General features: G+C 34.3%; 2 protein-coding genes and 1 non-coding gene across 3 annotated transcripts; 1 reads left to right on the top strand and 2 right to left on the bottom strand.

Annotated features, from left to right (window-relative positions):
- Positions 1 to 44288: 44288 nt before the first annotated feature.
- LOC131173507 (small nucleolar RNA R71) lies at positions 44289 to 44395 on the top strand. Its single transcript, XR_009143823.1, has one exon. It is a non-coding gene; the product is annotated as a small nucleolar RNA R71 (small nucleolar RNA).
- A 7354-nt stretch (positions 44396 to 51749) lies between these two features.
- On the bottom strand, positions 51750 to 52919 carry LOC131173315 (ankyrin repeat-containing protein At5g02620-like). The gene is made up of 2 exons (XM_058135446.1): positions 52594 to 52919; positions 51750 to 52383 (listed from the first exon to the last, which is right to left on the bottom strand). Exons 1-2 carry the CDS (start codon positions 52897 to 52899, stop codon positions 52135 to 52137), a joined length of 555 nt encoding a protein of 184 aa, XP_057991429.1. The 5' UTR covers positions 52900 to 52919; the 3' UTR covers positions 51750 to 52134.
- LOC131172861 (ankyrin repeat-containing protein At5g02620-like) lies at positions 52917 to 55809 on the bottom strand. Its single transcript, XM_058134396.1, has 3 exons — positions 55095 to 55809; positions 52998 to 53129; positions 52917 to 52924 (listed from the first exon to the last, which is right to left on the bottom strand). Exons 1-3 carry the CDS (start codon positions 55807 to 55809, stop codon positions 52917 to 52919), a joined length of 855 nt encoding a protein of 284 aa, XP_057990379.1.
- Between the last annotated feature and the right edge of the window lie 16280 nt (positions 55810 to 72089).

Below are 72089 nucleotides of genomic sequence, written 5' to 3'. Positions count from 1 at the left end.
GATCTCAAGTCATTTATTTAAAATCTTTACAATTTTACAATTCATTCTACAAATGTTTCAAAGTTTCAATCGATACTCGATCACAAGGTCTTCCGGTCTCACATTCGCGAGTACTGTTCTTCCGATCTCTTTAAGTGGCCTTAGAATGATTAACAACCGATCTCAAGCTCTATGTTTGATTTTATTCAATCGCTTAGGAGTTCAGTACTCATGCAAACTCGGTTTGATACTTTCCGATCTCATTAAGAATTGATCAAAGGAAAAGCTTTATTCATTTCAAAAGAAAAAAAATACAAAGTCATTTAACAGGAGGGTCTTCCCTAGCCTGCTCTTCAGGTACATTTTCAATATTCTCTCGTTCCGCTCTCTCTTCTTCCCTTTCACTCTCGGCCTCAATACCAGGGGCGAGCTTCTCCAACCAGGTAAATTCTTCTTCAGGGTATCGCTTCACCAACTCGGCTAAGAGATCACTGTGGGTGTTCACATAGGCACCGGCTTCCTTTATCAGAGCTTCGTCCTCCTTGGCCCTTATCTCTTTAGAGAATTGGGCTAGATCGGTAGCCCGGTAGGCCCGAGCGTCTTCAAGCTCCCTCTCCAACTGAGCCATTCTTTCCTCATAAACCTCACATGGCCTTCTAAGTTAGTGATCCTATCATTGGCAGTCGAGAGTTTAGTCTTTGCAACTGTAACATCCTGGACCGCCTTAATGATCTCCCTCCTTAAGAGATGGGCCTTCTCTCTGATCACTTGCTGGTTTGCAACCACTTCTAAGCCCAAACTCATTGTCTAAGTTAGAACATTGTCGATGCTATCCTGGGCCATCCGAGTTTGATCTTCTGTAAAATAAATTGAAGCGCTCAAGACTTTAGCTAGATCGAGATTTTCCCGAACTGAGCAGTTCCTTTCCAGTGATTGAAGTAGAACCTGAGCACCCCGGGAAAGCGGTCGAGGGACTGGAACGACTGGTCCAGAAGAACAGCCCTCTGCATTCGAAGAGATCGGGGGTGGAGGAGGAGGTTTGGTAGGTTGAGGTAGGGGCTCCGAAATGATGACTTCTACTTCTGAGGCGAGCTGCTCTTGAGGTCAAAAAGGGGAGCTCGGAACCTCTACCAGAGCCTGTCTTTACGCTTGGGCACCGACAATAGCTTCTTTCATCTCCAACACTTTTCGGGAGAGCTCCCTCTTCCGCTTGTGACTCTCCTTTGCGGATTCACCCCCAGCCATACCTGAACATAAAATAAGTTAATGAGTTCGCTAAAACTAGAAGACTTAAGGTTTAGGTTTTACCAGAGCCGAGGTCAGAGAATTGCAGTTCGTAGTTTTCACGAGCGATCACTTGCATCATCCACCATGTTAGTTCAGCCATAATCACATCCGAATATGAATATTTGTGAGTGATCACTTGGTTCTTCAATTCCTTCACCATGGTATCCTCGACACTGTTCAGAGTGATCTTCTTTGGTGCTTTGGGGACCAAATAATTCCAGCTATGTGGAACCCCCTCGAAACCATTAGGATCTTTACTCCTAAGTATGAAGAACCGATCTTTCCAGCTCTTTAGCGAGGAAGGGAGATCGGTGAAGAGCCCGCAATTTGGCTTTTCTTGGAAAAACCAATATTCATCATCTTTTTGCCGAGCAAGCCTATATAGTTCAATAAAAACCTTCACTGTGGGCTCAAGTCCATTAGCTCAGCAAATACCTCTAAAGGCCACCATAGTCCGCCAGGAATTGGGATGCACTTGAGCTACACTAACTCGGTGGAAATTCAGAACGTCTTTATAAAATTCATCCAAGGGAAACCGCAGCCCGACTTTTAATTATTCTTCATACACCATGATCAGGTCGATTTTGTCAAAAAAATGATCGGGTTGAAGATCCCCATGGCATCTGATAAGCTCGAAAGAGTCGATCGGGAGATTGTATTCTTGGCTAATGGATTGGAGTTTGGCGTCCCTGAGGATAAATGGTAGTTCATCCACAAGTAGATTTTCTTTCCTTGTGGTCGAAGTTTGTGCTTGTTTTGACCAGCTAGTTGACTAGAGATCGAAATAATGGCTGTAGTAGGTTCAGATCGCTGGCTTGGCCCGATCGCATCGCCTTCTTCCGAGGTCCATGAAATGTGAACAAAAGGAGGACTTGCAACTCTCTAACTTTCAGTATCACTCATTTTCGAAGAATAAATTTGATCAAAAAAAGATAAAGACCCTTACTAGAGTGTAAATCGACGCTGGAAAATTCAGAAATTGAGAGAGAACGTCAGGTGGCTTGGAGAAATTGGAAATGGCATAAGTGTGCGAGTGACTGCCCCTCCCCTCATATTTATACTTGTCTGAGCATTAAATGCTCGCGAGGCCCTAGGTGACGCATCGGTAAGTGGAAACCCAGTCATTTCAGTTTTGCATCAAAGGAAAATTCCAGAAGCATACAGAGGAGATCGGACATTTAAGGTCAGTTGCGAAAGAGACCATAGAGTAGATAGTAATGGGATTCAGATGGAAGAGATCGGTGGAATTCGGGTTCAATTAGGGATCAGATCGGACCCAGTTATTAGAGATCAGAAAAAATAATTAATGCAATGCGAATAATAAAGATAAAATAAAATAAAAATAGAATAAGTAAATAAAAGTCCATTTCATTTCCGAAAGGTCAAATTACATCATTTGGATGATCTCTTCAGATCAACAATTACAAATATCCCTAACCCTACACTCTACCTATCTTGCTCCCACTGTTCGAACTCTTCCCGATCTCAAGATGTTGTTTAAGAGTACGTGGAGATCGGGAAGGTAGTTCTCATCAACTGTCACACCCTACTCCTCGTAAGATGTAACATGTTCTCGTAGTACACCTAATGAATTACCGTACTTCACCTACCGGTAACCCATTAAACATACTACAAGGAATTTTAAAACAATTTTCTTTCATTTTGGAATTGGTGGGTAAAATTTTTTTTCAAATATTAAAAACCTTTATTTAAAGTCCAAACATAAATCAAATTTTTAGATATTTAAGATTTTCGCAATTTTTACAAAAATTTCGGCAGAGTGCCGTCTGTATTTTGAGAAAACAGTTCTTCAAAACCTGAAAATAAAAACACTCCCAATATAGTTCTCAATCACAACTCCATTTGCAACCACCAAACTTCAATCAACAGCAATAGCAACACTTTAATTCAAAATCCAAATTTCAAATCAAGAATTAATATCTCAAAACATTTCATAACTCATGCACATTGCATTTAAAATCATTAATTTACAATCATAAGTTAATTTACAGATGCAAACTCTCAAAAATAATATTATTACAATTTTATCTGTACAACTTGCTTAAATTACAGAGATACATATGCATACTATCATATTTACATCAAACTAAACTACCAGGGTATAGACAATACCCGTACAGAAATTCTTCAACCGTGCTCCTCTCTGACTGTAGCAGTTCACTCTACTGCTATGTCCTTTTCTCTATCTGCGACAGCAAGTTAAAGCTATCGCTGAGTATAAAGATACTCAGTAGTGCACAATAAAACGTAAAATGTATAATTTAAAACATTCATGAACAATTCATAATTCAAATATTTCACAATCATATTTCAAATTTTCAAATCACATTTATAACAAATCATAATTTTCAAAGCGTAATACAACACAAAATTTAATCAAACAATTTAATAAACATAGTGTTGCCAAACAATAACACAACTTAGGCCATGACACAAAATTTTCGAACATGCCGTGTGTACATCACGACAAGGCAAACACCCCCACTAATCGAAATCAATGAGGGAGGTGGCTAGCTAGCTAATGAGTACTCATCCAAACTCGCCCCTCAGACTAGGAAGCCAGAGAGGGAGGAAACTGATCAAGTATCAAACTCACCCCACAAGTGGATGAGGAATATATTAATATTGCCATGCCAAGTGTGAATTAAAACAATTTAAAAATATAATGTTCAGTTATAATTGATGCAACAATTAAACAAGCTTCATTTCAAATCTCCATTTCCAAAGTAGGCAACACACAAATTCTCAAATAAAATTTCCAAAGCCATAACTAAATTCAAAACCATATTGTTCAAATATTCTTTACAAATCAATAAATAATTTTCATTTCAAATTTCCATTGTAAAATAGGCAACACAACATTCTCGAAATTCAAAATGAATTAAACATATTCACAATGTATAACAAATCATTTTTCATTGTGAAAACTATAATTTATAAATTTTTGTGCACAAACCTCAAGCGAGTCGCCTCTTGGCCTTGACTCGGTTCCTCGGGTTCTTTCCCGGTATTCTTTCAACTGAAACACACAATTTTACAGTGTTTCAGTACCATAACTTAGCAAAAATCCAAAAATAAATTTAACTTCACTTTTACCTAGCTCTAACGTGCTAAACTCGATGTTCTTGAAATTTTGTGTTTCGGGTTACTATTCACTACACTATTCAAGTCAAATTGTTGACTTTCTAAGGCTTAATAGGTATGGGAATTCCAACTTCACCCACATACCACATTTTGGTCACTAAATTTGTTGGTTTTGGTTGTTTTCTCAACACTTAGGTCTTTTAGGCAAAATTGTCAATTTTCAGTTTTTGGTGTATAGGTTGCACTGTTCCATTGGTCACTTTTCTGTTAGAATTTGGCAAAACTTCCTTCATAGAAAATGTTCCCTATTGTCTTAAGTTTATTTTACTTTTTGAATCACTCCAATTGGAGTTTTGTAGCTCAAGTTATATCCAAATTACGGTTACTGTTCATGCTGCAGATTTTTGTTCTGGCAGATTTATTGATCCAACTTCGTTCAGCAATTTGATCAAGTTAAATCCATAATTTGGTCTAATTTTCTTCATATGAAATGTTTTACTATGCCTTAGGTTTCCATCGGTTCAAGAATCACCTAAATCGGAGTTTTCTAGAGAGAGTTATAGCCATTGAAACTTTACTATTCATATGGTAAATATGCAGTCTGCAGATTCAGTAATCCAACTTTGCTCAGTAATTTGATTGGGTTAATGGCATAATTTGGGTTGGTGTTCTTCATGAAAGTTTTAGGTCTATATCTTATCTAACCACTGGTAAAAGTTCAATTCATTTTGACCTGCCTAGCTCGAGTTATGACCAAATGAACAAACACTATTCATTTGGTCAGTTTGTGCAGGGCAGCCTGCAATTTTTCAACTTTGATCAATTTGTTCACTAGGTTTTAGTCACTTTTTGGGCATGCTTCCTAAATGAAAATTGTGTCATTTAGTGCCTATTTTCATCCCTAATTGGTCCCATATCAATTGGACTTGTAAAATTCCATTTTTGGTCCCTCAAAGTTGACTTTTGGTCATGCTGCATACCCAATCCGAATTTGGCTTTGATTCAAACACTTCTAACACACTTAATTAGGTCACAAATGACCATTTCTCACTTCAAATTAGGTCAAAAACACCATTTCACCATTTCTCCAAATTTTATCTCCCAAACCCTAGGTCCAAAATCCTAACTTCCATGTTTAGCTCATTTCATGCAATTAAACTATATAAACCTCAACTACACCTTCAATCAAGCTTGCCTACCTTTTTAATTGTATCAAAATCCATCAATTTCAAGTTACCTCTAAGCTGGCTGAATTTCACTATATTCCTAAATATGTTGTTTTTATTTTATTTTCATCAATACTAGTTCACTTCAAGTGCAAATTCATGAATATAAGGAGAATTGAGAGGATTCTTGACTAACCTTTAAGGAAGTATTCCCAAAGCTTCAATTCTTCCACTTTCTTCCCTCCTATTCGTCTTTAATCTTCTTTTCTAGGGTAACTTAGAAGCTTTTTAGGGTTTAGGGTTGAAATTTGTGGGGAAGAACTAAGTTTTTCAAGCTTTAAAAGCTTGTTAATGGAGGAAACTTAGGAGAGAAAAGTGAGAGAGAGATGAGGACATTTTTTGAAGAAGAAGAAATGATTTTATTTCTTTTTTTATGAATTTTTAAGTCTTATGGAAGACCAAAAATGTAAATAAATAAATAAATTAATTATATTCTTTATGGCATCATGCATGAGGTCATGCATGATGTCATCACCTTTTGACTTTTCCATTTTCTATTTTCTTTTTTTTTTCTTTTTTTTCTATTAGTTTTTTAATTTAATTCTCGATTCTGAAATTTTCTTTTCTCCGATTTTATTTGACAGTTAGGTCAGGAGTCAGCTCTCGGGGTCAATTGACCAAATTGCCCCTCACCGGTTCATCCTGGTTTGCAAATAATTCAATATTTCTTCCGGCTCCCTGACCTAATTATTTGACTGGCTTAACAATTCTTTTTCGTGATTTTCTCTTTTCCACTGTGTTCATAAGGGTCCTAAGGACCGCTGCGTCACATTTTACGGTTCGAAATTTGAGTTTAAATCGACTTCGCAGTCGTTCCCGAGAAGGTCACCCATCGCTATGACTCTCGGCTCGTTTAACTTCTTATGTTCTGTTTTTCTTGTTTATACTTAACTAATTGGACATTACTAATTATTTGTATTTATGGCTTATCTAGTTGTCTTAAGTATGGTTCTAATCCCCTTAGTTGTCCGGACCGACACCGGTCACCGGAACAGTATAATTTACCAGACTATGCAATTAGGGATGTTACAATTCTCCCCCCCTTAAAATAATTTCGCCCTCGAAATTTTACCTAGTATCAGTCTCTGAATAGTTGTGGGTGCTGTCTGCTCATGTCCTATTCACACTCCCAAGTAGCTTCCTGGCCTGAATGATGATTCCTTAGCACTTTAACCAATACTATTTACTCATCGATTGCTTACCTTGTGTGTCATATTCCTTATGAGCTTCTGTCATAAGTTAGATTCAAATTCATTTCAATTTTTGAGGTAAGCAAATCTGTGTGCTAGTGGATCCACTTTTCTAGGACCTCGTGTGATCCTATGGGTGAGAACTTATAAGGTCCCTTAGGCAAATCCCACATCGGCAAAGCACGGAGATGGTCTTGAGCTCAAAAAGTAATGATATAGAAAATGGGGGAACTAATCACTAGAGGCGCCTTTTGGTGGAATGGCCTGGAGAGTTAGAAGAACTCCAGGGTTAAGCGTGCTCGCTTGAGAGAAATCCTAGGATGGGTGACCTCCTGGAAGTTCTCCATTCCACCTATGGGACAAAACCGTGAGGCTTATGGCCAAAGCGAACAATTCCTCTAGTGGTTGGAGCCCGATCGTTACAATTGGTATCAGAGCCGCTCGCGTGTCCTCTTGGGCAATGGTGGGGCAAACCTCAGCGAGGACGCTAAGTCCCAAAAGGGGGGGAGAAAGGTCCCTTAGGCAAATCCCACATCGGCAAAGCACGGAGATGGTCTTGAGCTCAAAAAGTAATGATATAGAAAATGGGGAAACTAATCACTAGAGGCGCCTTTTAGTGGAATGGCCTGGAGTGTTGGAAGAACTCCAGGGTTAAGCGTGCTCGCTTGAGAGAAATCCTAAGATGGGTGACCTCCTGGGAAGTTCTCCATTCCACCTATGGGACAAAACCGTGAGGCTTATGGCCAAAGCGGACAATTCCTCTAGTGGTTGGAGCCCGATCGTTACAAAGTATGCTAAAATTTCAGAAGAATAAAAGGTAAAATTGGTCACTTATAGATTAAAGGGAGGAGCTTCTATATGGTGGGATCATTTGAAAGAGACAAGGAGGTGAGAAGGGTGCAATCCAGTCACTTCATGGAAGAGAATGCAATAATTATTAAGGGGTAGATCTTTACATTCAGATTATAAACAATATTTATTATACCAAAATTATTTACAAGGAAATATGAGTGTTAATGAATATATTGTTGAATTCTTTCTTGAGGCTAGCAACAAGAAATCACTTATCTGAAAGTGATAATCAGTAAGCAACGCGATATTTGAGGGGATTAAAACCTTCAATTCATGATAAGATTGAAATTTAGATGGCGATAAGTGTGCAAGAGACAAGGAACTTAGCCTTGAAAGCTGAGATAATATTGCGGGAAAAAAAAAAAGCAAAGAAAATATGCAAAGATGGCCCCTTTCCCTTTGCCTCTTAGTGGAGCAACTTCCGAGGAGGACATATCGAGCATGATTCGCTAGACATCTATGAAAATTTAATATGTTTTATATACCCTCTTTATTTCTTTTCTTTTCTTGTTTTTTCCTTTTTTTTTAGGGGGGGGGGGTGTGGGGGTGGGACTGGATACTTGGTTGAGCCATTGCAACAAAAGGGGTTTGGGATGTTTTTTTTGTTGGCATTAATAAAAAAGTGCTTGGTAGAGTAGAGATATTCCCGATATTAATAAGAAATTATTATTATATTAGAGATATTCCCGAAAGTAATAAAAAAAAAATATTAACGTATTTAAGATATTTTCAATATTAAATAAAAAAAAAGTCATGCAAAATACTCCCCACATTAAGAATACTAACTTCAAATTAATTCTTTGAGATTTGGAATCGCCTTGTTGCTTCCATTGCCATTACTTCATTAATCTTGTTGTTTTTGGCTTTAACCACTATATCAATTACTAGCTATTGAACTTAAAACTGGCTCAGAAATGTCTTCTATCATTGATCTCAATTTCTCATACCAAGATTAAGTAGTAGTATATTTTACTATCTTTCACATGAGTAATGAGGAGTTTAATCAATTGTAGCCCCAAGACCGATTGTTTGCTCCACACCTACGTGCCATAGGTAATGTAATTAACATTGGAAAATATTTACTAAACATTTCCCCACATTTTGAAGAAGCACATCTTTTAGTTATAAAAAATAAAAAAATAAAAAATAAATGTTTAAGTTAAGGAGCGTTCCATAAATGTGTAACACCCTAGGCAAATCCCACATCGACAAAACACGGGAGAGATGCTGGGTTTATAAGTTGGTGGTTCATAACCCCTAGTGACGCGTTGTAAAACCGTGAGGGCTTCGGCCCAGAGTGGACAATATCACTAGTGGGCCGGGCCATTACATTTGTGGTATCAGAGCCGCTCCACGTGCAACCTTGAACAATGGTGGGGCAAACCTCAGCGAGGACGCTGAGTCCCATAAGGGGGGTGGATTGTAACACCCTAGGCAAATCCCACATCGACAAAACACGGGAGAGATGCTGGGTTTATAAGTTGGTGGTTCGTAACCCTTATTGACGCGTTTTAAAACCTTGAGGGCTTCGGCTCAGAGCGGACAATATCACTAGTGGGCCGGGCCATTACATTTGTGGTATCAGAGCCGCTCCGCGTGCAACCTTGAGCGATGGTGGGGCAAACCTCAGCGAGGACGCTGAGTCCCATAAGGGGGGTGGATTGTAACACCCTAGGCAAATCCCACATCGACAAAACACGGGAGAGATGCTGGGTTTATAAGTTGGTGGTTCGTAACCCCTAGTGACGCGTTGTAAAACCGTAAGGGCTTCGGCCTAGAGCGGACAATATCACTAGTGGGCCGGGCCATTACATTTGTGGTATCAGAGCCGCTCCACGTGCAACCTTGAACGATGGTGGGGCAAACCTCAGCGAGGACGCTGAGTCCCATAAGGGGGGTGGATTGTAACACCCTAGGCAAATCCCACATCGACAAAACACGGGAGAGATGCTGGGTTCATAAGTTGATAGTTCGTAACCCCTATTGACGCGTTTCAAAACCGTGAGGGCTTTGGCCCAGAGCGGACAATATCACTAGTGGGCCGGGCTGTTACAATTTGGTATCAGAGCTGGACTCCCTCTAGTACGGTGTGTGGTGCGAGGACGCACCAGGCGGAAGCTGGTGGGCTTGTCACGACCCAGGGATGGGGTTGGGACGTGCTTGTTCAACCAGCTACGCACTGGGGTGGAAACTTCGTGTCCCACATCGGAAATGGGAAGAAAAGATTTGGGCCATATATGTGGGAGCCTTCCTCACCTGGTCAGCGCGCTTTTGGGAATGAAACCTCCCAAGGGACAAATCCGTGAGGCCCATGGGCCAAAGCGGACAATACTAACTGGAGAAGGATCGGACTGTTACAAAATGAGTCAAGCTGCTCGCAAACTGTTTGAAAGTTGACTTGATAAAAGTTTAGTTTAATTTAGTTCAATTCATTTTCTTAATCAATCAAATTCAAGCATTAATTTTAGAATCATTTAATAAATGAGTTGAGTTTAAACTTTTCAGTATTTGACTTGTTAAAATTCACGAGTTGACTTATTTAATGGCTCGTGAGTTAACTCATTTAAAAGTTCGTTAATAGACTCTTTTAATATATGTTTGTGAGTAAACTCATTAAATAAAATTGTGAACTAAGTTGCTTATAAATTTTTTATACTAATTATTGTATTTTATAATGTTATAAATATATTATTTCTGTTTTATGCTTATTTTATAAAATAACATATTGCTATTATAAGTTATTGTATGATTAACTTTAGTCCATATATTCTAACAAAGCTAATTATCTATTTTGAAAAATGTATTAATGTAATGCCCTCACCATAAGTAGTCCGTAGATTTTACTGTTCCGATGACTGATGTCTGTTCGAACAGTCAAAATGTCTAGAACTACACCTAAACTATAATGACGAGGCATAAATTGAAGAAATAAATGTAAAGAAAATATAGGAAAAAAAATTTAGAGAATTTATTAATTTGTATAAAATAATAAAAATGACCCGATATGCATTATGAAAGGCATTTTGGTCATTTCACCCCCAGAGGTGAATTTTGATCTAAATGTCAAATTAAAATTTAGAGAATAAAATAATTTACATAAATTAAAATTTATGAAATAAATTAGGAAAATGAGAAGAGAAAAGAAAAGAAAATGACTTAGGGAAATTTAAAAAAAAAATAGAGTACACACACACACATATATATATATATAGCCATAAGAGACAAATCCCCACCAACCCACCTTCTTCTTTACTCTTTCTCTCTCTCTCCCTCTACATTGCCGGCTGCCCATGCTCCCATTTTCCTCCATTGTTATCAAGCTTCCAAGCTTGATTTCTCAAGCTTAATCCGACCAAAACCCATAGCCCACTTCACAAAAAATACTCTCCACACTCTAAGGAAGCTATAGATACCAAAAAAAAAAGCAAGGAAAGTGAAGTTTAATAAGTTACAAAAAAAAGGTTAGTGCTCAAAACTCTTAATCTCTTCTTTAAGCATGAAAATCATGCTAAACCAAGTGAAGATTTACATGAAATTAAAAAGAAAAATTTGGGAAAGAAACCCTTGAATTTGGTAGCCCTAGAGGAACCATGAAATGATGGATTTTGTTGGTTTTAGTTTAGTTAGGGAAGTTAATTAACAAGGTATTATATGTGGAAATTGATTTCATGGTTATATATGTGAATTTGATGTTTGAAATTAGAGTTGTGCACTTGGAATTGGGGATTTTGTGACATTTTTGAATTTGACCTATTTGTGTTGAGATTGATGCTAATAGAAGTACCATGTATGCTTATTTGGAGTTTGGAGAAGGAGGAGATTGAATTTTGGGAGTGTCAAATTTTCTGCAGGTTGGGACTCAATGAGTCCAGTGTGTTTGTTGAACCCTAACTGACAATGTATGACTCCAATTGGTATGAGGCCAATTGGAGGTGTTTTGGGACATCCAAACCTTCATTTTTCACAAAGAAACTCTGCCCAAATTCTGTCAAAATCATGACCAATTCTCTGCCCAAACCTGGATGACCAAACACTGAAACCCAGAAAATGATCAAATGAACAGTACGTGTTCATTTGGTTATAACTCTCTCTATAATGGTCCAAATGACCTAAAATTTACATCACTGGAAAGCTTACACATAGGGCTACACTTTTCATGAAGACCACTTGACTCAGTTTTGCATTTAACCAAATCAAATTGTTAGCACAATTTGAGTCACTAAAACTGCCAACCCAGAAATTGTCCAAAATACTGTTCCTTTGGTATGCTTGACCAGTTTTGGCAAAAATGCCATAACTTGGCCTCCAAAGCTACAAATTGAGTGAAACTAGTGCTAAAAGTTTTATAAGACATAGCACAACAATTTTTATGTTTTGACCAAGCTCTAGAAACCATTGCATCCTAGGGAAAATATTAGCCAAAGTTAGGAATTGTAATCTAGAAAATGTTAAGTTGAACCCAGAATGCCATTTGATACCCGTGTGTTCATTTGGCCATAACTCCCACTAGGAAATTCCATTTGAGATGTGCCAATAAGATCTGGAAACATGATACTTAGGGCTACAACATTGATTTAGACACCTTTGCCAAATTCTAAGTGTAAAGACCCTAAAAAGAGGGTCAAACATACTGCCTTGAAGTTTGGTTATTGCCTTTATAGGATTGAGAGTCTAGGTTAATATATTGACTATTACTCACTATACTAACCTTGAAAAATTATGAAATTGTAACTGGGAGTCCCTAAGACATAGAGGAACATATCTTGTGAAGAAACCTAAGTCTAAAAATGACCATAAAATGATCAAATGACTAGTCAAGTTTTATTGACCAGGAATTGTAAATTCTAGACAGCTTAGAGGCAAAGGGACTAGTTATGGTATTTTGACCATAACTTGAGTTCTATAACCTCAAATTCAGTGATTCAAAAACTGAAATTCAAGTTTAAACATAGAGGAGCAATTGTTATGAAGGAAGTGTGACCAAATAGACATCCTAACTTAGTCAAATTCCTAGATAAAGATAACACATCAAAATGAACCTAAAGAAAGGTTCATGGGAAAAATGTTATATATGATAATTAAAATACTCATAAGGCTAATTATGTTACTAGTATGCCCTAGAGCATATCATTTAGTATGTATCTTGTACATGTTTTTATTAATAAAAGGCATTTCCACTTTTCTGTTTACATAAGATATTTATGTGTAATAGAAAAGGTCCATTGATATTTTGTTAGAAATTCTATTCTTAAGTTATTAAGAATATGAGTGACAGTATTTCTAGTACAAAGTATCATAAATAGGTTCACAATCGAGGATACTTTATAATAAGGACATGACTTATCCAGAAAGATTGTATTCATGTTTGTTCCCAAGTTATTTATATGAGATATAAATAAGATGGAATGGTGAGTCTCATGTCATATGACAAACATGATAGGCACTTATAAATGATAAGTAGGCCGAACCTGTAACACTTATGACAAGCACATGGAGTTTACTCTTGTCAATGTTTTATCATAAATCATATCAGTGCATATAATCTTTAGACCTGAGATAGCACAGTTATCTTTTATATAGGTAGTTTGAGTTTGATACTGCTTTCATACTTGTACTGTGTATGGGTATATGGGCATGTGTTGGCTCCTACTAGTTATATATGGAGGTAGGTGTTGATCAAGATGGAATATGTTCCTCTAAGTAAATAGAGATAAAATCCTATGTTCATTTAATTGTTCTTGATGTTTCAAGTTCCTGGCCAGGACAGATAGATTTAATCAGAAAAGAGTTTCTGATGAGAAAATCTTTTAATCAAGAACTGGAATTAAAAGAGAACATAATATTCATAGCAAATGGAGTTTGACATAAACCATGACTCCAGCTTGAGTTGGGATTTTATAACAGAGAGATTCTAGTGCATGGTAACATATGATTATAGGTTCATTTAAGGTAAACCTTATTACTGATTGGGTGGCCATGGCATACTATGCTAGCTGTCAACCATGGTTTATGAGGTGCATAAAATGATTTAGGGAAATCATTTATGGTAAGAAAGAGTTCTGATGATATTAAGAGTTGATATCATATCTCATTGCCAATTAGTGATGAGCCTAGTAAGTCACACACATGCACAAGTTATCACCTAATTAAATATGATTTAATTAATTAATTAAAGAGTTTAATTGATTAATTAAATAGGTTTGGTTTGCAATTAGATTGCAAAGTCCCTAGCATGACTTGAAACCAAATCTAGATTATTGGATGTATAGTATAAGTTAAATTTATATTTAAAGTGTTTAAATATGAATTTAATTAATGAGAAATTAATTAATAGAGATTAATTAATTAATTTATATTTGATATACATTGATTAGAAGAAAAGAAATAATTATTTTGGGTTAAAAACTCAAAATTAAGACACAGGGGCATTTTGGTCATTTCATAGGGTGACATGTGGCACCATGAGATGGTGACACATGGCACTACACATAAGCTTGCTAAATATTTTTTAATCATGTAATATGATTAAAATTAAGATTAAATATAGGTTTGACACTTGGCACAATGTGATTAGGTCAATTAAACCTAGAACCAATCAGAGGGTGACATGTGGCAAGGGTTTAATGTGTTGACCTAGCTATATAAGTGATATTATGAAAAGAAAATAACACAACCAGCAGCCTCTTTCTTTGGTGCTGCCACCCAAGAAGGTTTCTCTCTTCTTCATCTTCTTCTCTCATCTTTCTAAGAGATTAACAAACAATCTCTTGAATTAAAAATACTAGAAATCGTTTCTAGTGTCATGTTTACATCTTTAATCTGTTAAAAGGCAGAACTTGATTTTCTAAATAATAGAAAAAGCTTTAGAAGCTGTTCAAGGGCTGCCATAGGTGTTCTTGGTGTGGACAAGCTAGAGGGACAACATCTGGTGTTCTGAAGATGAATCTCAAATGCGCAAATACACTGCAGTGCATCAAGAGGTTAGTGTGTTTGTTCTTGATTTAATCTAGGGTTCTAAAATTAATCTGATTAATTTTAAAATCTTAAATGGCAAATACAGATCCAAAAACATATTAAAAGAGTTTTAATATGTTGTTTATCATTGAAATTAAATAGATAAAAATAAATCTTGCATGATGCATGTGACCCTAGGTGAAAATTTTTGAATTCAATGGTATAAACTTGTGTTTTTCACGCTTTCGTTCCTTCAATTGGTATCAGAGCCACTTTATTTGCCATTTAGATTATTGATTATATGATTTAATTGTGTGTTTTGATCATGAGATGATTTATCCATTGCTGGTTGCAATGGAGGTGTGGCGGCATGCTTGAAGAACACCATCAATGGTGCGCATGGTTTGGGCTTCATGGGTGGTGCAAGGTTTGGCTTTTTAATTTGCAATTATTGTATGATCTAAAAGCTCATCCCATGTCTAATTAAATTGTTTAATTAGAATTTTCATCACGCAATTAAATTTTCATTCAAATCAGAATTTTAAAAATTGTTTGAATGTGATTCAAATCTGAATTTTTAAAGTTGTTTGAATCATATTTAAATTTGATTTTTTAAAGTTATTTGAATAATATTCAGATCTAAATTTTTAAAAATTGTTTGAATGTGATTCAAATCTGATTTTTTAAAAATTGTTTGAATGTGATTCAAATCTGAATTTTTAAGGTTGTTTGAATGTGATTCAAATCTGAATTTTTAAATTTATTTGAATGAGATTCAAATCTGAATTTTTAAATTTATTTGAATCATATTCAAATCTGAATTTTTAAGTTGAATATGAGATATTCAATTTAATTTAAGTATGTATATTTTATTTAATTGTTAAATAGTGATATGCATGATGGTTGATCATGGACTATAAAAGACCAATGTGATTGGATTATTTCTTTTATGTTTCTTTGGGATTGTAATTTAAATTAATTTATTTTGAGCATGTATTATTAAGTTTGTAATAATTTTTGGGTTGTAATTTCATTTATTTAAGTTCTTGTAAATTCACCTTGGTATGCCAAGGATTACTATGTAATATTGGATTGCAAGAAGATCAAGGAGATCAAGAGCATTGGTGGGACCAGTGGGAGGAATTCAAGATCAAGTGTTGATTATGTACTCCTTTAGCAACTCTTGTAAAATGAATGAATGAAATGCACCTAGGAATGCCCTGATTCAATTCTTGGTGGCTCAGAATTGAATCCCTTAGAAAGTTCATGATCATACCATATTTACTGCTTATCCATAAATGCATGAGATGTATGGGAATGTATGCAATTATATGATATATGCATGCTAAATGGATAATGCGCAAAGTGAGACCTTAATAGTAATTAGGATGACCATAAAATCTTCCAAACAAATGATTAAGTTGGAAATGCTATAATTAAAATAATTATAACATAGGCCCTCCATTGGGGCAATTATTTTAAGAAATTTTAAATAGTTGCATAAGATGCAATTAATTTAAGAGATTTTCTTAAGAATAATTGTTAAGCATGAGATGTTGTAAATATGTAAATGGTTTGGTAGCCAATATTGAATGTACCTGAGGACATTAAAATTATTTGCATAATTACTGGCTCAATGGGATCAACTTAACTAATGCAAGATAAGTCAATAATGGATATATCTGAGATTTTGAGCATTAGGGGCTAGGTAAAGGATTGAACCTCACATGAGATGTGATGGGTAAGGAGTTGCTCACTTATAGTTTATTGTAATTCCAATAATGGATGTACCTGAGGATGATCAATAGAATTATAAGAATTCAATCACCCACTAGAAATCCATCCAACTAGGATTTCCGTTTTCTACTTTGGAAGTGTAGGATTCGCTAAGTTAGTGAGAGGACCAATTTGATTAAAAGACCATAATCATTTTGGTTAATTACTTGATATATTTACTAATTAATCTGGTTATTTTCTGCAGTTAATTTTCTGATAATAATGAGCACAGAACAACCACCACCATCCAATATCCTTGCAAGCATACTTGATCGCAATAGGTTGACAGGACCTAATCTCTCTGATTGGCTAAGAAATTTAAAACTTGTCCTGAACCTTGAACATATAGGATATGTTCTAGATTCAAATGTTCCTGGTCCCTTACCTCTAGAGGCCACTCCAGAGGAACATGAAACTTTGGACAAGTGGAAGGAGCATGATATGAGAGCTAAGTGTTACATGCTTGCTTCCATGAGTAATGAGTTACAGAAGCAGCATGAGAACATGAAGAGTGCGAGTGAGATCCTTCTTCACCTACAATAGTTGTATGGTGAGCACAGTAGGAATGCTAGGTATGAGATATCTAGGCAGTTGTTCCGCATGAGGATGTCTGAGGGACAGAATGTTGGGGATCATGTCCACAAGATGATTCGGCTGATTGAGCAGTTAGAACATCTTGACTTCAACATGGATTTCCAACTACAGACGGATTTGATCCTTCAGTCCCTTCCTGAGTCTTTTGGAAATTTTGTGACAAATTTCCAAATGACTAAATAGGAATGCACCTTAGCTGGTTTACTCAACATGCTGGTTATTGCCCAAAAGAATATGCCGAAAAATAAAGGAAAAGAGATAGCTTTGATTGCATCTTCTTCTGCTGGAAAGTCCAATAAGAAGAAGGGCAATAAGAAAAAGAAACCTCAGATTCCTGGTCCTTCCAAGAAAATAGCCAAATAGAAAGGGAAGACTAAAGCTGATGGAGGCAAAGGAAAGTGTTTCCACTGCCAGAAGGATGGGCACTGGAAAAAGAACTGCCCAGAGTATAGCAATCTAAAAGAATGCAATGCCATGGTGAAAACCAACTCAAGTTCAAAATATATTTGGCACTTAAGGTTATGTCATGTTGCAGAAGATAGGATTGCAAAACTGGAGAAAATGGGGATTCTATCCTCATTGGGCTCTGAGCCTACTCCAACTTGTGAATCTTCCCTTCAGGGCAAAATGACTAGATCACCCTTTATTGGACAAGGGCTAAGAGCTAAAAATATTTTGGAGCTCATACATAGTGATGTATGTGGTCCATTTAAGGAAATAGCTAAAGGCAGTTTTCATTACTTTATTACCTTTACTGATGATAAATCAAGGTTTGGGTATTTGTATTTGATGAAATACAAATATGAATCTTTTGAAAAGTTCAAAGAATTTAAATCTGAAGTAGAAAATCAAATAGGAAAGAGTAATAAAGCTCTTCGATCAGATCGTGGAGGTGAATATTTGAGTACTGAATTTGATGAATACTTGAGAAAGCATGGCATTGTTTTCCAGCTGACTCCCCCAGGAACGCCACAGCTGAATGGTGTATCTGAAAGGAGAAATCGTACCCTATTGGATATGGTACGTAGTATGATGAGCTATACTGATATGCCAATCTCCTTTTGGGGATTTACATTAGAATCAACTTTGTATATTCTGAATAGGATTCCATCAAAATCAGTTTCTTCCACACCTTATGAGATATGACATAGAAGAAAACCAAGTCTTAAGCATGTTAAGATTTGGGGTTGTCCAGCTTATATCAAAAAGCTGAACACTGATAAATTGGAAACCAGATCAGAAAAGGGTCAATTTGTTGGATATCCAAAAGATAGTTTTGGATATTATTTTTATTTGCCTACTTCACAAAAGGTTATGATAAGTAGAGATGCCACATTTCTTGAACAACAGTTTGTTCAAGAAGGAGGCAAAGGAAGGCAAATAGAGTTGGAATTGGAGAATTCTGACCAACCAACAAATCAGATGGATATAGATCCATCTAGTTAACCTATACTCATTGATGAAACATCTACAGCTATTCCTCGTAGAACAACCAGGGTATCTCACTGACTAGTGAGATATAGTTTCCTTTATGAAGAAGAACAAGAGTTGTCTACTCATGAAGAAGTAGATCATGGAGATGATCCACTAACCTATGAAGAAGCTATATCAAATATAGACTCTTCAAAATGGATTGATGCTATGAAATCCGAAATTGATTCCATGTATAAGAATCAAGTTTGGGATCTTGTTGACCCACCTGAAGGTATTATACCTATAGGGAACAAATGGGTTTTCAAGAAGAAAATTGGTTCTGATGGAAAAGTAGAGACCTATAAGGCAAGGCTAGTAGCGAAAGGGTTTCACCAAAGGCAAGGAATCGACTATGAGGAGACTTTCTAGCCTGTTGCCATGCTTAAATCAATTAGGATTCTATTAGCAATAGCTGCATACTATGATTATGAGATTTGGCAGATGGATGTCAAAACAACTTTTCTCAATGGATACATTGAAGAAAACATTTTCATGGAACAACCTAGGGGTTTTGAATCCTAAGATGGTTCCAAGGTATGCAAGCTAAAGCGATCCATTTATGGTTGAAGCAAGCTTCAAGGAGTTGGAACATCCGTTTTGATGAAGCCATTAAATCCTTTGGTTTTATCAAAAATGAGGATGAGCCATGTGTATATAAGAAGGTTAGCGACAGTGCTATCACTTTCCTTATCTTGGATGACATACTGTTGATGGGTAATGACACAGGTATGTTGACAACTATAAAGGTATGGTTGTCAAATACATTCTCCATGAAAGACTTAGGGGAGGCAACCTATATTCTTGAGATTCACATCTATAAAGATAGAGCGAAAATAATAATTGATTATCCCAAAGTCTATACTTGGAAAAGGTGTTAAAGAGGCTTAACATGTTTGATTCCAAGAGAGGATTGTTACTAGTGAGACATGGTATCCACCTTTCTAAAGAGATTTCTCCAAAGACACCTGAAGAAAGAGATAAAATGGCCAGGATTCCATATGCTTCGGCTATTGGAAGTTTAATGTATGCAATGTTGTGTACTAGGCCGGATATCGCATATGCTGTTAGTTTGACTAGCAGGTATCAATCCAATCCAGGTTTGGAACATCGATAGTATCAAGAATATCCTTAAGTACTTGAGAAGAACTAAGGATTTATTCTTGATCTATGGAGGTGGAGACTTGCAATTGGATGGTTATACTGATTCTGATTTCCAATCAGATATCGATGATAGAAAGTATACCTCTGGATATGTGTTCATTTGTAATGGAGGTGCAGTCAGTTGGAAGAGTTCCAAACAGAGCACGACTATAGATTCCACTACAGAGGCTGAGTATATTGCTGCATCAGATGCTGCAAAGGAAGCTGTTTGGATAAAGAAGTTCGTGATAGAACTTACAGTATTTCCTTCCATTGAGTCAACAATTCTACTACACTGTGACAATAATGGAGCAGTCATACAGGCTAAGGAACCAAGGTCTCACCAGAAATCCAAACACATAGAAAGGCACTACCACATTATCAGAGAAATAGTTGGACGAGGCGATGTAGCCATGCAGAAAATAGCATCAGCTGAAAATCCAGCTGATCCATTCACTAAGCCTATGCCACAGACTCAGCTAGACCGACATCTTGAGAAGATGGGTCTAAAATATTGCAATGAATGGCTCTAGTGCTAGTGGGAGATTGTTAGTAGTGTCACACTTTACCCCTCTGTAAGGCATAACATGATCCCGTAGAATACCTAATGAACTACCGAACTTCACCTACCGATAACTCATTAAGTACCCTACAAGGGATTTTAAAACAATTTTCTTATTTTTGACAAGTGGTGAGCATTTTCTAATAAGTACTTAAAACATTTAGTTAAAATTAAAACTAGTTAGTATTTTTGGCCCATTTTATTTTTTCGAAAATTTTATAAAAATTTTGACAGAGTTCCCTCTGTATTTTGAGAAACCAGTTCTTCAAATACCTGTAAAAAGCACTTCTAAAATTTTTTCTCAACAACTGCTTCAATTTCACAATCAAACTCAATCAATTTCACAATCATTTCAATAAATTTCTCAAGTTCAAAATTCAATAATCCTCAGCATACTAGCAATACATTTCATTTAAATTAAATAAAATAGTTGTACTCATATTTCATTAGAGACAAAACAATTTATATACATTCTTACAAAATTTACATCAAAAGAAATACAACTAAACTTTATTACAAACTTCATACAAATTTTTGTACAAGCTGCTCAAGACCCATTTACATGTCCATACATTTATATGCAATACATACATCAAAAGAAATATTTACAGTCAGGGTATAAATTATACCCGATAACTTCTAGCAGGTAGCTCCCCTGTCCTCAGCAGCTCAATCTGCTGCTCCTCTAGTCTCTATATCTGCGACAGCATACAAAGCTATCGCTGAGTGGTAAACTCAGTGGTGCACAAACTAATAATTTAAAACTTAATACAATTTGTGCTTGACAATTCATAACAAATAGAATTTTAAAATTTCTAAATTCTTCAAAATCCATGCCCTTCAGAAATCAACATTTCCATTCATGCAAATTATTCATTTGAATAACATTTTGATCAAATAGTAACTATTTATTTACATTTCTTTTAAATTCCGAAACAATACAAAAATTTTTGAATCACTGATAAATTATTTATTTCAATAACAATTTATCAAATCATGCATAATTTAAAGGGCGTTGCCAACAATACACACAGTCGAACCCATGACCCAAAATTCGAATAGATGCCGTGTTGTACACCACGACATTTCACATTCTCCCAATAACCGAGGCTAAAAGAGAGAAACAAAGACTAGCTAGTATATGTGAGTACTCATTCACATCATTCCCCAACTGGCAAGCCAGAGAGGAAGAAACTCGCCCCATCAAGTGGAGGAGTTATCTCAGTAGACAAGCTAATGAGAATTCACGACATATTTTATCATGTCAACTGTGGTTTCAAATCATATTCAAAACAATTTCTATTTACAAAGTGTTTACAAAACATCAGCATATTTAATCATCATAAATTCATGCTCAAGGTTGGCAACACATCAAACTTAAAATTTACAATCCTCAAAACAATGCAATAAATCCTTAAATGCATAAGAAAATTTAGATTCAAATTATACAAATTCATTCAATAAGTTAAAATTCTCAACACAACAAAAATCATAAATCATACAATAAATTTATTTCAAATCAATTTAGAATTGAAAAATAACAAAAGAGTTAGTTGTGCACAAACCTCAAACGAGTCGCCTCTTAACCTTGACTCGACTCCTCGGGTTCCTTCCCGGTACTCTTTTCAACTGAAACACACAATTTTTATAATGTTTCAGTACTAGAACTTAACATAAATCCAAAATAAATTTAGCTTCACATTTACCTAGCTCTAACGTGTTAAATTCGACGTTCTCGAAATTTTGTGTTTCGGGTTACTATTCACTACACTATTCAAGTCAAATTGTTGACTTTTTAAGGCTTAATAGGTATGGGAACTGCAACTTCACCCACATACCACATTTTGGTCATTAAACTTGTTGGTTTTGGTCATTTTCTCAAAGCTTAGGTCATTTTGGCAAAATTGCCAATTTTCAGTTTTGGTGCTCCGAAGTTGCACTGTTCCATTGGTCGATCTACTGTTGGAATTTGACAAAACTTCCTTCATAGAAAATGTTCCTTATTGTCTTAAGTGTATTCTCATTTTTGGATCACCTCAATCGGAGTTTTGTAGCTTAAGTTATAGCCAAAATAAATTTACTGTTCACGTGCACTGTTCATACTGGTATTTTGGTTCTGGCAGATTTTTTATCCAACTTTGTTCAGTAATTTGGTCAAGTTAAGTTCATAATTTGGTCTAACTTTCTTCATATGAAATATTCTACTATGTCTTAGGTTTCCATCGGTTCAAGAATCGCCTAAATCCGAGTTTTCTAGAAAGAGTTATAGCCATTGGAACTTTACTGCTCAATGGCAATTCTGCAGAGTTGCAGGTTCAATAACTCAACTTTGCTCAATAATTTGACTAGGTTAATGGCATAATTTGGGGTGATGTTCTTCATGAACGTTTTAGGTCTATATCCTATCTAATTACAGTTAAAATTTCAGGTCAATTTCACCTACCTAGCTTGAGTTATGACCAAATGAACAGTTACTGTTCATTTGGTCAGTTTGGTGCAGTGGCAGCCTGCTCTCATTTCACTTTGGTCAATTGTTTCACTAAGTTTTGGTCAGTTTTTGGTCATGGTTCCTTAATGAAAATTGTGCCATTTTATGTCTATTTTCATCCCCAATTGGTGGCATATCAATTGGACTTGTAAAATTTGAGTTTTGGTCCTTCAAAGTAGGTTTGGTCATGCTGCCAGCAGCATGACTATTTGACCTACGAATTTGGTTTTCATTCCAACAATTCCCACACATCTCTTTTGGTCATTATTGACCATTTTTCATCTCATAATAGACCAAAGTCATCATTTAAGTATTTCTCCAAAATTTGGTTCACAAACCCTAAGGGTTAAGGACCTAATTCTTCAATAGCTTCAAATCATGAACTCAAAGTGTATAAACATCATCTACACTCTCAATCAAACTTGCCTACATATTTAATTGCATCCAAACCCATCAAATCCTATTCATCTCTAACATGGATGAATTTCATGGGTTGCTATACATGCATGATTTTTTTTTTTTTTCATTTGTTTCTACAATAATTCATCCACATGAACTCAACTTCAAGCATTTATACTAAAGAAAGAGATTTGATTAACTTACCTCAAATTATGAATTTTCTACTTCTTCAAACCTCCTTCCTTTCCTCTTCTTTCACTTTCAACTATCAACCCAAGATGAAATTTCAATATTTAGTATTAAGGATTATGAAAATCATGAAGGAAAGTAAGGTTTTGATGAGCTTTTAAGGTATGTTAATGGAGGAAAAATGAGAGAGTTAGGGAAAGGAGATGAGGCGTCACTTTAGGAAGAAGAAGAGCTTTCTAATAATTTTTTTTTTCTTTTCTTTCCTTTATACGTTTTTTGCTTATGGAAGACCACTAAAATTTCTAATTAATTAATTAAATTAATTAGTTTAGTTATGGCATCATGCATGAGGTCATGCATGATGTCATCACCTTTTTACTTTTTGATTTTTTCCTTTTTTTTTCTATTTTTCTATTAGTTCTTTAATTTAATTCTCGATTCTGAAATTTTCGTTTCTTCGATTTTATTTGACAGTTAGGTCAGGAGTCAGCTCTCGGGGTCAATTGACCAAATTGCCCCTCGCCGGTTCATCCCGGTTTGTAAATAATCCAATATTTCTTCCGGCTCCCTGACCTAATTATTTGACTGGCTTAACAGTTCTTTTTCATGATTTTCTCTTTTCCACTGTGTTTATAAGGGTCCTAAGGACCGCAGCGTCACTTTTTACGGTTCGAAATTTGAGTTTAAAATGACTTCGCAGCCTTCCCGAGGAGGTCACCTATCACTGTGACTCTCGGCTCGTTTAATTCTGTTTTTTCTTGTTTATACTTAATTAATTGGACATTACTAATTATTTGTATTTATGGCTTCTCTAGTAGTCTTAGGTGTGGTTCTAATCCCCTTAATTGTCCGGACCAACACCGGTCACCAGAATAGTGAAATATACCAGGCTATACAAATGGGGGTGTTACAATTCTCCCCCCCTTAAAATAATTTCGTCCTCGAAATTTTACCTGGTATCAGTCTCTGAACAGTTGTGGGTGCTGTCTCCTCACGTCCTATTCACGCTCCCACGTAGCTTCCTGGCCTGAATGATGGTTCCTTAGCACTTTAACCAATACTATGTACTCATCGATTGCTCACCTCATGTGCCAAGTTTCTTATGAGCTTCTGTCATAAGTTAGATTCAAATTCATTTCAATTTAAGAGCTAAGCAAATCTGTGTGCTAGTGGATCCACTCTTTCTAGGACCTCGTATGATCCTATGGGTGAAAACTTAGTTTTACTCTTTTCTTATCAAATCTCTTGGTCATTTGATGCAACCTTCCGTTTAGTTTAGAATATTTTAGTCTTTTCTTGTTGTTGTTTTAGCAATTATTTTCCCTTGTAGTCTTTTTTATATGACCTTGTTGATCATATATAAACTGTTCATCTCTTTCTTGGCCATAGGTCCATAACCATTATCTTACCATCTCCATTTATGACTAAGGCCTATGTGCCATTTTGCACTATCTGGTTTGCTTTTGTTTAACTTATTTCCTTCTTAATAAAATAGTTTGGGATATCGTTACGCATCTTAAGTAGGTTGTTTGCCTTGGTGGCAATTCCTCATCTAGTGTTTTTCTCATTTCTTACTGTTCTATTTGTTTCTTTCTTTCATTCCACAACTTAACTTTAATTATTTTATTCCTCAATCTTATCTTCTTCATTAACTTGGCTGTCGAGTCGTAATTTAGTATGTCTTATCGTCCCTAACAAATCCACTATACTTCAATATTACTTGATTTGGTCCTCTGACCATTCTAGTCAACACTTTAACTAATATTTATAACGTTTCTTTATTACATTTGCACCAACTATTCAAATTTTTTACTTCTATATTTTCTTTTATCTATCAATATTCTATAGCTTATTTTCCGCTGGTTTGTGATCATTACCTTTTTTTTTTTTAACCATAAACAATTCTTTAATCTTAAGAAGGGAGTCTACCGGACTCTCCTGTTTCCCATGCTATTCAAAAGTCCCACTTGAATTCTAATCTAATCCTTATAATCCGCACAATAAAATAGTGCTCTTCCTAAAGAATACCTGGCCAACTAGTTCCTATCGAATTACTGTTATCAGTAGAATATCATTTCTTAACTGTTTTATAAGTTATAATTGTCATCCATAGCATCCTGTCTCTTCTAGGGAAACAAAATTATATTTTGTGTCTTACCGTTACACAAATAGAATACTGGTCCTTACTAAACTTTGAGCAAAAGATCCATTGCAATACCAGAACAACTATAAACCCCATATCGGAGACTGGATGACTTAGCCCTATAGGTGTTATTTTTAAATTTTTACCATGCTAAAATCTCTAGTCCTATAACAATTCTTGATGTATTGTAATTCATGCTAGGGTAACGGAGTCTTTAACTCTCACTACCTTACAACCATGATATTTTGACATTCTAATCATAGAGTTTTAAATCCTGAATTAGGATTTTCAAACTCAGTTCTAGTAATAAAACTCTATTATGGTATATTTGTACCAGAGCGAAAATCATTTATAACTATTCTTATCCTTATGTACTATTGGGTAGTACATAGCTCTACACAATAAATCTCAAGTCAGTACTGTAATCTGCAGCTTACAGCACAAACATCAAGAGTATTGCATAGTTACTACGATACATCCCAATAGATCAAACTTCCCTATGTCTTATTTCTTTCAAATCCACTAATATCTTAAACTTATTTTGATTATGATACTTACTGACATCTATCAACAGTAATACCTTTACTTCCATCTAGGGCAGATATATTACTACAACTTACTTTTAGGTCCTTTTGCCTTACCTAATTAGGCTTACTAATTAACTTTATAATTTATCGTAGTCTAGGAGATGTCTCTCACTAGAAACTTTTCCAAAATTAATTCCAATCATGCTTATTATCGCAATTCTTATCCTAAAAGACTAATTACTAACACATTAAAATTTATCTCCATGAAAGGGAATAGCAGTTGAACATATAATTTTAGCATTAGCATATAAACAAATAGAGCCGGAATCAAATAGTACATAATTATTGCTTTCACAAGTTAAAGACATACCGGCAACTACTTCTGAAGTCTCTGTTTCTTCCCCTCGATGCATGGTGTTCCCTCTTTCTAGTGTATTTCTCTGCTCGGGTTGGTCCATTGTACGAGGATTACCGGAAGTGTTGTCTCTACTTCTGCTTCTACCCCTACTGACTATTAATGAGCCTCTAAAATCAGAACCTCGGACTGATTCCTTTGGTGTAGTATGTGGCATAACTTGACGTGCACTAGTACAATCTCGGGCGAAATGTCCAATTCCACCACAATTGAAGCAGGCTCCAGTGACCCTATGGCATATACCTCCGTGTAATTTCCCACAAACGTCACAGAGACGTGTAGGGTAGGAACTTCTGGTTCTTTGACGAATGGTTCTTGATTGCTTCCTCCCTGAAGATCTACCTCTGTCATACTTGAGAGCTCGGGGTCCCTCAAAATCTTTTCTCTTTCCCAATTTACTACTCGAACTTTGACCGATGGGTTTCCCACTTTTCTCTTTTTCATTCTGCTCTTGAGGGGGTTGGGTTTGTACTTGGGCCTGGGCTGACAGATTATCAGCCATTTGTTGAAAGAATATGGCCATCTGCTGGGCCGTTTGTGCAGTAATTTGTATAGAAGGGATTGGTGCAGTTGGACCTCCAACGCTCTGTGAAACTGGGGCCTCTCTTTGTACGTTAGCTGTATCAGACTGCTCTACAATTTTACCCCTCTTATCCATATCTATTCACAGGAATTTTTTTTTCTATTTCCTGTACACCCAACACAAGGAGATTTCTCCCCGTTAGTTCATATTTATGATGTAATGCACTGTATGTAACAATTATGGACTTTGAGCAGTTGTACTTAACAAGGAAAGACACAAATTCTTAAGTTAAAACATACTTCAAAAACTTTGCTCTGATACCACTAAAACATGTCACACCTTACCCCTCTGTAAGGCATAACATGATCCCGTAGAATACCTAATGAACTACCGAACTTCACCTACCGATAACTCATTAAGTACCCTACAAGGGATTTTAAAACAATTTTCTTATTTTTGACAAGTGGTGAGCATTTTCTAATAAGTACTTAAAACATTTAGTTAAAATTAAAACTAGTTAGTATTTTTGGCCCATTTTATTTTTACGAAAATTTTATAAAAATTTTGACAGAGTTCCCTCTGTATTTTGAGAAACCAGTTCTTCAAATACCTGTAAAAAGCACTTCTAAAATTTTTCTCAACAACTGCTTCAATTTCACAATCAAACTCAATCAATTTCACAATCATTTCAATAAATTTCTCAAGTTCAAAATTCAATAATCCTCAGCATACTAGCAATACATTTCATTTAAATTAAATAAAATAGTTGTACTCATATTTCATTAGAGACAAAACAATTTATATACATTCTTACAAAATTTACATCAAAAGAAATACAACTAAACTTTATTACAAACTTCATACAAATTTTTGTACAAGCTGCTCAAGACCCATTTACATGTCCATACATTTATATGCAATACATACATCAAAAGAAATATTTACAGTCAGGGTATAAATTATACCCGATAACTTCTAGCAGGTAGCTCCCCTGTCCTCAGCAGCTCAATCTGCTGCTCCTCTAGTCTCTATATCTCATGACAAGATACAAAGCTATCACGAGTGGTAAACTCAGTGGTGCACAAACTAATAATTTAAAACTTAATACAATTTGTGCTTGACAATTCATAACAAATAGAATTTTAAAATTTCTAAATTCTTCAAAATCCATGCCCTTCAGAAATCAACATTTCCATTCATGCAAATTATTCATTTGAATAACATTTTGATCAAATAGTAACTATTTATTTACATTTCTTTTAAATTCCGAAACAATACAAAAATTTTTGAATCACTGACAAATTATTTATTTCAATAACAATTTATCAAATCATGCATAATTTAAAGGGCTTTGCCAACAATACACACAGTCGAACCCATGACCCAAAATTCGAATAGATGCCGTGTTGTACACCACGACATTTCACATTCTCCCAATAACTGAGGCTAAAAGAGAGAAACAAAGACTAGCTAGTATATGTGAGTACTCATTCACATCATTCCCCAACTGGCAAGCCAGAGAGGAAGAAACTCGCCCCATCAAGTGGAGGAGTTATCTCAGTAGACAAGCTAATGAGAATTCACAACATATTTTGTCATGTCAACTGTGGTTTCAAATCATATTCAAAATAATTTCTATTTACAAAGTGTTTACAAAACATCAGCATATTTAATCATCATAAATTCATGCTCAAGGTTGGCAACACATCAAACTTAAAATTTACAATCCTCAAAACAATGCAATAAATCCTTAAATGCATAAGAAAATTTAGATTCAAATTATACAAATTCATTCAATAAGTTAAAATTCTCAACACAACAAAAATCATAAATCATACAATAAATTTATTTCAAATCAATTTGGAATTGAAAAATAACAAAAGAGTTAGTTGTGCACAAACCTCAAACGAGTCGCCTCTTGGCCTTGACTCGACTCCTCGGGTTCCTTCCCGGTAACTCTTTTCAACTGAAACACACAATTTTTATAATGTTTCAGTACTAGAACTTAACATAAATCCAAAATAAATTTAGCTTCACATTTACCTAGCTCTAACGTGTTAAATTCGACGTTCTCGAAATTTTGTGCTTCGGGTTACTATTCACTACACTATCCAAGTCAAATTATTGACTTTTTAAGGCTTAATAGGTATGGGAACTCCAACTTCACCCACATACCACATTTTGGTCATTAAACTTGTTGGTTTTGGTCATTTTCTCAAAGCTTAGGTCATTTTGGCAAAATTGCCAATTTTCGGTTTTGGTGCTCCGAAGTTGCACTGTTCCATTGGTCAATCTACTGTTGGAATTTGACAAAACTTCCTTCATAGAAAATGTTCCTTATTGTCTTAAGTGTATTCTCATTTTTGGATCATCTCAATCGGAGTTTTGTAGCTCAAGTTATAGCCAAAATAAATTTACTGTTCACGTGCACTGTTCATACTGGTATTTTGGTTCTGGCAGATTTTTTATCCAACTTTGTTCAGTAATTTGGTTAAGTTAAGTTCATAATTTGGTCTAACTTTCTTCATATGAAATGTTCTACTATGTCTTAGGTTTCCATCGGTTCAAGAATCGCCTAAATCCGAGTTTTCTAGAAAGAGTTATAGCCATTGGAACTTTACTGCTCAATAGCAATTCTGCAGAGTTGCAGGTTCAATAACTCAACTTTGCTCAATAATTTGACTAGGTTAATGGCATAATTTGGGGTGATGTTCTTCATGAAAGTTTTAGGTCTATATCTTATCTAATTACAGTTACTGTTCATTTGGTCAGTTTGGTGCAGTGGCAGCCTGCTCTCATTTCACTTTGGTCAATTGTTTCACTAAGTTTTGGTCAGTTTTTGGTCATGGTTCCTTAATGAAAATTGTGCCATTTTATGTCTATTTTCATCCCCAATTGGTGGCATATCAATTGGACTTGTAAAATTTGAGTTTTGGTCCTTCAAAGTAGGTTTGGTCATGCTGCCAGCAGCATGACCATTTGACCTACGAATTTGGTTTTCATTCCAACAATTCCCACACATCTCTTTTGGTCATTATTGACCATTTTTCATCTCATAATAGACCAAAGTCATCATTTAAGTATTTCTCCAAAATTTGGTTCACAAACCCTAAGGGTTAAGGACCTAATTCTTCAATAGCTTCAAATCATGAACTCAAAGTGTATAAACATCATCTACACTCTCAATCAAACTTGCTTACATATTTAATTGCATCCAAACCCATCAAATCCTATTCATCTCTAACATGGACGAATTTCATGGGTTGCTATACATGCATGATTTTTATTTTTTTTTTTTCATTTGTTTCTAAAATAATTCATCCACATGAACTCAACTTCAAGCATTTATACTAAAGAAAGAGATTTGATTAACTTACCTCAAATTATGAATTTTCTACTTCTTCAAACCTCCTTCCTTTCCTCTTCTTTCACTTTCAACTATCAACCCAAGATGAAATTTCAATATTTAGTATTAAGGATTATGAAAATCATGAAGGAAAGTAAGGTCTTGATGAGCTTTTAAGGTATGTTAATGGAGGAAAAATGAGAGAGTTAGGGAGAGGAGATGGGGCGTCACTTTAGGAAGAAGAAGAGGTTTCTAATAATTTTTTTTTCTTTTCTTTCCTTTATACGTTTTTTGCTTATGGAAGACCACTAGAATTTCTAATTAATTAATTAAATTAATTAGTTTAGTTATGGCATCATGCATGAGGTCATGCATGATGTCATCACCCTTTTACTTTTTGATTTTTTCCTTTTTTTTTCTATTTTTCTATTAGTTCTTTAATTTAATTCTTGATTCCGAAATTTTTGTTTCTTTGATTTTATTTGACAGTTAGGTCAGGAGTCAGCTCTCGGGGTTAATTGACCAAATTGCCCCTCGCCGGTTCATCCCGGTTTGTAAATAATCCAATATTTCTTCCGGCTCCCTGACCTAATTATTTGACTGGCTTAACAGTTCTTTTTCGTGATTTTCTCTTTTCCACTGTGTTTATAAGGGTCCTAAGCACCGCAGCATCACTTTTTACGGTTCGAAATTTGAGTTTAAAACGACTTCGCAGTCGTTCCCGAGGAGGTCACCTATCGCTGTGACTCTCGGCTCGTTTAACTTCTTATGTTCTGTTTTTCTTGTTTATACTTAACTAATTGGACATTACTAATTATTTGTATTTATGGCTTCTCTAGTTGTCTTAGGTGTGGTTCTAATCCCCTTAATTGTCCGGACCGACACCGGTCACCGGAATAGTGAAATATACCAGGCTATACAAATGGGGGTGTTACAAGTAGTATGCCCTAGAGCATATCATTTAGTATGTATCTTGTACATGTTTTTATTAATAAAAGGCATTTCCACTTTTCTGTTTACATAAGATATTTATGTGTAATAGAAAAGGTCCATTGATATTTTGTTAGAAATTCTATTCTTAAGTTGTTAAGAATATGAGTGACAGTATTTCTAGTACAAAGTATCATAAATAGGTTCATAATCGAGGATACTTCATAATAAGGACATGACTTATCCAGAATGATTGTATTCATGTTTGTTCCCAAGTTAGTTATATGAGATATAAATAAGATGGAATGGTGAGTCTCATGCCATATGACAAACATGATAGGCACTTATAAATGATAAGTAGGCCGAACCTGTGACACTTATGACAAGCACATGAAGTTTACTCTTGTCAATGTTTTGTCATAAATCATATCAGTGCATATAATCTTTAGACCTGAGATAGCACAATTATCTTTTATATAGGTAGTTTGAGTTTGATACTGCTTTCATACTTGTACTGTGTATGGGTATATGGGCATGTGTTGGCTCCTACTAGTTATATATGGAGGTAGGTGTTGATCAAGATGGAATATGTTCCTCTAAGTAAATAGAGATAAAATCCTATGTTCATTTAATTGTTCTTGATGTTTCAAGTTCCTGGCCAGGACAGATAGATTTAATCAGAAAAGAGTTTCTGATGAGAAAATCTTTTAATTAAGAACTGGAATTAAAAGAGAACATAATATTCATAGCAAATGGAGTTTGACATAAACCATGACTCCAGCTTGAGTTGGGATTTTGTAATAGAGAGATTCTAGTGCATGGTAACATATGATTATAGGTTCATTTAAGGTAAACCTTATTACTGATTGGGTGGCCATGGCATACTATGTTAGCTGTCAACCATGGTCTATGAGGTGCATAAAATGATTTAGGGAAATCATTTATGGTAAGAAAGAGTTCTGATGATATTAAGAGTTAATATCATATCTCATTGCCAATTAGTGATGAGCTTAGTAAGTCACACACATGCATAAGTTATCACCTAATTAAATATGATTTAATTAATTAATTAAAGAGTTTAATTGATTAATTAAATAGGTTTGGTTTGCAATTAGATTGCAAAGTCCCTAGCATGATGATTTGGCCCAACCGCAAGTGCACGGGTCGTACAAGTAATATAGAAAAGATATCATTCCCACGAGGAGTTGTGTTAATGATTGAATTTTTGATATAAAAGTTCTAACTAATTTGGACTATTTTTGAAATTAAAGTAATAAATTGATGGCTATTGAGATGTGAATTCTATGTGTGTGAAATTTATAATCTATCCAACAATGTATTAATTAAACTAAAATTGCATCAAATTGAAATAAGCAAGTTGAAATATGGCAAAATTTAAAATGGCAAGCAATTAAATTCGATTAGAAATTAACAATGATAAAAAGGCGATTCCGGAGTTCGGGAGTTCATATTCAAGCTATTTTGGGATTTTAAATTGGTTATCCAATCTTGTGGAACTTACGGGTTTTAAGGAGATTAATTCTTAAATCCCTTGAATACCCTTTCGATTGAGACAAAGAGTGCCTTAATCAATCTAATCCTACTTTCGTGGAGTTAGAGTTAATTAAGACCCATTAAGTTCTTTAATTAATCTGTAAATCCTCTTAATCCTTAGTCTATTTCTAGATCTAAGTTAATTAAGTCCAATTTCTTGATTATCTATCACAAGGCTTTCTCCTTTCGGTGCCTCAACCATGGATTAAGAACATCACTTAATGGGATCCTACACTAAGCATGTCATTAAGCACACAATAAATGAATAAAACTCATTAAGACCACAAAATATGGATTACCCAATCAAAATCCACAAAATATCTCAAATATTACATCCCTTACTCCAGAATCTATTTAAAACTACTCACTATCCATAATATTTACAAGATATTGTGAGTTAATATGGAAATAAAGCTTTAATCTAAGCTAAGAAACAAAAAACCCAATACTAGAAAGGTAGGAAAAATGTAAGAAAAGAAAGAAATCTCCAAATCTGGTTGGAAATGGTATGGGAGACGTTTGTGACCCTTCAGCTGCTGCCCTCTCCTCTTTCTTTTCTTCCCCTTTTTTTTCTTCCTCCCCTTCTAAAATGGGATAAGGGGCTATTTATAACTTTTTCTGAAATGGAGCTCTAAAATGGTGTGTTTGAGGTGAGATTTTCTGAGGGAATCTTCTGCCAGCTCATTAATGAAGTCTTTGTGGGACTGCATAAGTCATGCAGTCCCTTATGCAGTTTTCGGCTGGTTTCTGGCTCTCTTATGCGAAATTGCATGACCAAGCGCATAAGTTATGCACAATTCTGTGAGGCTGCATAAGGGAGGTACGAATCTGCATAAGTTATGCGGCAACTTATGCACAATTCGGCAGGTATTGGAACCGTGTTTCTTCTCCTTATGCAGATCTGCATAACTTATGCGGCAAGTTATGCGCAATTTGGCCAATGCATACTTCAACTTTGAAACTTGTTTTTGACATCTTTGGCTGCAGAAATCATTCCTCAAAAGTAAAATTTCATTTTAGTCCTTCAAAAACACCATTTTTCCTACAAAACAAAGTAAAATTTACAAATTAATCCAAAATTGACAATTATGAAAAACTAACTAAATAACTAATGAAATTAGCTAAAAGTGACTAATAATCAAATAAAATGGCTATGAAATTAAACTTAAATGATTATGCAAAATGTATGCATCAAATACCCCCAAACTCAAGCTTTTGCTTGTCCTGAAGCAAACTTTAAAATGTGATGCAAATTTTTTTTTTTTTTGGGGTGTCTTATCCAAAGAGCTATGAAAATCACCTACTAAAATAACTTAACACATCTTTAGCCATACCAGCAATCCATATACCTATCCTTCAAAATGCAAAGAATCTAATGCTTATCCAAGCTTTCACCGCTTAGCCATCAAGTCAATTATCATTCAAAATTCCCAAACCAACCAATCAAAAGAGAGAGTCATGCTCAAAAGGAATTCTAGGACAATCAATAGTCAAAGTGTCTCTATATAGAATGATAGAATTGAATGAATGGATAATTTTCCAATCCCATAGGCAAATTCCCTACTCCTATCTCCACTAATGTAGCAAGTACTATCAAGAGATCAAAGGCCTTTTTAGGGATGTAATGGGGCTATGGGGTTCAAAATGAGGCTAAGAAGAAAAAGGGGTAAAAAAGAATTCAATAGCATGAGAATATTTTCAATTTTGAAACATAAGGTACACTTCTTATTTTATTATATTTTTTTTTCTTTTTTTCTCTTTTTCTTTTTTATATATATAGAGGGGAGAAATACGCAATGAGAATTATCAAGTGCTAGCATATTTTACAAAACATATAAAAATGGAGGGACATTTTGATATTTTAAACTTGTATCTTGCATTTTCTTTTGATGATTGTCCCTAAAATTGCCACCCCCAAACTCATTTCTTTTAATACTTTGGGTAGATTTCTTTCAATTTGAATGGCAATAATGAAAAGCACATATACTAGCACTTTTACAAGATGACAAGCATTTCTTCTCTCTTTTATTGTATATATTTTTTTCTTTTCTTTTCTTTTTCTTTTTTTTTTTATGTACCTACTATGATAAATAATTATTCTCATGAAAAGGGTTGGAGTGTTTGGTTCATTGGCTAGGTAGCAATAAGGGTTTTAAGAAAAATTAGGAATAACACAGCTCAAAGGGGTTTGCAAGGGTCAATTTTAATTAGGAAAAGGGCCAAAGGTTTAAAATGAGAAGGTTTAAATCAAAGAATGCCTAATCATCTCTCTTTTCAAGTACAAGCTGGTATTTCGCCTTGAAAGGTTTAGAAAATTTGTTCTAGGATTAGTGAGACATCATTTAACTACCTTATATCCAATAACTCCCTCTAAACACTCCAATCTCTAAAGGACTAGTTGGGTGGCTTTTTAGCTAAGAAGATATAGGCAAGGGATAGACACTTCAAAACTTTGCACCTCTTAGGAAACTTTCAATCCACAAACCTAACTAAAGGTAAGTCAAATCACTCTCATAGGCAACTTTTCAATACTCAAGGGATTTGGCAAAAGATTTTAATGCATGATGCATGATTCCTAAAAATGAGCAATGCATTAACTAAATGGGGGAAATCTATTTGTCTATTTGTGTGCAATGTGTACAATTTCTAAGTGATGTATAATGTGTGTGTAAATGTGTTATGTATATGTATGTATGGATGTATATGTAAAATATTTACAATATATGTAAATGGAATGGGATGAGATGTTCCTATACTCAATATGTGCAAAATGTAGCAAAAATCAAAATGCACACCCCCAAACTCAAAATTGGACATTGCCTTCAATGTCTCAAGCAGTGCATTATCAAAACTCAAAGTAAACAGGAATTACCAGGAATTGCGAAATAGAAGAGCAAAAAGAATGAGTTACCAGGTATAGAGCAGATGAGAATTCAAGAGATAATGGTGATGCATAAGAAGCTGCATAGGTTATGCAGAATAAAATGCTGTACAGAACTGGTGCATGAGGAGGGGGCATAAGCTGTGCGGTTCTGCATGAGTGGCAATAAGGACTGCACAGGCTATGCAGAACATTTGCATAAGGGGATTCACAGCCCGTGCAATATATTCAAAAGCTGCTGCATGATGATTAGCAAGGAAAAATGTGCAAACACCAATAGAAGCATGCAAATATATACAGTGTATGGACAAGTATGCACAAAAGGTTAGTAAAGGCAATGAAAATCAATGAAAAACTAATGGAATAGCCATCCAATAGAACTTCAAGAAAAACAGAATTCAAGGAAAACTAAAATTGTTTGAACATATGCAAAAAGAAAAACGCCTAGAAGTTTGAACAAAAGCAAAATAAAAACTAATCTAATTCCATTGTTTTGCCCTTGTCCAAAGATGCTGCTAAAGGACTGGTTGGAGCTGGCTGCTGTCGAAGTGATGGTTCTGGAGGAGGTGATGGAGGTGGAGGTGGCATTCCCAGAAAAACCATGAGCTGCTTCATCATCTCTTTTAATTCTTTCTGCTTATCTCTGGTTTCCATGACAAAATCAAAGAGTTGATCATGACGATCCTTGAGGGTATCAAGACCAGATTCAAGCTTTCTATCCACAAAATATATATCATCACTAAGCGTTTCAAGATAGGTGAATAAGGCTTTAGTGTTGAAGGGAGGAGGTGCTGTGGATGAAGAGGGTTCAGCTGCAGAAGGTGTAGGTCGTGCGTAATCTGGCCGGGATGTCCTGCGTGCATCGAGTGGGTGGTGTAGGTTCAGCAGAATGTTGTTGGACTGGTGGGATAGATTGTACCTCTGGTTGTGCAGTGGGTCTTGTGTCTGCTGCTGGTTGTGCAGTGTCAGAAGGTGGCAAACTGAATCCAGTTTTGGATAGGTGTGTAGCATCAAAATATAGAGTGTCTGAAAGTGCTGGTAGAGGATGCTCTCCCGGATTAAAACCAAAATGCTTGGCTATAACAGTTATGAGCCCACCCATGACTATGTCACCTATGGATTTGGTGGCAATATGTAACACATGCTCACAAAAGAAGTAATCAGGAGAAACTTTGACTTTGTGAAAAGCACACCATAGCATGAACAATTCAGATTTTCCAACAGCACCAGAACTAGTTCCTCTGCCCAAGATAGTGCTAGCAATAAGCCTATGGATAAATCTAAGTGCAGGGTCTAGTATTTGAGAGGTCTTGGATCTGCCAGCAGAAAAACTCTGAGGTTGGTTTGTGATAATCCTCCAAAACTGAGCAGCATTCCAAACACCTTTGTTTGCTACCTCTACGCCTGTATATGGTACCCTAAATAGTCCATCAATTGCAAACCCAAAAATGCTATGAAATTGGTCTAATGATAGCTCTCTATTTTGCCCCAAACATCTAAATTTCATAGTTGGCTTGTAATCTATCTCATGCAATTTTTAGGGTAGCAGAGAATGAGGAAATAAATTTCAAAACTAGAGCTGGATAAACTATTTCTTGCTTATGCACAAATTCCATCCAACCTAAGCCATTAAGGTAGGCAACAACATTGTCAAATAAACCAACTGATTGGAGGGCATCCGCAGAAATGTACCTTGTGGGTTGCACCCTCCTTTCCTTAAGTCTCTTAAAGGCTGCCTTGTGAGCTGCATCAGGAAGGGGCCAAGGTAGTTTTGATACCTGTGATGCTGCTGACATTTGCTTTTTGCTGGAAGAGGGTGATTTGGCCTGTGGGGTAGAGGTAGAAATGCCAGCCTCATGTCGTGTGGAGGTTGAAGTTTTGGGGTTTTTGGGTGGAGGCTCTGATAGTGGAGTGGTGGGTGGTTCTTTACGTTTTGTGAGAGGAGGTGCAGAAGCCATGGGTCAGGTGGATTTTGACCTGATTTTTCTCTTATAAGTGGCTGTGGGAGGTGGTGGAGGGGTTTCTTGTGGAGGGGAATCGGGGTTGGGAGGCCGCATTGCCAAGGGCGAGACTTGGAGAGGGGAGGTTTGAGGGGAATGAGGAGGCGATTCCATGGGGTTGTCGATAGTGAGAATGGAGGAGGTGATGGAGAAAGTAAAAGATGCAGAGGGAAGTTAGGGCAAAGGCGGCGAAAAGAATAGTGGAGAGGAAGGATGATGCCGAGAAAAATGGTCGTGGGGGGAAAGGCGTGAACAGGAACGTCGGGAAGTGGAGGTGGGAAAGTGGATGCCGAAAAAAATTTTTTGATTTGAACAGAACATGTGTAAAACTGCATAAGGGGAGAATGGGTGTGCATAACTTATGCACTCTCTTATGCAGGTTTCGGTGGAAGATAAGGAGTGTGAAAAATTGATTATGCAAGAGTGCATAGCTTATGCGCTGACTTATGCAAGTTTCGGCTAAAAATGGAAGTGTAGGAATTGTGGTCATGCAAAAGTGCATCAGCCGTGCACTCTCCTTATGCAAGTCTCGGCAAGTTTTTGATTTCTAGAAAGTGTGGTCATGCGGAAGTGCATAAGCTATGCGCTCCCTTATGCAAGTCTCGGCAAGTTTTGGATTTCAGAGAAATTGGTCATGCAGAAGTGCATAAGCTATGCGCTCTCCTTATGCAAGTCTTGGCAAGTTTTTGATTTCCAGAAAGTGTGGTCATGCGGAAGTGCATAAGCTATGCGCTCCCTTATGCAAGTCTCGGCAGGTTTTTGGAATTCAGAATTGGTGGTTATGCGGAAGTGCATAACTTATGCACTTCCTTATGCAGATTTCGGCAGAAAGAGAAAATGCAGGATTTGAAGTCATGCAGAAGTGCATAAGTCATGCACACACTTATGCAAGTTTCGGCAGATATGAAATATGACAAAAATGTGGCTATGCAGAATTGCATAAGCTATGCACATCCTTATGCAGTTTGCAACAGAGATGAAAAATGGCAAGAATTGTGGTTATGCGGGATTGCATAAGCTATGCACATTCTTATGCAGTTTTTAGCAAGATGAGAAAATGGCAAAATTTGTGATCTAAAAGCTGCATAAGCTATGCAGTTACTTATGCACAATTCAACAAGATTGAGATTACAATTGAAAATGAATTGCAAGTTTGAAAAATACACTAGAATGCATAAATGTAATTCTATAAAGCATAAATCATGAGAAATTATCACCCAAAAACCCATCAATATATACAAAATCCATCACAATTGCATCAAACAAGCTTGTAGAAGTGAGTTTTGCATAAGAGGCATTTGTGAATCATGCCATTTCAATTCAAATTCTGCCAATCAACATTTAGCACATTAAGACTCAATAAAATCTGCATAAAGTTGCATCTATCCACAAATGAGAATGGACTCCCCAAGTTATGCCAAGAAAATGCAGTATGTCCACCTTGAATCTCATAACCCAAATAAGCTTAAAACTACAAACATGACCCACTTACCATCATATTAACATGATAAGCATAAATACTTAAAAGTTACACACCCAACCTCACAAAGAAACATAAGCCATGTGCTGCAGACCCTTCTTTGCTGCAAATTTCATTTTTCTGCATAAACCAAGTAGCAAACCCGCATGTGTTATGCAAGAAAATGAATCAATCCTAGGAGAGTTGAAGGACATAATTTCAGATTAAGAGTCACTCCCCAGCAGTTCACCAACCTTCCTCCATTGAAATACATCTACAAGGGACAAGATTCAACAATGTCAAAAATTGAATTTGGGGAGATTTAAGATAAAAACAAAAGCAATGTAAATAAAAGTAAATCAACAAAAGGAAAATAAAAGAACTTGGGATGCCTCCCAAGAGGGCTAATTTATAGTCCTTAGCTGGACTCTTCATGCATTTCACTAAAAAAAGGTGAGGGATTGGAGAGCTTATAACAGCTTGCTCCCTTTATTGGGTCTCCAGTTATGTAATGTTTCAATCTATGCCCATTGACCTTAAAATTCCCAGATTTTTCACTCCAAATTTCAATTGCTCCATAAGGGAAAACCTTAGAAACTCTATATGGACCAGTCCACCTTGATTTAAGTTTTCCAGGGAACAATTTCAATCTTGAGTTGAACAACAAAACTGAATCACCCTCTTTAAATTCCTTTTTTCTAAGATGCTTATCATGCCAAACTTTAGTTCTTTCTTTGTAAATACGGGCACTTTCATAAGCATCCATCCTTAATTCTTCAAGTTCATTAAGTTGCAATAGCCTTTTCTCACCAGCTTTATTGAGATCAAAATTCAAGGTCTGAATGGCCCAATATGCTCTATGTTCTAGCTCCACAAGTAAATGACAAGACTTACCATACACCAACCTAAAGGGAGTAGTTCCTGTAGGGGTTTTGTAAGCAGTCCTATAAGCCCATAAAGCATCATCTAGTTTGATAGACCAATCTTTCCGAGAATTGCTCACTGTTTTCTCCAAGATATGTTTGAGTTCTCTGTTAGAAATTTCAACTTGACTTGAAGTTTGAGGGTGGTATGGGGTAGCTATCTTGTGCACTACACCATACTTCCTCATTAAGCTCTCAAATTGCTTATTACAAAAATATGAACCCCCATCACTAATTACAGCCCTTGGAGCTCCAAATCTACTCAAAACAAATTTCTTCAAGAATTTCACTACCACTCTAGCATCATTAGTTGGAGTTGCAATAGCTTCCACCCACTTTGACACATAGTCAACTCCAACTAGAATGTATTTATTACCATATGAAGGAGGAAATGGCCCCATAAAATCTATTCCCCAGACATCGAATAATTCCACTTCAAGAATATCATTTAGGGGCATTTGATCTCTTTTTGACAAATTTCCACTCCTTTGACATTTATCACATTCCAACACAAATTTCCTCACATTCTTAAAAAGATTTGGCCAAAAGAAACCAGCTTGCAAAATTTTACTAGCTGTTTTAGAGATTCCAAAATGTCCTCCATAATCAGAAGCATGGCAATGATGCATAACACTCTGTGTCTCCTCATCAGGAATACATCTTCTTATTAAACCATCACAGCATCTCCTAAAGAGTAAAGGATCATCCCATCTATAAAATTTTGCCTCATGCAAAAATTTTTTCTTTTGTTGCCATGTCATTCCTAGAGGTAAGACTCCATAAGATAGATAATTCACCAAGTCTGCATACCAAGGTAGTTTAGCAACAAGAGAGAAAAGTTGTTCATCCAAGAAAAACTCATCAATAGGGACTTCATCCATTTCTTCATCATCCAATTTCAACCTACTAAGATTATCCGCAACTACATTTTCAGCTCCCTTCTTATCTCTAATCTCTAAATCAAACTCTTGTAGCATCAGAATCCACCTAATGAGCCTAGGTTTAGCCTCCTTTTTACGGAGTAAATACCTGATGGCTGCATGATCTGAAAATATAACCACCTTTGAGTCAATAATGTAAGGTCTGAACTTTTCCAATGCAAAGACAATTGCTAAGAATTCCTTTTCAGTTATTGCATAATTTGTTTGAGCCTCATCCAGTGTTCTACTAGCATAATAAATAGCATAAGCCTTTTTGTCCTTTCTTTTGACCAAGAACAGCTCCAATTGCATAGTTGCTAGCATCACACATAATTTCAAAAGGTAGGCTCCAATCGGGCGGTTGCATGACTGGTGCAGTGATAAGAGCTTGCTTTAACCTGCAAAAGGCATCCAAACACTCTTGGTCAAATACAAATGGTATGTCATGACTTAACAAATTAGACAAAGGTTTAGCTATTTTAGAAAAATCCTTGATAAAGCGTCTGTAGAACCCGGCATGTCCTAGAAAACTTCGAATTCCTTTGACATTGGTAGGAGGAGCCATCTTCTCTATCACTTCAACCTTGGCTTTATTAACCTCTATTCCTCTGTTAGACACCAAATGTCCAAGCACTATCCCTTCCTGAACCATGAAATGACACTTTTCCCAGTTTAACACAAGGTCAGTATCTGCACATCTCTGCAAAACTTTAGAAAGGTTAGCCAAGCATATGTCAAATGAAGATCCATAAACAGAAAAGTCGTCCATAAAAACCTCCATTATATCTTCAATGAAATCTGAGAAGATTGCCATCATGCACCTTTGAAAAGTGGCTAGTGCATTACACAACCCAAATGGCATCCTCCTATAAGTAAAGGTTCCATATGGACAAGTGAAAGTGGTTTTCTCTTGATCATTTGGATGGATAGGGATTTGAAAAAAACCTGAGTATCCATCTAAATAGCAAAAATAAGAATGCCTAGCCAGTCTTTCTAACATTTGATCAATGAAGGGAAGTGGAAAATGATCTTTTCTAGTGGCTATATTTAATTTTCTGTAATCTATGCACATTCGCCAACTAGTCACTATTCTGGTGAGAATTAATTCATTATTTTCATTTTTGACCACTGTCATTCCACCCTTTTTTGGGACAACATGTATTGGGCTCACCCAAGTACTGTCTGAGATAGGGTGTATGATCCCTGCATCAAGCAACTTCAAAATTTCCTTTTTAACAACTTCTTTCATATTTCGGTTCAACCTCCTCTGATGTTCAATAGATGGCTTACAATTTTCCTCCAAAATAATTCTGTGCATGCAGAAGTGTGGGCTTATTCCCTTAATGTCATCTATAGTATATCCTAAAACTTTTCTAAATTGCCTCAACACTCTTAACAACTTATCAGCCTCTAATGTACTTAAATTTGCATTTACAATTACTGGATAAGTGTTATTAGTGCCAAGAAATTCATACCTGAGCTGAGAAGAAAGTTGCTTAAGTTCTACCTTAGGTGCATCTTCTTCCTTAAATGATGGTTGCTTAGATTCTACTATTCCCTTTTGTGTGAGTTAAAAAACTGGAGCAGAAATGAATGGTGGACTTCCCTCTAAATGTTGAGCATATGCAGCCACATAAGGGTTGTCATAGTCTATGCCTTCTCCATGAACTAAGCAATTTTCAAGTGGATCTTCTGGATATCTCTTTCTGAAGTGTTCTTCAACCAGCTCATCAATGATATCAATTCTTAAACAAGTATCAGCTTCAGAATGATGCTTCTTCATAGTGTTATTAATATTGAAAACCAATTGATCTTCACCAACTCTAAGAGTCAATTTTTCTCCCTTAACATCAATCAATGCTCCTGCTGTAGCCAAAAAGGGTCTTCCCAAGATAATTGGAATATTAGAATCCTCTTCCATGTCCAAGATGACAAAGTCAACAGGTATATAGAACTTCCCAACCTTCAGAGGCACATTCTCCAAAATCCCTTCAGGATACTTAATTGATCCACTACCAATCAAGAGAAATGTGGGTTGGCTTAAGATCTCCCATATTGAGCTTCTCATAAATGGAGAGGGGCATAAGGCTAACACTAGCCCCTAAATCACATAAAGCTTTTGTAGAACATGATTCCCCAATGTGGCATGGAATTGAAAAACTCCCTGGATCCTTGAGCTTTGGAGGAAGTTTCCTTTGGAGGATAGCACTACATTCTTCTGTCAAAGCTACAGTTTCATGGTCTTCAAGTTTCCTCTTGTTTGAGAGAATTTCTTTTAAGAATTTTGCATAAGAGGGCATTTGTGAAAGAGCATCAATAAAAGGCACATTTATGTATAGATTCTTCAAAAGCTCTAAGAATTTTCCAAATTGCTTATCAAGCTTGGCTTTTTGAAATCTTTGTGGAAAGGGAAGTTGTGGTTTGTAAGGCTCTGGAGGTATATACTTTTCTTCCTTTTCTTCAATTTTCTCTTTACATTTTTCTGCACTTTCTTTCTCACTTTCTTGTTTTTCACCCTCATCAGTTTCTTTCTCATTTTCTCTCTTCTCACTATTTTCACTTTTCTCATTTTTTTCACTCTTCTCATTATTTACAACTTTTCCACTTCTTAAAGTAATAGCTTGACACTTCTCTCTTGGGTTTTCTGGTTGACTTGGAAGTTTTCCAAAAGACTTGGTACCTGAGGAAGATGCTTGTTGTGCAATCTGATTTTCCAATATTCTGTTATGTGTTTGCATCTGTTCTAGCCTTGCTTTCATCTCTCTCATCTCCTCATCATGCTTAGTTTGGTTAGCAAGAATCTGTTGTAATAAAGCTTCTGTGGTGGAACTTTGTTCTTGCTGTTTTGGTGGAGGTGCAGGATTCATGTTTCTTTGGTGAAAATTAGGCAAGGGTTGCCTATTTTGCTGATATGGAATTCCTTGTTGCTGTTGTGGTTGAAAATTCTGATTTGGAACTTGACTTTGCTGATTTTCCCATGAAAAGTTGGGATGATTCCTCCAAGTTGGATTATAAGTTTGAGAGTAAGGATTCCCCATTTGTTTGTTTCCATAATTACCAACATATACAGCTTGCTCTCCATAATCTACTCCACAGCTGGCAGTTCCTTCACCATAAGTAACTTGTTGTGAACTTCCAGATGATGATGATGAACTAACCAACATACTTAAATCTTCCATCTTCTTAGCCAAAACATTTATACGTGCATCAAACTTTGCATTAATCATGTTAAATGGATCAAGGTCATACATTCCAGCAGCTTGCCGCTTTTGAGTTGGAGCTTGTCCTCTTGGACTACTCCAAAGATGAGTATTCTTTGCAATTTTCTCCAATAGCTCATAAGCTTCATCTTCATGCTTCATAATAAATTCTCCTCCTGTTTGAGCATCAATAATCCCTCTAATTGCAGGAGTAACATTGGTGTAGAAATTCTGGTTTATCATCCATTTTGGAATGGCATGATGTGGGCATTGTCTCTCTAATTCCTTCCATCTCATCCATGATTCATAGAGAGTTTCATCTTCTCTTGGTCTAAAAGCTGTCATTTGATTCCTCAATTCTTGAGTTTTTCCTGGTGGAAAATACTGTGCAAGAAATGCATCAGTGAGTTGCTCCCAATTTGTAATGGAGTTGTGAGGTAGTGAATCAAGCCAATCCAATGCTCTATCCTTCAAAGAGAATGGGAATAGCTTAAATCTTGCTGCATCATCAGATACTACAGGTTATTTTTGCATATCACAAATCATAGCAAACTTCTTTAGATGTGTGTATGGATTTTCAGAAGGATGTCCCCCAAATTGGGAATTTTGAATCATTTGAAGAACCCCAAAATCCATCTTGTAACTATTTGCATCAATTCTTGGTCTTGCTATACTTTCTCTCAAGTCATCAAAACGAGGAAAAGCATGATCCATCATACTTCCCCTAGGCACATTAGCATTTACAACTTCTTCACCTTGGGCTACATTTTCATTGTTTCGACCATTTTCAGCATTACCGCCACCAATTCTAATTCTTTCATCAGCCATATGCCTTCAATTTGATTTCTCTCAAGGCTTCTTTCCTTTTTCTGGTTTCTTTCTTGTTGGCTTTACAAAATTTCTCAATTTCAGGATTAAACAATAAGGATGTGTCACTTGTACTTCTAGCTCTTCTCATAAAAGATTAAGAGTACCTGAAAAAGAACAAACAAACACAAAATGAAAAGATAACAAAGATAAAACTATAAACAACAAAAATAATCAAGAATTCAATCTTAAACAAACAACTCCCTGGCAACAGCACCAAAAACTTAATGTGGCCCAACCGCAAGTGCACGGGTCGTACAAGTAATATAGAAAAGATATCGTTCCCACGAGGAGTTGTGTTAATGATTAAATTTTTGATATAAAAGTTCTAACTAATTTGGACTATTTTTGAAATTAAAGTAATAAATTGATGGCTATTGAGATGTGAATTCTATGTGTGTGAGATTTATAATCTATCCAACAATGTATTAATTAAACTAAAATTGCATCAAATTGAAATAAGCAAGTTGAAATATGGCAAAATTTAAAATGGCAAGCATTTAAATTCGATTAGAAATTAACAATGATAAAAAGGCAATTCCGGAGTTCGGGAGTTCATATTCAAGCTATTTTGGGATTTTAAATTGGTTATCCAATCTTGTGGAACTTACGGGTTTTAAGGAGATTAATTCTTAAATCCCTTGAATACCCTTTTGAGTGAGACAAAGAGTGCCTTAATCAATCTAATCCTACTTTCGTGGAGTTAGAGTTAATTAAGACCCATTAAATTCTTTAATTAATCTGTAAATCCTCTTAATCCTTAGTCTATTTCTAGATCTAAGTTAATTAAGTCCAATTTCTTGATTATCTATCACAAGGCTTTCTCCTTTCGGTGCCTCAACCATGGATTAAGAACATCACTTAATGGGATCCTACACTAAGCATGTCATTAAGCACACAATAAATGAATAAAACTCATTAAGACCACAAAATATGGATTACCCAATCAAAATCCACAAAATATCTCAAATATTACATCCCTTACTCCAGAATCTATTTAAAACTACTCACTATCCATAATATTTACAAGATATTGTGAGTTAATATGGAAATAAAGCTTTAATCTAAGCTAAGAAACAAAAAACCCAATACTAGAAAGGTAGGAAAAATGTAAGAAAAGAAAGAAATCTCCAAATCTGGTTGGAAATGGTATGGGAGACGTTTGTGACCCTTCAGCTGCAGCCCTCTCCTTTTTCTTTTCTTCCCCTTTTTTTTCTTCCTCCCCTTCTAAAATGGGATAAGGGGCTATTTATAACTTTTTCTGAAATAGAGCTCTAAAATGGTGTGTTTGAGGTGAGATTTTCTGAGGGAATCTTCTGCCAGCTCATTAATGAAGTCTTTGTGAGACTGCATAAGTGGACTGCATAAGTCATGCAGTCCCTTATGCAGTTTTCGGCTGGTTTCTGGCTCTCTTATGCGAAACTGCATGACAAAGCGCATAAGTTATGCACAATTCTGTGAGGCTGCATAAGGGAGGTACGAATCTGCATAAGTTATGCGGCAACTTATGCACAATTCGGCAGGTATTGGAACAGTGTTTCTTCTCCTTATGCAGATCTGCATAACTTATGCGGCAAGTTATGCGCAATTTGGCCAATGCATACTTCAACTTTGAAACTTGTTTTTGATATCTTTGGCTGCAGAAATCATTCCTCAAAAGTAAAATTTCTTTTTAGTCCTTCAAAAACACCATTTTTCCTACAAAACAAAGTAAAATTTATAAATTAATCCAAAATTGATAATTATGAAAAACTAACTAAATAACTAATGAAATTAGCTAAAAGTGACTAATAATCAAATAAAATGGCTATGAAATTAAACTTAAATGATTATGCAAAATGTATGCATCACATGACTTGAAACCAAACCTAGATTATTGGATGTATAGTATAAGTTAAATTTATATTTAAAGTGTTTAAATATGAATTTAATTAATGAGAAATTAATTAATAGAGATTAATTAATTAATTTATATTTGATATAAAATGATTAGAAGAAGAGAAATAATTATTTTGGGTTAAGAACTCAAAATTAAGACACAGGGGCATTTTGGTCATTTCATAGGGTGACATGTGGCACCATGAGATGGTGACATGTGGCACCATAAGATGGTGACACATGGCACTACACATAAGCTTGCTAAATGTTTTTTAATCATGTAAGATGATTAAAATTAAGATTAAATATAGGTTTGACACTTGGCACAATGTGATTGGGTCAATTAAACCTAGAACCAATCAGAGGGTGACATGTGGCAAGGGTTTAATGTGTTGACCTAGCTATATAAGTGATGTTATGAAAAGAAAATAACACAACCAGCAGCCTCTTTCTTTGGTGCTGCCACCCAAGAAGGTTTCTCTCTTCTTCATCTTCTTCTCTCATCTTTCCAAGAGATTAACAAACAATCTCTTGAATTAAAAATACTAGAAATCGTTTCTAGTGTCCTGTTTACATCTTTAATCTCTTAAAAGGCAGAACTTGATTTTCTAAATAATAGAAAAAGCTTTAGAAGCTGTTCAAGGGCTGCCATAGGTGTTCTTGGTGTGGACAAGCTAGAGGGACAACATCTGGTGTCCTGAAGACGAATCTCAAAGGCGCAAATACACTGCAGTGCATCAAGAGGTTAGTGTGTTTGTTCTTGATTTAATCTAGGATTCTAAAATTAATCTGGTTAATTTTAAAATCTTAAATGGCAAATACAGATCCAAAAACATATTAAAAGAGTTTTAATATGTTGTTTATCATTGAAATTAAATAGATAAAAATAAATCTTGCATGATGCATGTGACCCTAAGTGAAAATTTTTGAATTCAATGGTATAAACTTGTGTTTTTCACGCTTCCGTTCCTTCAAATTAAATATTAAAAATGATATGAATATGTAAATTGGGACTAATGTCCTATTAATATGAAATTAATGGTACCACTGAACAGTACCAGAAAATAGTAACAGTGAATAGTGCTAAAATAATTAAAAATGTTTAATTGCCCATAGTATACCTAGACTTATTTATTTAGTTTGGATAAATCGGTATACCAATTAGGGACTACAGATGCAGTACTGCCTACTGAGAAAATCATGAACTGACAAAATATGTCTGGTATGATTGCTCTACAGGCTATATGCCTACTTACTGGCCATTGTGCCTACTTTATCCGACAGCGGGTCTCGCACCCAGACAGCTGGCCTCATGCCTGACAGACGTATACTAGATAGACATATGGCTATCTAACCAGTATACACCAGTACATCCAGCTTTTATAATTTGTTATAGGTTTCTTGAGCATTAATAAAAATTAATTAAGACTTAAAATACAATAAGTAATCATAAAAGATCCTGATAATGTTAATTGCTTCCAAAGAGCAATAAAAATGTAAAAGACCTAGAAATTATGATTTGCAGATATTCTTTCAATTGTTAAATTATTATTATTATAAATTATGCACCACTAAGCGTTATGCTTAGCGCTTTGGTTTTCCATCGCGTAGGTACTGGAGATCAGTCCCAGCAGCACCACCACCACCAGTAGTGCACTGACACAGCTTTGACCAGATCTGCCACTGTCCAGAGTCACCTCACCGGTCTTTTGTATTTTGGTAGGGCCCATGTATAGACTAGTATTTTGGTTCATTATGTCTAGTTATGATGTATTTCATTTTGGACTTGTAATTAAACTTTGAGATTGGAATGAAAACTTGTAATTTATTATCTATGAATTTCTATATGAATGCAGTAGATGATACTTCATTTTTAGATCTCATAAATAATTGTAAATGATATGATAAAAGAGAATATGATATAGAAATGTGTGAAATGAATATGGACATGTTAACAGGTGATTAGTGGAACCCGCCAGATGCTAATAAAACAGGAGAGGCTCTGTCCGGGTCTCCACAGAAATAAGTTATAAAAAAAAAAAATTTTACATGTTACACTCATTTCATATGGGCATTTTATGGTAGTTTTGCATCCATTTTGCCCTTATATTTTAGTATATTTTATGTTTTTAGCTTTATTTTAGCTTATTTGTTAACTTTAGATACTTTATATTTGATTTTTATAATTTTGTTGTTTTTGATAGGATTTTGTGGCAAATCAAAGATTAATGAGTGCATTAGGAAGTGATTTGAAGAAATTTGGAGTTCTTTAAGCATGGAGGAAAGTTGAAGAAATCAAGCCTTGAAAGAGCAAGTTAGCCAAAATTTGCTTGAGACTTTGCTTAAGATCCTGCTTAGGGTAAAGCGGCAGTGCTTAAGGTGCAGCACAAGTCAAGCATGAGCAGAAAAGTCCATTTTATTCCAAGTCTGTTGAGATCTGCTGAGGGTCTGCTTAACCTTAAGCAGACAGTGCAACCAGAGGCTGAAATTTGCTAAGAAGCTGCTTAGGGTTAAGTCGTACCCTAAGCAGACTGCTAGAACGTGAATAATGCTGCTGACTTGGATAATTTTACACCTCATTTCCTATCCACTCCTTGGCTCCTTTTTACTTTTAGGGAAACTTTTTAGGACCATATAAATTCATCATTTTCTAGTTTTTGCCATAAGAGGAAACGGGAGGAAACAAAAAGGAAAGAAATATAAATAGAGAGAGAGGAGAACGCCATTTTTTCTGGGGAGGAGCTGCTGCAACCACCTTTTGGAGCTCCAGAAATCAGAGTTTTGAGTTCTTCTACCTGGGTTTTTCTATTTCAGTCCTCTTATCATGTTTTTTCCATCAATCTTTCTTGTAAATACCATTATGAATGAGTAAACTCTTTAGATTTCAGAGTTGGGAAATATGTTTTAGATTAATTTGTGGATTTGGATTGGGTATTTCCTTATTTTACATAAATACGAGTTTTGATTCCTTCCTTGTGTTCTTGATTTACTTACCTAATGTTGGTACCCATTGGGTATTGTGTTAATCTTTGATTGAAGGACCGAAAGGTGAAAGTCATTGATAGATAATCAAGGATTGGAACTTAAAATCACCTAGATTTAGAAATAAACTAGGATTTTAAAAGGAATTAATGATTGGTTACAAAACTTAATGGGTTTTAAAGTAATCAAATAACATACGAAAGTAGGTTTGGTTATTTTAGAACACACTTTGGTGTGCTTGAAAAAGATATCAAAGGAATTTAGAATCAATTTCCTTCAAACTCTATTTTTCCCTTAAAATTGGAATACCCAAGACAAATCTCAATTAATTTATGTATAAACCCCTAACTCTGGAATCACTTTTAACATAATTAGACTTTGATTTAAATTATCCATTATTAATTTAGTTTAAATGCAAACTAGATTTAGAATTTATTTGTTTGCTCTTTACCCATTCTAATTAGATTAATCAATTTACTTTGCTCATTTACATTTACCACTTATTCATTAATCATTAGCCCAAATAATCGCTTCATTCATAGTTTGATACTCAAACGGCAAATCCTCATGGGAACGATACTTGACTCATCACTCTATTACTTGAGACGACCAGTATACTTGCGGATTCGCCCCATCACTAGACATGGATTACTACTTTTAAATGATATTAAAAGCTTACAATAGATATGATAAAACAAGATAGGGTGCTCCGGCACCGAATGTGGCATTTCTTGCTCGGCTATACAGTGGACGGGTAAGGGGCGTCACAATTAATTAATCTCTATATTTTTATATCGCGTACTCTTTAATCCCTCTGGTCATTTTAAGTGTTAGTTTAAATTTTATTCAATTCTTGTAAATTTAAAAATACAGCTATAGATTCCATTTATTTTTTAAGTTTAAAACTATTTAGTCTTTATTTTTTAAGTTTAAAACTATTTAGTCTATGTAATGGCAAATTCTCTCTTTTAAATATATTGACTAATAGAAAAATTGATTTAAAATGGACAGAGAGACTAAAGAGTAGACAAAACAAAAATATAATGACTAACTAATATATTTTTCAAAATAAGAGACCAAGTAATTAGCATCATTAAATAGAGGGATTAAATAGTATTTTAAAAAAAAAATAAAATATAGCTATTTATAATTTAAATTTAATTTTATATAAAAGTCAGTTATTTTATGTGTAAATTAAAGTTAAAATTTTAGATGTTATTTTATAATTTTTCATTATTATTATTATTATTATTATTATTATTTGGGAGAATTATTATTTAGTCTATATATTTTAATAAAACTAATTATTTAATTCTCATATTTTGAAAAATACATTAGTATTAGTTTCTATGTGTTTTTATCCACTTAATTACTCTTAATTAGTTCATTTGGTTATTTTAGGTGTTAGTTTGAATTCGATTTAGTCCATGTAATTTGAAATACATAATTATATAGTCCCTCTATTTTCTACGCTTTGAAATCTTTAGTCCCTGTAATAATAATTTCTCTTTTCATTGAATATATTAACTAAAAAAAAACTTGATTTAAACTTGATGGAGGGACTAAAAAGTATATAAAAAAATACAAAAACTAAATCATATATTTTTCAAAATAAGAAAATTAAGTAGTTTATTTCGTTAAAATTAAGGGACTAAATAATAATTTTTCTAAAACATTTTAACTTCTAAATTCTTCTGCAATCACTGCCTTACAGTCACCGCCTTATTCCATCTCTTCGATAACTTCTTCTGCATGCTAGTTGAAATCTGAATGGACGGAGTTGGACTAGATCGACTCCCAACAAATAAATGAGAAATTTTTATTTAGATTGAATTTATCATAAACTCAAGATATAATTATATGAGACTCATGTATTTAATAAATTAATTCCATCATACTTCGTTTATTTTGAGTTCATAGTGGATCAAGTGTAAGTAAGAAAAATCCTTAATAAATAAACAACAAATTATACATTCATAAATTTCAAGAACAATAATTTCCGTCTTAATTTTACATATTTTTCTAATTATACACTGCTCTTTAATTGTACAACAGTCCAAGTATTAGTCAGTTAATCATAGAAAGTAACCTTGAGCACGCAGAAATACAATAAGCCCAAACAACTTCCGATGACACAAATGGTAGCCCCAAGACCTGATGAGGAACTTGGCATCACTGCATACACACCTGTCATGAATGCCACCACCATTAATGCCATAGCAATTAAAGTGAAGTAAGCAGCCGCAACGAATAGATTAAAGTACTTTCTCTTGGATGGTTGCAATGTCAATAAGAAGTGGATAAGCACAACAGAAATGGAGAGGGCAAACGCAAGGGTATCAGTTACAAGGAAAGTTTTGAAGGCTGATCTTCTAGTTAAAATTTGCTGTTCCTTCGTCGGGGCCATCGTGATCACTGTAACCGCCAGGTAAGGTGAAACCTGCCGCAAAAGTTATCGTTGCTATGAGGGTGGCTACTATCTGATGGGATTGACTCGTCTTCTCGAGTTCAGTGATTAGCTCATTGTCGAGTCTTGACATGTTATCACGTTCTGCGAGCTGGATAATTGAAGGCCGACCTGGTTTATATCCAACCTTCTTTAGTTTTCTCTTTGTCCATCCCTGCAACATGAATTCATTAACTGTGTTGTTCCAAAACAAATCAATGCTTACCAATAGAAATGAATAATTTTTCATTTTGGCACGGTGTTTTCTGTGAGATTTCAAGTTAAAATTTCAATCAAAGCTAAATTGAAAATAATAATAATAATAATAATAATAATGCCTTCAATTTGTGGGATGATGTAAAGGCATAAAATTAAGTCGGCGTACCAGAAATGGCATATTGCTTTCATCCTTCGTTTTTACCACTACGTCCAGAGCAGTTAAATTTTCATTGTTGATGGCCTTTTTATCAACTAGGTGGTGCTCTGTAAGACAACAGTGTTCAAAGCCATAAGTAGCAAGCAGATGGGCCGGAGTGTTCCCATCTTTATCTTTCTGATTTATTAGGTTAGCCAGGAAAGGTTTTTCAGTAATAGTTTTCACTCCTTCAAAACTCCTGCTTTCCACAGCAAAATGGAGAACATTTCGGCCTCTATTGTCAACCAGGTCGCAGCAATCTGGGCAGTCTGACATAATTTTTTCCACCACCTTTAAATGGCTATTGCCGTGGAAAATCGCAACATGAAGAGGTGTTTTTCCGCTTTTATCGCCAATATAGGCAGCAGATTTACCATCTTTTAGTAATAACACTTCCACAATTTGAAGAAGATTGAAGTAGGAAGCATAATGCAGAGGAGTACATCCTTCTTTGTCTTGTTCTTTGGTCAGACTACTGTTTTTTTCAAGTATTTTTCCTATCAAATCTGCAATAAACTTGAAATAAATATCAACTTTTCAAGAAATACAAAAACAAATTTCGAAGCGGTATAATTACTTAATAATGGCTAAAATATCGGACCGCGAAACACTCAAATTGATTATTATGATCCTTAAACTCAATCCGCAAGTTACTTGAACCACTAAAATTTTGAAAATATTTTTGAAGTTGAATTCAAATAGCTTGATTTATTTACAACCATGTACTTCTAAAAAAACCAAAACTCTTTGTGCTAGTCATTTTGGTGAAACAAAACTTGGCGGACAAAGAAAGAAGAGACGTTAGCGGCTTTTATTCGCTATAGGTTTTGGGGTGTTTAGTTCATCTTTTGGCTATAGCTAATAGTTGATAGACACTCAAACATGTGAATTAAAGTGTTTAGCAAGCTTAAAAAAATAGAACTGATAAGCAACTGATATGATACCTTTCAGTTTCAGTTTGTATAAACTCTAAAAATAAAATTGTTTCTCATCAGCTGAAAGCTAATTTGATTTTTTTTTTATTTAGATCATATTATTCTTTTTCATATAACTCGAAAATTAATATTATTAATGTTATTTACCTTTATTTTTTTCATTTACAATCTTAACATCTTAATTAACATATTGTAATTTTGTTAAAATATTTTCTCTTAATAACATAAAATATAAAATACTTATTTATTATGAAAAAACTTAAAATTATAAGATTTTCTTTCTTTATCAATTATAAAATTACTTTATTATTTTATAACTACATTTTTTATATTATTTAATTATTTTTTTAAAGAATTTAATTATTTTCTTATCTCAAAAATAAAATAAATAATATGATATAATAAATCAATACTGTATTTTTATTTTAATAATATAATAAATGATATAATATATTAAATTAATAATTATATATTTATTTTAATAATAAAATAAATAATATAATATAATAAATTTATAATTTTATATTTATTTTAATAATAAAATAAATTATATGATACATGCCTTTATTAGTCATTTTACACATCAACAGTAACAGTTAAATGTAGTTTTACCAAACACTTAACATAAATCAGCTATTTTTAGCTACTAACTACCAACTATCAACTAATAGTAATATCTATTAGTTAACGGTTATTTATCAATCAGTTAACAGTTATCAGCTGTATTCAAACAAACTCTTAGGGTTGTTTAGTTTTCTTAAAGGTAAATTTGTTATTTAATCCTAATATTTTATGATTAATAACAGTTGAATCTTTATATTTTAGAAATTAAACTATTTAGTTCCCTAGTTTTGCTTTTATAACACACTTAAGATCCTTCCCTCCATTTTAGACATTAATATTTGAGATAAATTACTATTTAATCTTCAGATATTACAATTATTTATAGTTTCATTCCTTAGATTTACAATTATTTACAATTTCATTCATCAGTTTCATCTCTTCATCTCCCTTGCCGTCTCTCTACCTACCCCATTTTTGTCTCTTTCCCTCTCTCTATCTCTCTCCATTTTCCATCTCTCTCTCTCTCTCATACATTTATGGCTCTATTCTCCCTCTCCATTTTTATACCTGCACGAAGGAGATAGACAATCAGTAAAGGAGATAGAGAGAGAAACATGGAGAGAAAGAGAAAAGAGCTAAGAGGAGGGAGAGATGAATAAGGGAGAGAGGAGGGCAAAGAGAGAAATAAGGGAGAGACAAAAATGGAAGAGAGACGGAGAGAGAAATATAAATGGAAGAGAGATAGAAATGAGAGAGAGAGAGATACAGAGAGAGGAAGAGAGATACAAAAATGAAGGAGAGAGGCAGAGACATAAATGTGTGAGAGAGGGAGAGAGAGATGGAACTAAGGGATGAAATCTATAAAAGTAAGGGATAAAATTGTAAATAATTATAAAATTAAGGGATAAAATTGCAAATAGGGAAGAAAAATGATTTTTGTGCATTTCACAACTGAGCGGAAATGAAGCGTACCTTCATCTTTACTTATAACAGCTTCGTGCAAAGCTGTTTTACCATTGGGACCGCTGTATGCCGGTGAGGGACATATCTCCAATATCTTAGAGGCAATGATATTGTTCTCTCTCACCGCTGCAAGGTGAAGTGGGCTTTCTCCGGCGGCATTAGCTATGTTCGCAAATTCAGGATTTTCTCCAATCAATATTTCCACCACTTGAAGATGATTATTTCTCACTGCCTCATGCAAGGCTGTGTCTTCATCTGTGCTTGTCTTCGTCAGCATCTTAGCACTTGTTGACGCCTCTGCGCCTCTCTCAAGGTCTTCGTATTGAGCCTTCTTGATGCTATGAATAAGAAATTCAACTATATTTTTGTGCCCGAACCTTGCTGCAATGTGCAGCGGAGTTTCGCCTTTGATGTTGGGCTCAGATAGCAGCGATGGACATTTGCTGATAACTAGTTTAACAAATTCAATGGATTCTTCCGTTTCCTTTTTTACTGCTGTGATGTAAACATGTAGGACTGTATTTTTGTTTGGGGTACGCAAAAGATCTAGAGGCTCTGTGTAATCCTTGAATTTGTCAATTTGGCCTTCAGCTGCAGCATTATACCATTCAGCTGCAGCATTATACCATTCAGCATCCATGAAAGTGATGATGTCTTTTTGTTTGGGCTGGTAATTGGTCTCAGATACTAATTGGGTTTCGTGCAAAGCTTGGGAATCCTCCATATGTGTAGCTAGCTAGAGGTCGCTAGCAAAGTTGAGCAGTGAAAATTAGTGAGCAAGAAAAAAGCCTTTGCAGTGAGATTTTAGGTTTTTCTCTTCACTTGCAACACGCACTTGCCAGACACTTCATTTATAAGGATCCTGGAGAGTGGAGACAAACTTCTGTTGTGTTTGGTTTGATGGGTTAATTTAATGCATTAAATACAAATTTAGATATTTGGAAATTTTTGCCTGCAAATAATTTATATAGGCTGGGGCAATGTCCCATCACCTCTCGTCACCTCCGCTTCCCTACGTCATATTATTTCAAAAGATATAATATGACCATCCCATATTACTATATATTACTCAGTATATGTACATAGTAATGTGTATTTCTTGTCAATTTCAATATATATTACCTTGTATTTCAAACCTGATATGAAATTATTTTAGAGAGTAAGAAAATAAAGGAAAAAAATTTTAAGGAGAGAAAATAAAAGTTAAGAAAAAAATTATTTTCCTTTATTTATTTGGATATTAGAAAAAGGAAATTGATTTTATCCAAACAAGGGCCTGCTGGTGGTTGGAGTGTGCAATAATTGTAGCCAAGCTTACTATAATGCTCACCACTGAAAGTAGACATAAGCATGTGACGTATGAGCAGACGTAGAAAGAGCTTCTGAGTTGATGAGGATAAATTATTTACACTATATTTAAAAATATTAATTTTAAAATAATAAGTTATTTAGAGTATATTTTTTAAAGAATATAAATTTTTTTTAAAATTTCACTTTTTTTTTATTTTGTAAATTAATGAGTTAGAAAAATTTTAAGAAATTATTAGGTTGGTGGTGCTAGGCTTGTGCACAGTTTTTGAGGGAATCAAATTGAATTAAAAAATCATATTGAACCGATAGGAACTGTATCGAACAGAAGATATTTCAATACTTTGATTCAATTTTGATTTTTCAATAAGAATCAAACTGAAAATATATCGAAACCAAACCAAAATCATACCAATCAGAATCAAATTGAAAACTAAATTTATATATATTTTTTTCTATATTTTTTTAGATATATTTTATACTTTTAATATAATTATATATATTTATATATGTATATATAATTATAAACTAAATACAACCTAATATTATATTTCATTTTTCTATATTTTCTTAATAATTTTAGCTATAAATATACAAAATTATCTTATATATATATATATATATATATATATATATATATATATATATATATATATATATATATATTTATATCTTATAATTAAATATTATATGATTAATAAATAGTTAAAATATATATTATATGATATATTTATACTATTATATTATATAATATATTTAATCTTAAATTATATATGTACCTTATAGTTAAAAATTATATAGTTTAGAAATAGTTAAAAGTTATATTATGTGATATATTATATATTAATAATTCAATTCAAAACTTAAACGTTAATTTAAGTATAACTTTTTTAAAAAATAATTATATAAAATTATTTTAAGAATTGAAAATTGAACCAGAACCGTATCGAACTGAACTAAAATCAAAGAACCTAGAACCTTACCAAACTGGAATTGAAACAATGAAGAACCGAACTGAAAATGTATTGAAATTTTGATTTGATTCTGATTCATAGGTAAATTTTGAATCGAACCAAAACTGAACACTCCTAGTTATTGCAACTTTTGCATGATTGGGAGCAAATTTTGTCACCGAGTAGTAGCAATCACCAAGTAGCTGCGCCTTTCACTTTAGGTTCGCTGGTTAACATCTTCCATGGGTCGTGTTAAATGCAATTTGGATACAGGTGGGTTTTAGCAATCTCAGCAAACCAATTTTAGTGCAATCTTTTGGGACTCAAATGGATCATTCCATATAGGTATGTCAACTTTTCAATATGGTGTTCTTACTCCAAAAATTGTAGAAGTTGTTGGGATAAGAAAACCTTCTTGTTAAAAAATTCAAATATAAGAAATGTGAATATTGAGATGCATTCTAGAAAAGTTGTTATTGCTATCCATTTCATTGAGGAAGATTTTTCAAAATTTAGTCAAGTTTTATATAATTGTAAGAATTTACTTTGACAGAATCTAGTTGGATTTTGATTTGAATTCGGGGTCCCAGCATGGGCAGTGAGCCCGAGGCAAAGACTTGCAAAAGTTGCACGTGAAGTATATTTGTGTTCATTGATTTTTTTTTTTTTTTCATTTCCTCACAATTATTTTTATTATCTTTATTATGTAAAAGGAAAAAATACATTAAAAATATATATTATTTAGTTATAATTGAATAATGAATAAAATATTTAAAAATCAATTATTTTAATAAAAATAAATTTGATTTGATTATTTTTTATTTAGTAATTGAATTAATTAAAATAATAAAATTTTTATTAATTAAGTAATATATTAATTATAATTTTCTTAATAACATATTAGTTATAATTATTTTTTTTATTTTTAAATATTCTAACTTGTAATTATTCTTTAATAAATATTAAATAATATTTAATATTTTTTGTAAATAAAAAGTATTATAAATATATTTAATTAATTAATAATATAAAATATATGTTTTATTTCTTCGATTTATTTAGTTATAACTTATTATTGATCTAACATTTTTAGTTTTGGTTTAATTTTGATTTTCTCTCATTTCAATTTAATTAATAATTTTAGAGTTAATTAGTAATTTAATTAGTTAAAAATTCAGTTCAGTTAATCAAATACTCACTTCTAATACCTTTAAGCTCGATTCAATTCAAAATATATTTTCTAAAATGTACACTTTTCAAAAAGTACATTTTTAAGAAATTTTTTTCTTATAAAGTATTGTATAAAAATATTTAATATATAAATTAATTTTTTTAAAAAATAAATTTACTCCTAAATTATAAAAAATAATAATATTTATAATATTATTTAAAGTGTAACAATTAACAAATTGATAAATTACTCATACACCTTGTAGAGACACAATAGAGTGATTAACATTGATTTTTCTATTAATTTCAAGTAAAAGCAAGAAAATCAAATATTGTCCAATTCGCCTACTTAGACACATTATTGGGACAATATATATATATATATATATATATATATATATATATATATATATATATATATATATATATATATATATATACTTATTAATATTTAAACTTTCATTTTCAAATCATTAATATTTGTGGTCCCTTATATGAAACTTTATAATGTCTACCTACTCTATTTCTGTCCACTACTTTCTCAGCTTCTCTATTAAAACAAATTCGTATTCAAATCATTAATATTTGTGGTCCCTTATATGAAACTTTATAATGTCTACCTACTCTATTTTTGTCCACTACTTTCTCAGCTTCTCTTTTAAAACAAATTCGTAATTAAATCCTTGTAATTTGGAAACGTAGAACGTCAACTTTAATCCATGGCAAAATATTTATAATGTTCATCTTTAATGTTCAGCCTTTTTCTTTTAAAAAGTAAGGAAATTTGGCAATGATTTGTCCTTTATTAAAGTTTCGGATATTCAAGATATGGCAATCTTGAAAATTAATTTAATATTATAAAATGATAGCGATATATTATTTTATTTAAAAAGAGTGAAAAACATAATCTATTATTACTTTTTTTGATATTAGAGACTTAAATTAATTAAAATAGATACCTTCCGTCCCCACACAGCAAATATAAATTTCAACGGTTAATATTAAATTTTAGAAGTTAGAATAAAGATGTCTTTAAATATAAAAGGAAAATTTATAACTTAGTCCCTTGGTTTTGTCACTAATAATAATTTGATCTCAGAGTTTTGAAATTTAACTATTTAGTCTCTAATAAATGCTTATGTTAAAATTCAAAGTACTTCCATTCACAGAAATTCAAATTAATCATTAGTCAATAAAACATTCCATGGTCTTTGGAGAGAGACATTTTTTTAATCACCAAAATACCCTTATAGCTATATAGAGAAAACCCAATTAGAATTTCTTCCTTCACAAACCCATTGGCTGCACAATCTCTCCCATTTTCTACTTGACGAAACTGATGATCTTATGTAGCTTCAACAAAAGTCTCCACCTTGTCATCTTATCATCTCTTCTTCTCATCTTCTATCTCCATTTCTATTTGTGTTAAGTTATTGTTAGGTTATTTGGGTTCAAGAATGGCTACATCAAGTGGATCAATTGGTGTTTGGGACGGGAGATCGAGGAATGTCAACTGCAAATGTGGTAAGAAAGCCAACATAAGAATTTCAGAATCACTAGAAAACCCTAACAAGCCCTATTACTATTGTATAGATAATAGACATGGTATATTTTGTGGGTGGTGCGAGCCAGTAACTTCTTTGACTGCCACTGTTATTGGTGAAAGCCATAATATCGAGTTAAGGGTGTCAAATAATTTGAGGTTGCTAGAGGAACTAAAGCTTGAAATTTAGAAGCAAAAGGAAGGTTACATATTGATGCACTGTAAGCTAGAGAGAATTGAAGTAATTTTAGGCCATTTGAAAATGATTATTGTTATGTTGATCCTTGTAATGGTGATGGTTGGATTAAAGGGTATTTAATTGTTACAACTCAACCTATGGGCCGAACCGACACTAGAACCTGGGCCAGCTTAAAGCCCCCGAGACCTTTAGTAAGCCTAGCTATTTCTTAACCCAATTTTAAGGCCCATATTGAGCCCAATTTTAAGAAATCAATCGGACAGAATCCGCCCATAACATGGACCATCCAACGGAGAGTTTTTGACTCACCCTATCTGTAAGCACAATATATATATCAATTTGGGGAGCTCAGGTCACCCATCAATCATCCACAACCCAGAATAAAATCAATGGGAGCTCAGCTCCCTCATCCATCATAGATATCCAACCACCCAATTACACATACATAAAGTTTAATGAGTTACAATCCCAAATATTAATAAATATTATAGTCCAGTTAAATACTATGGTCCTACACATGCGGAGATCTAGAAGTTATATTAAATGATACAAAACGTAAAATTAATAATTAGTAGACCTGCGAAGAATGAAAGCAGGTTAGTCACAAGGGAAAAGCTCTCCTGTAACCTGAAAAAAATAGTGAACAGGAATGAGCATTCAACTCGGAGAGTAAATATTTATTTTACTTACAATTTCCATAACTATCTAATTCTAATGCATCCTTGAAAATGAAATGCATCATTTTCATATAAGTCAAATAAATCATATTAATTCACATCAAATATAATCTGGAGCACTCACGCACCCGTGTCAAATTCATACACGCACATACATATATGGGGAGTTGATCCCCCTACCCAGCTCTTTTAATCTAAGGCCTGCCAACGAGGTCACCTTGAGCCAGACTTTCGCTTAATAATCCATATGCGGGGGTCAGTGAGATCAACTCAAAGTCGTACTCACCCCGACTTTCTCAAAAAGGACCGGGCCCAAAGCGAGACTAGCTCAAGATGATTTGCCCGTCTTACCCATATCTACATATACCACATACACTGGTACTCACACACACAGCTCTAGATTATCAAACATCATAACCAAACAAACACCATCAAGTATAAATACAAAATAGGGCATGCCTAATATTTACTACATAGATATAGGTAAAAGTAATGCATGAGCATATAAAAAAATATAATAATATTGAAATTATAAATAAAATAAATATCTATTTACAACACTTGCATAAGCTACTGCGGTGCGTGGGCGGGCTATCCTGGCTCACCTAAACAATATTTCAAAATTTATTAATAGACCACTTGAAATAAAACTACAGAGAATCAAAAGACAGCCCTAATATTTTGTAGAAAATTCAACAAAATTCCCCCTATACCTAGGACCTACCCTTCTTGCAATAATGTTCAAATAACACTTCTAATTTCTAAATTTCCCACAATCACAACTCATCAATAACATATGGCCCCTCCTGGGCCCCCCAACTCAGGCAAATCTCATATAATTTAATAATTCAATTATAAGGTTTAAAACGAATATTTTGCAAAAGTCATTCTAGCTAGCTCTAAAAATTCTAAAATTTTTGTCCCGCGATCCTCAGAAATATTATAGAGCTAACACAAAATGAATTATAATTTTTTAGCTACCCACGAATGTTTTATAGAATTTTATTCTAAACCCAGCACTATAAAATTGAAGAAACTCGAAGTTTGAGTTTACCTATGTCAATTCTGACGCTTGGAACACATCCGAAGCGTCTGAAAATGGTGGGGTAGACTATAATTTTGACCCAGTTCCAAAGTGATTCCGACAGCTTATCTGCTCAACCTGAAATTGCAGATCCAGGCAACGGTCGAATTGCCACGAAATGAAAGTACCTACGCAAAGCCCACAACATCAAGGGTTAGACTAAAATATTTATATTTACATATAAAATAATTATTTGAAAATTATGAGTATTACATTAATATTGTATTTGTATAGTTTTGTTTGTAATAGTGATGGTGAATGTGGGATTTTGGTTGCAAATGGCTGTGCTAAAGCTTATGTGTGCTTTGTCAGTAATGTTGAATTGTAATGAACTATTGGTAATGGTAAACCAGTTGTGTTTGATAAAAATACAAGTATGTAATTGTTCAATGACTTAAAATGTGATGGATTAAATTATTGTAATAATTTGTATAACGAGGATGTAATAATATATATGTTCGAAATCTGAGGCACTAAGCGGTATAAAGAAAATACAAAAATTTGATAAAATTTGGCCACAATTGCAAACATAACTTGTGAATCTATTAACAAGTTTGATTCCTAAATGGCTACAAATTGGTAAATAAATAATCAAAATGATAGTAAACTAACAAATTATATTAAGAAACTTTTGAATTGCATTGATAAATATCTAAAATAAATATATAATTCCTTGATCATGTAAATGAATGTAACAACACACTCATTCTACTGATCAAGTTCTAATAAGCCCATGTACGGCCATAATTGTAAACATATTAACAACCATAAGAAATTTACAACCAATATAATCCCAAAAGACTACACAAAAAAGAAAAAGTAACCTATTGGTTGCACATCCATCTAACCCTAATTGATGCACACAAAAACACAAAAAGAAACTATTGGTTGCACATTTTATCCAAACCTAAAAAGCAGTTAATACTAAAAAACAAAAATTTTTTTTTTTTTTGTTTTTTTGGTCTCCCATTTCCTATGGCAGAGACTGTGGAACATCAGTATCTAGTGATTGGACTTCAGGAGGAATAGTTGACTGGGGGATATCATCTCCAATTTCTTGTGAGACGCCAATAGCATGTGACTCTGGGACACCATTTGCACTTGTTGCCTGTTGTGACTGATTGCTTTTGCCCTTTCTCTTTATTCCACTAGCATTCTAATGAACGTTAGAGAAATTATTAGCATAAATAAATCATTTTCTTTATTAAAATAGTAAAATAAAAATGTTATTGTACTTACTGTTATAGGTGCATATTGGCATGTCCTTTAGTTATGACCAATTTGTTGCACCTTCCACAAATGATAATAGCATTCCTTTTTCTCTTTAGAGCAAGAGCAAGTTGCGACGCCCCTTACCCGTCTATTGTACAGTCGAGCAAGAAGTGCCACATTCGGTGTCGGAGCACCCTATCTTGTTTTATCATATCTATTGTAAACTTTTGATGTCATTTAAAACATGCATTCTATGTGTAGAAATTTTTTTTTTTTATGTCTTATATCTGTGGAGACCCGGACAGAGCCTCCCCTGTTTTATTAGCATCTGGCGGTTTCCATTAATCACCTGTTAACATGTCCATATTCATTTCACACATTTCCATATCATATTCTCTTGTATCATATCATTTACAATTATTTATGAGATCTAAAAATGAAGAAGGTCCCTTAGGCAAAACCCACATCGGCAAAGCACGGAGATGGTCTTGGGTTCAAAAAATAATGATATATAAGATGGGGGAACTAATCACTAGAGGCTCCTTTTGGTGGAATGGCCTGGAGAGTTGGAAGAACTCTAGGGTTAAGCGTGCTCGCTTGAGAGAAATCCTAGGATGGGTGACCTCCTGGGAAGTTCTCCATTCCACCTATGAGACAAAACCTTGAGGCTTATGGCCAAAACGGACAATTCCTCTAGTGGTTGGAGTTCGATCGTTACAATTGGTATCAGAGCCGCTCGCGTGTCCTCTTGAGCGATGGTGGGGCAAACCTCAGCGAGGACGCTGAGTCCCGAAAGGGGGGGAGAAAGGTCCCTTAGGCAAATCCCACATCGGAAAAGCACGGAGATGGTCTTGGGTTCAAAAAGTAATGATATATAAGATGGGGGAACTAATCACTAGAGGCGCCTTTTGGTGGAATGGCCTGGAGAGTTGGAAGAACTCCAGGGTTAAGCGTGCTCGCTTGAGAGAAATCCTAGGATGGGTGACCTCCCGGGAAGTTCTCTATTCCACCTATGGGACAAAACCGTGAGGCTTATGGCCAAAGCGGATAATTCCTCTAGTGGTTGGAGTCCGATCGTTACACAAGTTTCCCTTCCTCTCTCCTTCTTGCTTCCCTAGGTCTGCCAGGTTGCCTTTTCAGTGGCTGAGGGTCTAAGGCTGGAAAATCATTATCTGGTTCCAAGTAGCTTTTTGGAATTGGATGAATTACTCCTTTATATACCTCGAGGTAATTGCTTATGTGGTAATATTCATGGCAATAATCCTCAATATTGTCTCTCTTATAGCTAATGGCACTAGCAACATGTTTACATGGAAGTCCACTTTTATCCCACCACTCACATGAACATGCTTTGCTCTCCAAAGACACAGCAAACTTACAAGGGCATTCATGAAGCTCAAATTCATCATTCCTACTAGGGATCAACCTGAAACGCCTACTTTGGCTTAATTTTATCAAGCTCTTCTTGGTCCCAATTATAGTGACTTTTCCTTCCCAATTAGATGCTTTTTCATATATATATATATATATATATATATATATATATTTTTTTTTTTTTATTTTTTTTTTTTTTTTGCCTGATACTCTCAATCATTGTGATCAGTGGCTGTCCTCTTAATTTCCTAATCCAACTATTAAAGCTCTCTATCATATTATTTGAGTAATGATCTGATTTTGCCTCAAGCCAAAATGCATGTTTGCTGCACTATGAGAGAGGCATCTTTAGTAGCCAACCATAAGGTTTTTGCTCTTTTTTTGGTTTTAACACTTTCATATAAAGACAAAATTCGTAGCTGTGTATGGCCTTTGCAGCATTCCAAAGTCATTTTTCAATGTGATACCAGGGAACTTCTTTTTGAAGTTGGTGTATAGATGTCTGAAAAAAAGAAAAAAAAAAAAAACCTATGACATGCATTGGGGAAGTAATTCCCAACTGCTTCAATGAGCCCCTGCAAACACAAAGATGTTAGATTTTAAATTATTTTTAAAACATATATTTAAATAAAATTATCAGTCATTATACCTTTTATTGATCTGACATAAATGTCTAGGGCTTGTCTTCATTGCCTCTCCAATGCAATGATACAAATTCTCCATGAAAAAGTTCTAGCTTTTGCCACATTTAGACTCTACTATTGCAAATGCCAATGGCAAAACGCCCTTATTGCCATCCAAGGCAATGGCACATAAAAATATCCCATCATAGGGTCCCTTCAAGTGACATCCATCCAACCCTATGAAAGGCTTACATCCACATAAGAATCCTTGTTTCACTACTTCAAACATAATGAATATCCTTTTAAACACTAGGGGGTCATTATTAGTAGCCTTAATTCTATCTGAATCTTCATAACAGTACCAGGATTGTACATTTGCAAGTAATGTACACACTTGTGTAACTTTTTGAAGCTAGTAGCATAACTTCCATCATTGAGTGATCTTGCTTTACACTTACCCCTATATAGCTGCCAATGACTGACTTTCACTCCCTATTTCTCCATTAGTTTATTATGTATTAATTCATAGCTCATTTCAAGGTCTGTTCTTAGACTGCTTGCCAATTGCCTTACAATCCATCCAATAATTGAATTTGGAAGCATGAAATCTCCATGGATAGTCTTCATCTTCACAAGTAGTAGTAACTCTTTCATTGTCATTTTTAATCCTTCTAATTGCATAACCTCCCTGCACTGCATAACCTCTCAATTCATCCCTCACTACAGCAACATGTTCAAATACTTGCCTAATTTTGAACTAAATTTGATATCTAATTCTATGCTTATAAGGGTCAGAGTATACTCCTTAAAATGGATCTGTAAATTTCCTCCTTCTATGCTTTTTGTCATGTTCAGAACCCTCTATTTCAGTATCCTTCCCACTATCCAAATCAAACAAACCATCATTATCCCTATAAATAACATAATTATCTTCATCTTCAGTACCAACCCCATCTCCATCATCAGTACTATCTTCTTCCACCTCTGCAGGCTACCTATCTACATCTTCACTATCAAGTAATTCAAATACATTTTCTTTATTATTATCACCATCATTAACTTGGCCTCTCCCATCACTGCTATTAACTATACGTACCTCTTCCCTGACTTGACCATTACTACCCTTACTATGGACCCTCTCATCCTTTATTTCTGTGCCTCTCATTTGATTAGAGTTAAAAGAACTCTCAATACCCTGGCTTACATGGACTTCATCATTCATATGTCTGGCATTACTTGGTCCCTCAACATTCCCAAGAGGAATTACATTTAAAGCAACTTCTTTTGAGGTAATAGCCAAAGGAATGGTGGGATTATCTTTATACAACTCAAATACTAACATAAAATCCAAATCATCCTCAATTTTCATCCCATTACCACAACTGATATCTACAAAATCAGACCCAATTTTAAACAGCTAATATACATCACTTAACATGCTAATATATGAATACTTATTAGCAGAAACATTCTTAATCTCACCTTCTTCACCTCTAAACTTACAAATTAGATTATAGTATTCAGCATAACCCATATTTTTCCTATAACATTGAACAAAAATACATTTGTTTTTTAAATAAACCAATATTTACCAACTCATATTGAACATAAAAAACACATTTACATAGCCATTCACTTTCAACTGTTCACCTAGTGTTACACTAAACAAAACCATTGGAAAACTAACACTATAAACGAGCATTTGCTTTTAGTTTGACTGTGGTATATGTAGTGAAGATAACTATTTTAACTATTCTAAATAATACATTTTTTATAAACTGTCATAGTGAGTGTAATAACAAACCCTTAAATGCATCATACCACACCCATAATGAGGACCACACCCACAATAATAAACAACTGACATGAAAAAAAGAAACATAAAATAAAGCATATAACAAAATATACCTTTGATGACGATGGCCCACTCCTTCCCTTTAACGCAAATAGCAAATGCAACCACCGATTTCTCTCTTTGGAATGTTTGATAAATATATTTAGGTGCTTAGTTTCGAAACGGGGAAAAGAAAATGCAACCTCTCATTATTAGGGAAAGCGACCACGAAGACAGAGAGAGGGACAATGGTTTTGACGAAAGTGTTAGAATTTTCAATTACCCTCAGTTAGGAATGGTTTTTTCAACTTTTCAAGTGCCCCTAATAGAATCTTTAAAACAAAATAGATGGAAGGACTTGGATTTTAATTGAAGCATTTGTCGATGACTAAATAGTTGAATTTCCAAAACCCCGAGAACAAATCATTATTAGTGGCAAAATTCAAGGACTAAATTGTAAATTTCTCAATTTAAAAATATAATTTTAAAATTTGATGAAATAATTTTTTTTTTAATTCTTAATAGTTAGTTTATAAATAATGCGTTAATATGAACAATTTAGAGTGATGATAACATAAACCATTGTTGTTATTTTTAAGAGGTAAAGACTCTTTTAATAAGTTGTTAAATATTTAGAGTTTCATTATCCTATATGATATATGCATTTTGTATAGTCATTTAGGTTAAATTTCATGGCCATTTTATTTATTTATTAGTCACTTTTAGCTAATTTTATTAGTTATTTAGATAATTTTTCATAATTATCAATTTTTGGGTTAATTTGTAATTTACTTTATTTTCTAGGTAAAAATGGTGTTTTTGAGGGACTAAAAAGTAATTGTGCCAGTGAGGACTGATTCTTGGAGCCAAAAATATCAAAATAAAGCTTGAAAGTTGAAGAATGCAAAATTGCCAAAGTCTGCATAACCTGCTGCACAACTTGTGCAGTTCTGCATAGAGAGAAGAAGCAAATTGTGAGCCTGCCGAAACCTGCATAACATACTGCATGACTTATGCAGATTCACGCCCTACTTATGCAGCTTCATGGAAAATATCATAACTTGCCGCATAACTTATGCAGTCTCACGCCTCTCTTATGCAACATCACGGGAAGTACCTAAAACCACCAAATTTGCTTAGAATCTGCATAGGAAGCTTGCACAACTTGTGCAAGTCTTCATAATGAGCTGACAGAATAATTTTTACACATGAATCCCTTTCTCAAACACACTATTTTTAGGGTTATTTGTCAAAAAGTATAAATAGTGCCCTTACCTCATTTTTTGCCATAAGAAGAAAGAGAGGAAGACAGAAAGAGGGGCAGAAAAACAGAGCAGCAGCCGACTTCCATTTTTGGGAGCAGAATCCAGCTTCTTCTTCTCTTCTTCACCATTTTCTACATTTCTCCTACTGGGTTTCTAGTTTTAGTTTATTTTCATGATTTATTTCCTCTTTTGCTTATTCTTGTGTTAAACATGGATTGTGAGTAGCTTTTCTTAATTCTGCAGTAAGGGATATAATATTTGAGTAATTTTTGTGAATTTGAACTGAGTTAGTTCCAATTTAATGAAATTTATGAGGTTTAATCTATTTCTTATGTGTTTATTCACATGCTTAATGAAGGGCCCCATTAAGTTATGTTCTTAATCTTTGGTTGAAGCACCGAAAGGAGAAAACCAAGTGATAGTTAATCAAGAAATTGAACTTAATTAACTTAGATCTAGAAATAGACTAAGGGTTAAGAGGGTTTTAATAGATTGATTAAAGAACCTAATGGGTCTTGGTTAATTTTAACTCCACGAAAGTAGGATTAAGTTAATTAAGGCACTCTTTGTCTCACTCGAAAGAGTTTTCAAAGGATTTTAGAATTAATCTCCTTTAAACCCATAAATTTCATGGATTTGGCTAGCTAGGGAAAATCCCAAAATAACTTAAATATGAACCCTTAACTCCAGAATCGTCTTTTATCAATTATTGCTTGGAATTTTACTTTTGAATGTTTAGTTTAATCTCATTTTATTAATTTTCATTATTAATAATATCAATTACTTTATTTTGCGAATTATTAAATTAGTCATTGTTTGAATTTAGTTTTACATTTTCATACCTTATGCTTCAAATTCTCAAATTTCTTTTATTTGTTTGATTAAAATACAATTTTAACATAGTTTATTTTACATCAAAAAATTCAATTGAAAACACAACTCTCCGTGAGAACGATATCTTTTTCTGTACTACCTGAACTACCCGTGCACTTGTGGTAGTCCACATCACTATACGTTTGAAATTCTCTTATAATTAATCTGTAAAGAAAATTATAATTAGTTTTGCCACTATTACATAAATTTTTTTTTTTCAATGTTATTATTATTTTGAATTATATAAATTAATTATTAAGAATGAAAAAGAATTTTATTATATAAAATTTTAAAATTTAAAAAATTTTATATCATATTTTTACATTTAGATATAACTATTAAAATTTATTTGGTTAAAAACACATCCACCCACTCACAAGTTGAGTAGGTCCTAGGTATAGGGAAAATTCTGCTAGATTTTGGGCAAAACCTTAGGACTGTCTTTTGATTCTCTATAGCTTTGTTTCAAATTGTTTATTGATAAATTTTGATATATTATTTAGGTGACTCGGGACAACCTTCTTCTTCCGCTCAACCACCTCAATGAACCTTAAAGTGTTGTGAGTAGATATTTATTTTATTTATAATTTCAATATTATTATACTTTTGGCATGCTCATGCATCACTTATATATATATATAGTTAAAAACTAGGCATGCCCCGTATTGCATTTATACTTGATGAATACTATTTTAGTTGCTGTGTTTTGCTAATTTGGAGCCATGTGCGTGTGTCGGTGTGCGTGTGGTGTGGTGTGGGCTTGAGCTAGTTTCGCTTGGGGTCGGTCCTTTTTTAGGAAGTCGGGGTGAGTACGGTTTTGAGTTGATCTCGCTGACTCCCACATATGGATTATTAAGCGAAAGTCCAGCTCGAGTTAATCTTGCTGGCAGGCTTTGGATTAAGAGAGCTGGGTAGGGGGATCAGCTCCCCATGTATGTATGTGTTAGTATGAGTTTGACACGGGTGCGTGAGTGCTTCAGATTATCTTTGATGTGACTTAATATGATTTGTATGACTTGTATGAAGATGATGCATTTCATTCCCAATGATGCATTAGAATTAGATAGTTATAGAAATTATATGTAAAATAAATATCTTACTCTATGAGTCGAACGCTCACTCTTGTTCACCCTATTTTTCCAGGTTACAAGAGAGCTTATTTTTGTTTTTAACCTGCTTCCTACCTCGCAGGTCTACTAGTTGTTATTTTCGTATCTTGTATTGTTAAATTTGAAATCTAGATCTCTACATGTGTAGAAACATATCATTTAGTTTGGGACTGTAATATTTATCAATTTAGAATTGTAATCTATAAACTTTTGGTATGTGTAATTGTGTGTTTGGATACTTATGATGGATGAGGGAGCTGAGCTCCCATTGATTTTATTTTGGATTATGAATGATTGATGGGTGAGCTAAGCTCCACAAATGTATTTTCATTGAAATTACAAGTCGGGTGAGTTAATAACTCCTCGTTGAATAGTCCCTTTTATAACCAAACTCTGTCCGATTGATTTCTTAAAATTGGGCTCAATATGGACTTATTGATGGGTTAGGGTTTAGTTGGGCTTACTATGGGCTTCAGGGGCCTTACGCTGACCCAAGTCCTAGTGCCGATCCGGCCCATGGGATCGGGTCATGACATTGTTGATATCAGAGCCAAACCTCCTCTAATAGATGTGTGGTTCAGGGACGAACTAGGAGGAAGCTTGTGGGCTTGTAACATCCAGTGCAGAAAGGGAAGGTCTCCGCTAGAGCGGTCCTCTGGGAGGGCAAGGCTCATTGGTGCCCTTGTCCAAATAGGGGACAAGAATGAACTGAATTATACATTGAAATGGAGGAAAATAATCACTAGAGGTGCCTTTTGGTGGAATGGCCTAGAGAGTTGAAAAACTCTAGGATTAAGCATGCTCGCTTGAGAGAAATCCTAGGATGAGTGGCCTCCTAGGAAGTTCTCCATTCCACCTATGGGATAAAACCGTTAGGCTCATGATGAGGTGGGCCAAAGCGGACAATTCCACTAGTGGTTAGAGCAGGGACGTTTCAGGGATTTTCAAAAACTTGTTAACTTTTTATAATATTTACAATATTAAAAATTTTGATAATTTATAATTATTAATAGAAGTTTTTTTCACTATAATTTTATTTGATAAATAATTCAAAATGAAATAAAAATTTTATTTATATATATAATTTTATCATTTTGTTTTATTACGTTTAAATTCGTGTGTTTTAACTAATGTAAATAATCTTTATTACTTTATTTTATTTTTATACTTAAATTAGAGAGTTTTTAGCTTATGTATGAAAATAAATAATTTCATTGTGATTGGAGCACCTAATACCATTTCAATATAATTAATAGACACTAATCATGCCACAAAAAAACAGTTGTTTCAGAGACGGAATTTGCGACGGAAATAAATCCGTCAGAAACAATTTCGTTTAGCGACAGACTTTCAACGGATTAATGACGGGTATCAATTTAAGCTAATAGTGACGGATATTAAACTAATTAGCGACGGGTTATTAACAAAATTTGTGACGGACAATAATTCCGTCAGAAATCCGTCAGAAAGTTTAGATTGTAAGACTTAAAACCCTAATGTTGACAACCGCATTTTATCTCATCTCTTTCAAAACGGCTCTTCCTCTTTTCTCTCTTTCTCGACAGTGAGTAGTCGCTCAGTAATTTGGTTTCAGCCCTCTCCACAATAATTTGTTCTCAATTTCCTGCTTCTGATTTCAGCGCTCAACGGGTAAGTAATTTGGTTTTATTTTTTATTTGATTTTAGTTTTAGATTTGTATTCGAATTTCTTGCGTTCTCAATTTCTTGTTTTTTTGAAGGTTTTTGCACACATAGCATCATTAATAATGGGAAAGGAAGT

This window comes from Hevea brasiliensis, chromosome 14 (assembly GCF_030052815.1).
Source record: "Hevea brasiliensis isolate MT/VB/25A 57/8 chromosome 14, ASM3005281v1, whole genome shotgun sequence".
NCBI lineage: Eukaryota > Viridiplantae > Streptophyta > Magnoliopsida > Malpighiales > Euphorbiaceae > Hevea > Hevea brasiliensis.
This window is presented reverse-complemented; position numbering and strand designations above follow the sequence as displayed.

Excerpts from the sequence above, each read along its gene's own strand:
- LOC131173315 (XM_058135446.1), bottom strand. The coding sequence starts at position 52,899 with ATGTCAGACTGCCCAGATTGCTGCGACCTGGTTGACAATAGAGGCCGA. Across the intron at positions 52,384-52,593 it reads AAAGCAATATGCCATTTCTG|GGATGGACAAAGAGAAAACT; the intron begins GTACGCCGACTT and ends TTCATGTTGCAG.
- LOC131172861 (XM_058134396.1), bottom strand. The coding sequence starts at position 55,809 with ATGGAGGATTCCCAAGCTTTGCACGAAACCCAATTAGTATCTGAGACC. Across the intron at positions 53,130-55,094 it reads TGTTATAAGTAAAGATGAAG|ATTTGATAGGAAAAATACTT; the intron begins GTACGCTTCATT and ends AGTTTATTGCAG.